The following is a 72,089-nucleotide window of genomic DNA, read 5'->3' as shown; positions in this document are numbered from 1 at the left end:
TTTAGGCTATTAGATTCAAAAATAGAATTACTCATAGTCATTACAATCCATTCCAGCTTTCAACCAAAGAACGCAACATCAAGAAAGCCCTAATTTCTTCATTAAAATTAATACCCATAGAAGATAATTGACTACTAATAGTATTAAACTCATTTAAATGATCCACAATAGATCCACCTTCTTCCATCTTCATATTAAATAAATGCTTCGTGAGAAATACCTTATTTGAAGTAGAGGGGTTTTTATACAATTTTGCTAGGGTTTGCATCAACTCTTTTATCATCTTCACTTTTATAATGTTAAATGTCATTGATGGTTCTAAGCCAAATCAAATGTTTCCAAGTTCCTTTCTGTCTAAAATATCTTCATCCTCATCTATCATAGTTCCTTCTTTCTTGGCTTTTCCTTCCAATGGCTTCCATAAATCCTTCTAATAAAGATAGTCCTCCATTTACATTTTCCATAACTAAAATTTTTTCCCATTAAACTTGTCAACCTTCAGCTTACCCTCATATGTCATCGCTCCCACTCAACTATGAGACTTTCCTATAGAGGATAATTGATAAAACAACCTCACTCTGATACCACTTGTTAGGATTAAACACGTGCAAAAATAACAAGTACATGAAAATATAATCAATATCAAAAAATAATAAATCACATGGAAGAGAACACAAGACACTAAGATTTAACATGGTTCACTCGATCCTTGGACTATGTCCACCAAATAATGATTCCAATATTATTATGATTTAGTGATTACAACCTGATTACAATATGTAATCCCTTATAGCTCAATACCGCCAAAAGAAGAAATGTTTGAATCACACCTTATGAACTATACCTAACCATAAGCCCTTTTATACAAGCTTTTTTGCCACTTTAGAGTTACAACATGCTAGCCCAAAATGTTAGTCGTACATCAGCCATACATTGGCCATACATTGACCATATGTTGGTGAAAACCCCAAAGAATTATGAAGTATGTGCAACACTTCCCTAATCACTCACCACAAACTAACAATAATATATCTCTTTATCGCTAGAAGTAGTTATCTTTGATCCTCTTCCTTATGATGTATATGTCTACATAGTCATCATAAGGAATGGGAAAACATATGTCATCCTTGTACCATATTTTACTTTTATGCACTTTTTTGTTTTGCATTATAATGTGTCACTCTGTAATAGGTATAAGCGATCCTTGTCCATCCCAAGGAAATGTATTATACAAAGACTTATGTCTACGGATAACAGACCCTTGTCCATCCACAAAGAGTGCAAACATATTTACACACCATGGTGATGCTAATAAATTTATTTTATGGGTGTCTAGGCATACTTGCATGTGCATGAAAAAATATTTGACAAGCATACAGGATCGAATACCAAGCACGCAAACCTATTAGACCATTCAATATTTCTTTTTGTTTTTTCTCTTTTATGATTCATAATAAGGCACACAAACCTTGTTGAGAAATATAATCATCTCTCTCTCTCTCTCTCTCTCTCTCTCTCTCTCTCTCTCTCTCTCTCTCTCTCTCTCTCTCTCTCTCTCTCTCTCTCTCTCTCTCTCTCTCTCTCTCTCTCTCTCTAATAATATCATCTTTTGTGATGCCTTTTTCATTCCTATGTGAGCTTATATTCTTTTTTAATATCCTTCCAAACATGATATTAGTGGGTGAGACATTTCCTCAATTGAGGTCTCTTGCACTAGTGGATTTAGGTTTTAGTACTAACCCCTCATTTTAAGTCTTCTAATTTTTTATTTTGTTTTTTCCTTTTCATTTTTTTTCCCTTTTTCTTTGTTTTTCTTTTCTTTTATGAATGAAAATGGAGTTACAATCCATAGTTTGGGGGCTTAAGTCCTTAAGCTTAGTGATGTTCTATCTCTTTGTAGTTTTCTACTTGTCTCTTCATCTCTTCTCCTTCTTCCTTTATCGAGAGGATGACTTGCCTCATACTCCTACTAAAGTGGGGGCTAATGTACCATCTTGAAATGGAAACACTTATTTTGATACATTTTATCCCTCCTTAATGTGGTCTTGGTACCTCTTTCTTTTTCCTAATTTGGATGCAATCTCTAGATCATCATCCATTTCTATGCATGATCATTATAGGTTTTATTTTATCACCTTTTTGGTTATGTATTCTAGTGCATTCATTACTTCCCTCTTATTTATTCACTTCCCTTGGACCTTGGCTTTATCCCTCATAAGGATAACCTTAGGTATAGGTCAACCAAGTAGACCTATACCTAGAGGGTTTTTGGTCTCCAAACTCTTGTAGTCTCGAGTGTCTAATTTATTTTATTTTGTACCTCAGTCATCTTTCTTTATTCTAGATCCCAAAAACTTGTATATTGTTAGAATCTGAAAAGATTAATAACCCAGAAAACTAGTGCAAAGAGTAAATATCTAAACTATGAATGCAAATGATACAAAATCAAAATAGCATCATAGAGTTAGTCTCCAAGAGAGTAATGCAAATGCTGGAAGCAAAATAGCATTAAGAGGATGCAAAAAACAAGAGATACAAATACAAGCCAGGTAGCATGCTTATATAGGCTAGGAAGAGGGAGGAGGTGGCAACACCAACTAATGAGGAGCAACCATCTATCAGACTAAAGATAGCAAAGTATCTTCCCAAGATAGCTAATGGATGCTCACATGTAGGAAGGTGACACCTCACAACCATTCACCTAATAAGACATGCTTTATTAACCTAAGCGAGATTATTAAAAGTGTAGGAAAAACCTAGCAAAATAGAAAAAATAAAAAACTACACTAACACCCCCCCATAAGCGAAGCTTAGGTGGATGTAGAAATGGGTCCCAGCAACGAGGCCATGTTAGGTACCCAAGTACAATGCAAGAAGATGCAACCTCTGAAAGCGGAGAAAGAGAGAAAACCACATGGGAAAAACCCTCCCCCAAAAAGATGTAAGAACCTAGTCAAGAACTAAAGAAGTCTCTCGCTAGGGAAATTGTCCCCTAAAACAGGAACAAGGAGTGATCATGAAGAAGCAGCATCATTGAAGCATGAAGAACAGCAAAACTTTGTCAAAATGCTGATATGTAGAACCTCCATGGAAATAGAAGGCACGAACCATCAACCAAAGGAACCTCCATGGAAATAAAAGGCACGAACCATCAACCAAAGAAGCATAGAACAACAATATAACCTCCCCTTAAGGTAGGTGAGGTGATAGGCAGCTGAAAAGATGGGCCAAAAATCTCCTACAACACAGGAGCCAAACTCATCGAGAGTGAGGTACAAACACAAATAAAGGCATGTGTCATCGACATTGCATGAGGAATTAGAGAAAGAGGGCCTATAAGCGGCAAACAACTATCCCCCCCATGGCACTTTATATAATAGTGCGAGTACAACAAATCACAATGATGAAAAGGATCCCGAAACGCAAGAGTGGCACTTTATCTCAGTGCATTGCATAAAGATGCTTACAATGAATATCAACAATGATCAAAAAAAATATAAGGCTGAAACAATAGAAGGTAAAGCCCAAAACGAAGCAACTGAAGCAACAAAATCGATCTCCGGACCTGAAACAAACAGAATATCCACCAGAATGCTAAAATGAAAAAGATTGAATAAGATGTGTCTGGAACAACAACTAGCATCACTGGAAAGAGCACAGAAAGAGCTTTCCAACAATATAAAGAAGTCCAAAATCGGAGATCGGAAGCTCAAGATACGCCTTCCGGAGTGCAAAATAGAACATTCGGCTTTGATTGCCATAACAGGCAACCAAACTGCATCAAAACTCAAAAACACCTATACCAGTATCTCCATCTCAGAACCAGCTTTCCAGTGCTTCTTTTGGATTGGAAAAATACCTGCGTATGCAAAAGTTATGGCCAAAAAACTGAAGGTACGTCCAAAATGACCCTAGGAGAGGTGCAAGAAGGTACTGATGCAGGATGACATCATGCTGATGTCAGCAAAACCAGGGATTAAAATTGACGGCCTCTGGCCCGTCGCAGCAAAAAAAGGATGCCACGTGGCAGTACGGATGATGTGGCAGGGGCCACGTGGCAAAGTGCCACGTGGCGCCCATGCCATGTGTCACGTGCAGATTGGGCGCTGCTGCAGACTAGACGACTGACAGGGCAAACGAGCGGAGGGTGGCGGACAGGCAGAGCTGCTCAGAGAGGAGAGGCGGCACCAAAAAAACCACCGGCGGAGGTTGCTACTGGAGCAATGCCTGAGTGGCCTGCGGGCAGTGCCGAGCCGCAACGGCTCTACGGCGGCGCTGCCGGTGGCAACAACCGGCGAGCTACACGGCGACGGCCGCTGGGTGGTGCGGCAGTGGCCTTTAGGTGGCCGCCTGACGGAGCACCGAAATTTTTTTAATTTTTTTTTTCCGACCCTTCGTTCGTACGATCCGTACGGCAGACCCTGAAGGCTTCAAAAAATCTCCAAAATTGCCCTGTGTCCAAAAACAACAAGCTTTATATGAATCCTGACTGCAAACGGTGTTCCGGATCCAATGGTGATGTCCGTTTGGGCTAAAAGTGCTCAGAAAATTTGCTGATCCCCTGATTTGAAAAAAAATTGCATTCAAATCTGTGACTACCAACGGAGAGGGGTATGGCTGTAGCTTTGCATGCTCGATTCTGAAAAATATACAGCTTGCATGCAAAATCTAAAAGATACCCAGATGGTTTTTCGGGGCTGCGAACAAAACCCAAAAAGCATTTTTCTTGCTGATGTACAGAAGATGTTGTTGTAGTGTAAATCAGACGCCTTTAACAGTAAAAAATGGCTTCAAAAATCAAAAAACAACCCCAGCAACCAAAATATGACATGCAAATGCTGGATCAGCTTCTTAAGTCCATCAATGGCATGCTGGAACCTGCAAAACTGATTGAAAACTCCAAATATGCAAGTTGGTTGTCAGATTTGAGATTGAAACCCTAGAGAAAAACTGTTTTTGTCAAAACTTTTCTGATTCTTAGGATCATCCAAAGATGCAAGAGAAGAGCATACTTCATTTTTCAAAAAACTACAATAAAGTTTATTTGCCCCCCCGAATCTCTCAAATAAGGAAACTAAAATCTACTCTTGCACATAGAAAAACTCTGATACCATGTTAGAATCTGAAAAGATTAATAACCTAGAAAACTAGTGCAAAGAGTAAATATCTAAACTATGAATGCAAATGATACAAAATCAAAATAGCATCATAGAGTTAGTCTCCAAGAGAGTAATGCAAATGCTGGAAGCAAAATAGCATTAAGAGGATGCAAAAAACAAGAGATACAAATACAAGCCAGGTAGCATGCTTATATAGGCTAGGAAGAGGGAGGAGGTGGCAACACCAACCAATGAGGAGCAACCATCTATCGGACTAAAGATAGCAAAGTATCTTCCCAAGATAGCTAATGGATGCTCACATGTAGGAAGGTGACACCTCACAACCATTCACCTAATAAGACATGCTTTATTAACCTAAGCGAGATTATTAAAAGTGTAGGAAAAACCTAGCAAAATAGAAAAAATAAAAAACTACACTAACATATATAAGGGAGCTTTGGAATTTTACTTTCACATAAAGAATAACCAAAACACATAAGCACACATGTTTGAGCTAATAACCAAGCATATTGTACACACTAGTGCAGATCTTTCAAGGTATACATTAAACATTCATCAAGATATTTCCTTCTTGCATCAACCTTCTTCCATCAAAGTGGTAATGGAATTTGGATTCTAAGGAGGAGATCTTCCATTCATCCAAGTTCTTGCATTCTTCATCAAACCATGTTAGAAGAACTCTCGTTCTTGAAGTTTTGATGTATTTAATTTCCTTTTGGTTCTTATATTGATTGAAGGCTATTGCATTAAGATAATCGATTGCATATTAAACTCAATTACATCTACATGGGTAATTATATTCTTCATTGTTAGATGCATCTCTACTACTTTCTTTTAATTTCCTTTATCATGATTATTTCAATTTCAAGATCTATTCCTCAATCTAGGTCTTGACCTAGGCTAGTCCTCCCTTTAGAAAAAGTTTATTTTTCTTATGTGCGGGAATAGATTATCAAAGTTTAGAATTCACAATCAAAATCTTACTACCATGATCTTTTCTATAAAAATGAAAGCTAAATATCTTCTACCTTCTAGGAACATGTCCAATTGGTGGAAAATATACTGCTATAGGTCAACTAGGTCAACCTATACTTGAACATTTGCAGTTTTCTATGATTTTTGGGTTTTTTGTCCTTTTTCCAAATCTAAGTCTTAGATCTTGTTTTGTAATTTTTAGTCTTCAATTTTATGAGTAGAAAGGTGTCTTCTTCTACCATTCTTTGAGGTTAGTCATTTTATCTCTTCTTCCTGTGTATCAGATCTAATTTCTTGCTTTGGTAGGCATGTACATGTGTTTCTTGCATTTAAATCAATCAATCTTAGAAGAGTTAATCAATCTAGAACTTAATTGATCAACTCAATTGAATCACATTGCAAATCTAAGGTTAGTGATTATTGCATAGAATAGGATTTTCTTGCACACTTAGTTAATAAAATTTGGCTTTTAGCGTCAGTATCCCTTCATCTTACTTGAGCTTGCTTATCTAACTTGATCTATATTAAGAATTATGTGAGAAAACCCTCTTTCTCTTGTATTGAATGGCTTAGGGTGAAGATGTTTAACTAATAAATTCATCTCATCTATAATTTACATTAAAAAATTCATTGCTTCCATTTTCCCCCTAATCAAAAGCACAAAAAAAATTCTTTCATAGTCATTGCATTTCATTTTCAATGGGACTATTATATTTATTTTCAAGTTGTCTTCATGATCTTCAAGATATTTCATTGCATGCATGTGATGTCACCTAAGTTTTTCCTTTCATTTATTCTCATGAAAATATTTCTCCAAAGCATCTCCCTCCAAAGGGTAATCTCTACAAATATGATGTTGATCAACCTTTAGTGAGTCATGATAATTATACCCCAAGGAATAAGCTAACAATGTTACATGGCATAGAGAAATATAATAGGGACTAAGATTTTATTTAGAGAAATTAGGATTGTGATAGAACTCTTTGTGAGACATTATGTGAATAACCTCATTATCAATGAGTTGTTTGATTTTGTAATATAAAGTTTGAAAATCATTAGTAGAGTGATCATGATAGCCATGATACATGCAAAATGGAAGATTCATAAACTTTTTATTATGTTTTTTTTTGTATTTATGTCTACTAATTACCTTAGCATAAAGGATGTTATGTAAAATTATTTTTTTATTAATAGGAGAAGATATGTTAGATAATGAAGGAGAGGATGTGGACAAAGAATGAGATTCAAAACTTTGTTGCACACATTCTAAATTATGATTGTCAACAATGTTGGTTTCTTGTGGATAAGATTGAATCCTAGCTCAAAGAATATTCATGCCCCCATTTCTTAAGGGCAATTGAAATCCTTGTTCCTATTTACCAAATCCATTCACTTTGAATCCATATTTTGCTAATAAATGATAACATGGACCATAACAAGAAGCCATATCAGAAGGAGATAGTGGGACTTTTATAGTCATTGTATCATCACAACTAGGCTTGACATATTCTTTGTGAGTGGAAGCATTGAGAAAGTTATTAGAAAGAAGATTTTTTAAAATTTCATAAAGGAAAGGTTATAAATAGTTTAATTCCTGATAAATTTTGATTTCATTCAAACATATTTTCCATACTAGTGGTATCGTTAGGTTGCCTTTAGAGGAGCAATCCTTGATAGTGTTGGATACAATTGTTCAATTGTGTGTTGTCTTTGATGTAACACAAATGTCGTATCAGTTATCAAATAGAGTCTACTGAGCTCAATTGGTCAACAAAGCAAAACATAGAGTCTATCGAGCTCAGTTGGTCAATAAAGTGATTTACAGAGTCTGTCGAGCGTTTCTGGAAATTACATTGTGGAAACAGTCTCTACCAAGCTCACTCGGGTGTTGAAGGATTTTGTGGTAGAAGTCAGTTTCTACCGAGCTCATAAGGTCAACAAAGGAAAGATGGTGTTTACCGAGTTCACTTAGTCTCTAAAGGATTTTATAGAGTTCGCAGTGTTTACCGAGTGTTAGTTGGTTAACAATGAAAATCATTTCTAGAGCAGTGTTTACCGAGCAGGGTCAGCCAATGAAGGATTTCATTGTTTTGAGAAATAAAGTTTAATTGTTTAATGTAAAGATTGTAGCTAATTGATGTAATAATTAGTGGTAATTGCAACTTGTTAATGAGCCGACTAGACAATTTGTATGGTATAAATAAAAGGTTAAGTTGTGAATTCAAAAGTATGGATGAATGAATGAGTGAGCATGCAAGTGAGTTGATTGTGTGAAGTGTGAGCAAATTTTGAAGAAAGATCAGATATCCTTGAGGAGCAGCAAATTTGTATTTGATCAAAGAGGATCTAGTGAAGCAGAACAGAGATCTGTAACAGCAAAGATTAGTTGCATCTCATTCAAGTCACTTCATTGTTACTTTCTCACCATTGTAGCAATGATTCCTAAATCTCTTAAAAAAGTTGGTTTAACAGCCATTTTTGTAAATCCTCTAACAAGGTGGACAGTTCTATTGAATTGTTCTAAAGTCCTCTAGCAAGGCCACTCCTAGCAGGGTGTTTAAATTCTCTAACAAGGTCACACCTAATAGTGTGTTTTGTAACCTTTAACAGGGTTGGCTCCTAACAGGGCTCACTTCAGAAGAGTGAAAATTGGGAGCTAGTTACTTGGTGGTTTTTCTCATATTGGGTTTCCATGTTAAATCTGGCATCTCTTGTGTTGATTTTATTTCTTTTATGCATGCATGTTAAATCTTTTTGAATGCTTAATAAGTTAACAAATATCTACCAAGTTACAACATTTTTCTGTGTGGCTACCGAGTGACAGTAGTAACTAAGTTTTTAAGACATCTAAGGGATCTGTGGATTTGTTTTTGTGGTAACTGATTCACCCCCCCCCCCCCCCCCCCCCCCCCCCTCTCAATTACTCCATCTATATTTCCAATAGATAGATGTTGTAGGTTGTTGAAACATTTGTATGATGTTTCCTACAAAGTTGTGGAAGTTATCATGGTGAAGAGCATTATAAAAACCAATAAATCTTCAAAACAAACTGTGACATTGTAGGTGTTTTTTTTTTATTATCTCTTAGGTTTCATAAACAAGAAATTTCTCTGTGTAAAATTGTTTTGGGGGATAATTTGTGTGCAGGTCTAGATAATGTTGTTTACAATTGGGATGAGAATATGTCAATTCCCTATCCAGGTGTGTGTGTGTGTGTGTGTGTGTGTGTGTGTGTGTGTGTGTGTGTGTGTGTGTGTGTGTGGGTGTGTGTGTGTGTGTGTGTGTGTGTGTGTGTGTGTGTGTGTGTGTGTGTGTGTGTGTGTGTGTGTGTGTGTGTGTGTGTGTGAGTGAGTGATGGACTCAAATATTATATGACTACTTTTGAAAATTTTCTTTGGATTTAATATGGCTTCTTGATCTTAAGAATGTGATTTATAATTTCAATTGTGGAAGATGTATTATTCTGCTCTTTAATCTCAAGATTATTGCAAAAGACAAATTATACATGAGAACTTCTAAGATCTTAGATTAATGCATTTAAGAAAATACTTTGAATTTTACCTTTGTGGAGATTTTGATCATCAAAATCTATGAATTCATATATTTTATCGTTATGTATTGTGTAGACTAACAATGTTCCTAGTCAAAAAGGAGTTTGAAGATACAGAAGTCACACAAAAATTAGAATTTCAAATCAATGCAATCAATAAAGATATTAGAAAAGAATATGATTGTATTGTACTAGTCATAATCTACGCTAATGTCTTAGGCAACATGGAAGTTTTCTTCCTCGTTCTTTTTTCCTATTTAACACTTTAATTTCAAATTAATAAAAAAAACTAAGGCCTACTATCTATCGAAAATATATTTAAAAAGTAAGATAATAATTTCAAATAATATATTGTCTTATCATAGTTCTAGAACATTTAAATTATTGAATCATTAAATATTTATTATAATTATGTTTAGATGACATCCATTAGATATCATTTTTCCACATTCTTCTAACTCAACTATAACAAAATTTAAATATTACGAAATTATAATATTTAGTAAATTTAAGATTTAATTTTGATGAAATAATTAATAATTTTCTAATAGAGTAACTAATTTGCCAGTTAACCTAAGAAAAATTATTTAAAATATATTTTTTAAAAATAATCAAAACCATCAATATGAGTATAATGTAATGTGCTAATAATAATGTGGTGGTTAGATTGTATTATTTTCTTTGTCATTAAGATTCAAAACTTGTTGAGGTGAATGTTTATATTAGAAATGAGGACCTCTACTTCTGATTTCTTAACTCATAGGCTCACAAATCGGTATCTCTTCTTTTTAAGAATGAGAGAGAGAATGTACAAAACTAGATTTTGATGGAGGTATAGGATGTATGACTCTAAATGCAGAAGGAAAACTGAGTGTAGCAGCACCAAAAGCACAAAAAGAGGGACCAAATAAAGAAACCAAACCATATGCCTTTGATCTTTGATCTATAAATTTGCAAAACTTTGATGTATAGAGTATGGGGATAGTAAGGCTTAAGAGACCTCCAAAGATGAGATTGATTCTTCGCTTGCATAAAAATGATGTCTTTGGAACATAAAAAATAGTGCAAGAATCCTTGCCTCCTTGCTCAGTTCAAGAAGCTCTAAATATGGGATGAGAGAAAGAGCCGAGCAATTTCAATGTATCAAACAGGAAACAGATTATATATATATATATATATATATATATATATATATATATATATATATATCAGATCTTAGAAGTATAGGTTCTTTCATATCTCTTTGAATCTTAGGGTTCTTTAGTTCTTTTTTGTTTTATTTAAGCATGTTAGATAAATGAATGTAATTTTTTTCTTGAAATTATAATTTGCTCTGTGTTTTTTATTGTTATTTTCTATTGTATTCTTGCTTATTTTATTGTAAATTAAATAGAAAGAGCAAACATAAGAGATCAATAAAATTCTAGTGTTAATAGAAAATTAGAGATAGTAAAAAGATATTAAGTCTTTATATTCTATTAGATGTAGTAGAATTGTTTTGTGTTGTTACAATGTTTGTCATAATGATGATCTATTAGCCACTTTCTTTTTTTAATAATATTTTTAATTAAATTTTATATGAAATTTGGACTATTTTTCTGTTCTGTTTGGATTGCTAGCTACTGGACATAATTTGCGTCAGTGTTTTTGGAAATCTTCTGCAGTCAATTTTGGATTGGGGTTTTATTGTTTGCATGGCAGGGCCTGGGATTTCTTCTCCGTTGGTGAAAACAGATGGTTCTTCTCCAACTATGCATGCAATGCGATCTGAATCGTTTTATTCAGGGGAGAGCTCCAAGCTGAAAGAAGTTAATGGTTGTTTTCCGCGTAGCCATGATCGCCCTGTTCTGGTTATTCCTCCAATGGCTATAATGGAGGACATTGATTATTGGACCAAGCATGCTTTGATATGCAAATTTCTTGGAATCTGGATTTCCCTATCCGCTCTTGAGGCATGGATCTGCTGCTCATGGCAGGTGGAAGGCGATATGGAGATCATGTTGGCGGGGAATAGTTTTTTTTTGTTGTATTCTCTTGCATTTCTGATTGGCATCATGTTTTTGAAGGAGGCCCTTATTTCTACAACCATGTGGAGTTATTTGTCAAACCTTGGCATTCAGGTTTTAATTCCGCTGAGGATCTCCCTTCAAAAGTGCCAGTTTGGGTTCGCTTGCCTCGTCTTCCCTTGGAATTTTGGCGTGAAGACATCCTTCGACAAATTGCTGCTTTGTTGGGGAAGCCGGCTGCAATCGCACATCAATCCCTCGATAAAAAGGTTATTTCTTATGCTAGAATTTGTGTTGAAATTAATTTGAATAACCCATTACCAGATTCTTTGGAAATTTGTATGGGGGATTTTTCTTGGGTGCAGTAGTTAGATTATGAATCTCTCCCTTTCCGTTGCCGGATTTGTCATGAGTATGGTCATTTACTGCGTCAGTGCCCCCGTAACTCAAGTTTCAAAGGAGTGGATGGTTCTATAGCTGGCAATATTGGTGGTTTGGAAAATACTACAGGGAAAGGACAATCTCAAATGGCTAATACTACCAAGGGGATGAATCCGCAAGATGCTACAGGTAAGGGTAAGGCTCAAACAAGGGAGATTAGAGATCGAGGTTTCTCAGAGGATCTTGGCAAGGCTGAATCCCTTGCTTCTAGAGCTCTAGAAGAATGGGAACTTTGAGAGGAAATTTTTTGGAAGAAAAAGGCTAGAGTTGATTGGCTCCAGGAAGGTGATCGTAACACTGCCTTTTTCCATAAAACAGTGCAATCTCGCCAGAATCAGAGCACTATCTCTTCTTTGGTTAATTCTCAAGGTATCCAACTAAATTCCTTGCTAGCTTTGTTCCAAGAGGCTATTTGGTACTTCTCTACCCTCTTCTCTGAGGACTCTCCTCCTTCTGATAATGAAGACGATCTTATTTTGTCCTATATTCCTTCCCTTATCACTTAGGAAATGAATGATTATCTCATGCGTCCTATTTCTTTGGAAGAGCTGGAGGAGGTGGTCTTTGGCATGCCTAAAGGGAAGGCTCCTGGTCCTAATGGCCTTCCAGTTGAATTCTTTTAGGAATTTTGGGACATCATTAATCATGATTTGTTGGAGGTGGTTAAAGAATCCTATGCTAACAAGCAGATGCTTCAAGCTTTAAACTCTACATTCTTGACTCTTATTCCTAAGAGAGAGGGTGCTAATCAATTGGAGTTTTTTAGACCAATTGCCTTATGTAATGTGGTTTACAAAGTTATTACTAAATTGATTGTTGAGAGATTGAAAAGGTGGCTTCCCATTATTATCTCAGAAGAACAAGGTGGTTTTGTTTCTGGCAGACAAATTTTGGATGGGGTGGTTATTGCTACTGAGGCTATTCACTCTATGGCTACTTCAAGGGAGAGAGCCATTTTTGTTAAGCTGGATATGGCTAAGGCCTACGATAGAGTTAAATGGAGCTTCCTAAGAAGTATTCTTCTTTCTTTTGGATTTAGCTCTGACTGGGTGAGTTGGATTATGAGTTGTGTTACTTCTGCCTCTTTTTCTGTTCTTATTAATGGTCAACCTTCTCAACTATTTGGTGCTTCTAGAGACCTCCGCCAGGGTGACCCTCTCTCCCCATATCTATTCATCATCATGGCTGAAGGCTTAGGCAAATTCATTAAGCATCAGGTGTCCCAGAATTCTATTCAAGGCTGGCGGTGGGGTAATGGCTTACCTTCTCTTTCCCATCTTCAATTTGTTGATGATTCTGCTCTTGTTGGTCTTGCTAGGATCAAGGAAGTTGAAGCCTTTCGACATGCTTTGGACGTTTATTTGGCAACTTCAGGCCAGAAAGTTAATGAGCACAAATCTTCCATTTACTTTTTTAACACTCCTGATTCTATTTAGCACAGGATTGTTGGTATCCTACGATTTCAGATAGGATCACTTCCTTTGACTTATCTTGGCATCCCTATTGCTATTTCCAGGCAGCCACGTCTCTTTTGGAAAAATTTGATTACCAAGCTTCAGGATAAGGTAAATCATTGGACTCATAGATGGCTTTCTACTGCTGCTCGGGTTACTCTTCTTCAAGCTGTTATCCAAGCTCTTCCTACTTATCGAAGCATGGTTCATGCTGCACCTATTTACTTTCTCAAGGAGTTTGATGCTCTTTCTCGACAATTCCTTTGGAGTGGTAATTTGCGTAGTACTAAATGGAGCTTGGTTAATTGGGCAACTGTTTGTAGGCCTAAAAAGGAGGGTGGTCTTGGTCTTCGATCTGCTCTATTGAGTAGTCAAGCTTTGGCTGCTAAACTTTATTGGCGATGGTGCTCTGGACAACATCAACTTTGGGCTCGTATTATCACTCATAAATATTTTCATGGTGCTGATGCTTGCTCTGTTTCTACACTTCCTCTTAAAGGTCGTGGCTCAATGGTTTGGCATACTTTGAAGACAGGTGCAATGTTGGTAAAGAGGGGTCTTTTTTGGATATGTAAAGGAGGTTCTCAGGCTTTGTTTTGGTCTGATGCTTGGGATGGATTCCCTTCCATTTTATCCATATACCCTCATCTTCAGCCTCTTTGTGACTCTTTTCTTGTCGCTGGATGGGATAAAGTGGCTCATTACAAGACTCCTTATCAATTGGGACCTGTTGTTGGTTACAGATGGAAGCATTCTTCTAATTGGCCTCCTGGAGGTACAGACATGGATCGTCAGGAGCTTTCTCAAATTCTGGCCTCTAGAGAGTGTTCTTCTTTGCTTGGTCCAGATGTTTTGGCTTGGGGCGATACCTTGTCTGGTAAATATCATGTCTCTGCTGGGTATCAGGAGATAACTAGACAATTATTTGGGGATGCTAAGGTCCCTTGGTGGAAGCAAGTTTGGAATAAAGTTTCTTGGTCCAAGTGCAATTTTTTCATGTGGCTAGTGGCTCACAACCGTTGTCTTACCTGGGATAATCTTTGTAAACATGGATTTTAGGGCCCCTCTTATTGTGTTTTGTGTGGTAATGGAGAGGAGTCTATCTCCCATCTGTTCTTCCATTGCTCCTATTCTACTCAGATATGGCACCTTTGGTGGCGCGCTTGGGGTTGCTCTTGTCGGCATGCTTCCTCTTTGCCTGAGTTCTGGGCCCGCTTGGGTACTGCTCCCTCCAAGTCTTCTTTTCTCCATGCTGCTTGGATTACTGGCCCATCTTTCATGCTTTGGAATATCTGGTTGGAGAGGAATCGTCGCATATTCCAAGATGTTCAGAGTGGTGTTTTGCATCTTTGGTGGAAAATATCACATTCTCTTCAGGAAACTATTCTTGTGAAGTGTGAGCTTGATGGGGGTATGGATCCGGTTGATCTTGCTATCTGTAATCGCCTCAATTTTCATCTGCAGGATGGGGCTGCAGCTCATAGGTTTCCTTCTATGTCCAAGCAGCTTCATCATCAGAGGAAGGGTCGGGTTAACTGGGATGGGCACTGGACTCCTCCTCCTTGTGGAGTTTTGAAAATTAACACTGATGGTTCTTCCCATGGGAATCCTGGTCCGGCTGGTATTGGTGGAGTGGCTCGTTGTAGTTCTGGGGATGTTAAATTTTTCTTCTCAATTCATAAGGGTGATTATACTAACAATCTCATGGAAGCTCAGGCTATTTTATATGTTGTGGAACAGTGTTGCTTGCAGGGATGGAGTAAGATTATCTGTGAGTCTGATTCCCAGGTAGTGGTGAACATGCTTTCTTCGCAAGAGCTTGAGGATGTTAGTTGGCAGCTAGCTACTGTTGTTAAGTAGATTATTTTCTTCTCTTCCTCTTTTCATTTCATTAGGTTCACGTATATTCCTCGTGAATGGAATAGAATTGCTGATTGTTTAGCCAAATGGGCATCTAGTCATGATCTGGGTTGGAATATTAGGGACAGGAGGCAACTGTCCTTTGAGATGGTGCAAAAATTTGATGATCTTGTTGCTCAAGATCGAGCTCCTTGTTGAGCTCTCCTTGTTGTATTCCTTTCTGTCTTAATAAATTTTTACCCCTCTTTTTGCAAAAAAATATTAGAAGAAAAAAAAAATTACCTAAAAATGATATATAAAATACAAACAATTAAATTCAATCACCATGTAAGACATAAACTTATTAAATATTATATCAAAAAGAGCATGTTATAAACTAACTATTTCTTTCTTTATAATTTTTTTTAACTACAAAATTTCATAAACTATGATGCTTTGTATCACATTTTCTAAAATTATATAAACTATAAAATTATATAAAATTATTTAAACTGTGATGATTTGTATCACATTTTCTAATTGCGTCTACCAATTTGTTAAATGTCTGGGTAGTAATAAATTGAACATTGAATAGTTATCAAAAAGATCATGTGGAATTACCCATCTATATTATAGTGTCTAATTTCAATGAATGTTATTTAATCAATTATGAATACATTTATATAAAATTCTATAAACTTTGATTATTTGTATTGCATTTTCTAATTACGTCTACTAATTTGTTAAATGTTTGTGTAGTCATAAATTGAACATTTAATAATTATTCAAAAAAGATTAGGTCGAATCACCCATATATATAATAGTGTCTAATTTCAATGAAAGTTATTTAATAAATTATGAATACATTTATATAAAATTCTATAAACTGTGATGATTTATATTACATTTTCTAATTACGTCTATCAATTTGTTAAATGTTTAGGTAGCAATAAATTGAACATTGAATAATTATAAAAAAAGACTAGGTGGAATTATCCATATATATTATAGTGTCTAATTTCAATTAATGTTATTTAATCGATTATGAATACATTTATATAAAATTATATAAACTGTGATGATTTGTATCACATTTTCTAATTATGTCCACAAACTACACTTTGTTTATTTGATAAAGCATAAAATATAGTTAGAAATAGGAAATAAGTAAGTTTAAAAACAAAATTAATAGAAATAGTACCCATGTTGTTTTCATCCTATTTCATATCATAAATTTATCATGTATTCTTCAGAGTTCATGAGAGCTTAGGTTATAAACACAATAGTATGCATAGTCATATGTCAACTTCATAAACATCTATGTCCTCAGCTAGATAAAACTTAAACTAATATAGCCTCCTTACACACCTTCATTTTTTTTATGAACCATTAAAATTACATATATACAATAACTTTTAATCTTACAATATGCATCATGTGTCCTAGGCTTGCACTAACATGCATCTCATTACTAGATCACAAGATTAGAAAAATATAGAATAAAATATATAATATCAACTTCTAATATAATTTTGAGAAATCATTTCGTTGATGGTATAGTGAAATTATTTCATATTGAGGATATAATTGTATTTATTGTGATTTTGATATACTAATTGTTTTATTGAGGATATATGTAATAATCCCTATTAGTTCTTTTTAACATGTTTCAACAAGTTAAGGACCACTAACCATATTAATATTCCTCAAAATGGATACAAAGTTTAAATGGCAATCACTCATCAAACTACCTATGCAAGATGTCCCCAAGTGGACACCTACTGGACATCATAATGCATTTATGGATTTATGTGATGCTATCCCTCTTGAGAGATTCTCTCACTTTATCAAGGGAGGTCTATTGGATGGTACAGAAACAACATTCATACAAAAAGAACATAACAAGAAGAACTTGACAAAACCTACTAACCATGCTACCAAGATGTATTCAAGGTTTGTTTAGATTTAGTACAATAATTAAGCATGCAATTTTCTAAATTTTTTAAAATTTATTGTTTATAAATTGATATAAGTATATTTGTACAAGTATATACATATGTCATTGTGCTTTTGAACCTGATGATAATAGAAGAAAACCCCAAATAGACATGCAAAGGTTACCAAGGTTTGCAAAGAAAAGGAGTTGTAAAACTCACTTTTGTGTTAGAATTATGTATGGAAGACCAAATATTGCTATCATTACTTATAATGAGTTTAGTCATCAAGATGCTAATGGTGAATTTTGTCGTGGAAAGGATGACCCTTCTAGTGATCCAAGGAGTATGGTTGCACTGAGATTGTCAAATGAATATAAATCTTATATTGAGTCATCATTACCGATGGGTGTGGGGGTTGCCACAATATGTTAGCAACATTATTTGGATCTTAGTCTTATGAAGTTAATGAATAGGAGGGACACATTTTTGCTAAGAAAATATGTAATGAATGCATAGAAAAATGTGTGTTCCCTTCGATCACAAAAAAATGAAAATGATGCTAAAAGTGTAAGTTTATGGCATGTAGAGGAGAAAGACAACTTCTTCTAATATAAAACACCCAACAGTGAAAAAAAATTTCCATTTATCATAGGCATTCAAACACCATGGATGTGAGAGATGATAGTGAGATATTCACATAACTCAATTATAGCAATGGATTCCACTTTTTCAACAAACAAATATGTTGTGATTATACCAATGTCAACTATATTAAAATATTTTAGTTTAGCTCATCTAAAATTTATCTAAAATCTTAATTTATTGATTTCTTCATGTGCAATATGAGTTATATTCATTGCTTGTATTTGATGAACAAGAGACTAGTGTACCTATTGTGTGGGTCATATCCTCAAGAAATAAAGTTGATGATATACATGGGTGGCTAGCAGAAGTTTACAAAAGAGGCAAGCAATGTAAAGAAGATTGGCAAGTCAATACATTCATGACGGATGACGCTAATGTTTAAGATTGAAACAATTGGGTTTGATTATCCTCCAATTATATTTGATATATAGGTTTTAAAACTATAAACTTCATTATTTAAACATATAATTTTAGTTTTATCATAATTTTTTCATAGAAATGTGGGCAAAAAACTTTAGAGGTTTCTCTCACATGAATCAAGAAATTAATGCTTCCATAGAGTCATACCATGTGCATATCAAGAGTCACTACTTGACCAACTATTCTAAAAAATGCACAAGGAGAATGGATTGGCTTATTCAAGTTCTTCTTCATAGGGTAGAGCCATACTATAAAAATAAAAAATATTTGCGGTTATCTAGGTTTCTAACCAACTTCAAAAAGGAGAGATACTACATAACTTCTTTAGAGAGATCAAAAGGAATAGCAAATACAGATTGCTACCCATATGACCTTCCTGATACATTTAAAATTAGAAGTCAAACCATTTCAACCAAATGGTATCTTGTAAGAAAATTTGGACCAAATTTGCAAGTGTGTGATTATGAGTGGGCAAAAAGAGGTAACACATGCAAACATGTTCTGAAGATTTTATATCTACTAAAGAGAACCAATATAAACAAGCAAGGTCAAGTGGTTGGTAAGTTTCATTTGAGAGTTAATTTTAATATTTACATTATATAATTGATTATTATATTGTTAAGACCTACTTAAACTGATCTTAAATACAGATGATGTTACTACATTGGTTGAGGATTATGACAAAGTTGGAGGGAATTTTGGTCATGAAAACTATAACATTGGTAATAAGAATGTGTGTTTACAAGTAAATATTAAATTATTTTATGGATCAAAAAGTCAAGTGATTCTCTTTCCAATTGTAGATGGTTCTATACCTTTAGAAGATCAAGATGTGCTTGGAGTCAACATTGGTGAAGCTAAGAGAACTGGTAAATTTTAATACAAAGATTTTTCTTAAGAAATATTTAGTCTTTTAAAATAGTACTTTGACTTTACAATTTTTTATTTTTTTACTATAGATTGTGTAAGATCATTTGATACTTCTCATGATGAACTTCAAATTTGCATTGATTATGTAAATTCATTTAAACAAAATTTGTCAACTACAGAAGAATATGAAAAAAAATATGCATTCAACATGTTGGGAGATTTAGAAATGATATGCATGCATCTCTTGCTTCAAGTTCCAAATTTGAATCAATTCTTGGCTTAGAGAACATGCTTATGGGGCGAAAGGCGCCATGGTTTAGTCCAAGAAAGATGTATAAGCGTTAATCTATTCATCTTAAATGAAAGAGTTGATGAGCATGAAAGTTTTCAATTCCCCTCTATACACTCTAAAAAGGAAAAGGAAAAAAGGCATTAATCGTTCAGGCATAACAATACAAGGAGAAAGAGTTATTCTGTCACAACAAGGTGAGTACATTTACTTAAAAGTACTTTATTACTTTCAACATATAGCTCGATACTTGCTAATTTTTATTTCATATGTTGAACATCTATCAATATAGGTTTGGTTGATCAAGGAAATGCTCGACAATGTCAATTGCCTTTTTCTATTGATTTGAACCAAACAATAACAAATGACACACAAGTACTAGATGGTAATTTACTCACTATTAACTATTTTTATTAAAATTGATTACTTAGTTCACATTTCTAATTGCATTTAATGCTTTATCAAACAACCAAGATGTAGTTTGTGAAGATCAACCATCAATGCTAAATGTTATTTGTCCTCAAACATTTCAACAAACCGGTGGAGGTAATGGAATTTTGATTTTTTTATTGTTTACATAATGTGATACAAATTATGAGAATAATATTCTGATTTAGAATTTAGTTATGACACAAAAAAATAAAAATTTGAAATTGTAGTTGAGTTTTTAGTTTTTAATTTAATTTTATCTAAATGGATGTGTTAAATGTGCATTGTTGTATTAGATGATCAACGAAATAATCAACAATATGTGTTGCCCTTTTCTATTGATCTTAATCAAAAAACAACAATAGTGGAGATGGTAAGGAAATTATGAAATGATATTCAATTTTCTAAGACTTTATTTTTAAATGAATTTTATAACTAACTCATTCATTTTGCAGATATTGATGATATCTATATGGAGGATTATGGCCAATAAATTTTGAGACAATCATTAGAGTTTATAAAACTTTATATAAATGTATTCATGATTATATATGTATGGGCACTTTATATGGCAATTTTAAAAAACCTCATTAGAGTATAAATATCTAGAAGATATAAGGGTAGCCTTTAGGGTTTCTTAACAATTCTAGTTTAGGGATTACACTTTACACATCTTGAATATTATGAATAACGAATGAGGGTTTTCTTTTTTGTTCTTTCCCTCAAGACCTCTTTTTGAACCAATTTATTTATTATAATATATAGTGATATTCTACGTTTGTTAAGAAAAAAAATAACACTCATTGAAATTAGACCACTAGTATGCACATGGAAATTCCACCTCTTCTTTTTTATAACTAGTCAATTACTTTTAATAAGTCATATTGCGCTCTCTCTCTCTCTCTCTCTCTCTCTCTCTCTCTCTCTCTCACACACACACACACACACAAACTTTATATAAATGAATTCATGATTATATTTGTATTGGCACTTTATATGGCTATTTTGTAAAGCCTCTTTAGTGTTCTAATATGTGATTAGAGTTTGAATATCTGGAGGATATAATGCAAGCCTTTTAGTTTTGTCAACAATTTTAGTTTAGGAATTACACTTTGCACATCTTGTATATTATGAGTAACAAATGAGAGTTTTCTTTCTGGTTCTTTCCCTCAGGAGCTTTTTTTGAACCCGTTAATTTATTATAACATTTTATGATATTCCACTTTTGTTAAAACAAAAAAAAAAAAAAAAGCACTCATTGAAATGTGATACTACTTGACATGTGATACTTACACCAATCAGTTTACAAAGACGAATATTTCATAAAATACATCTAAATTAATTAATTAACAAGATTCTTTATTGTTTGTTTTAAAATCTTAATATCACATCAATCTTAAATTTGTTATGGTTGAAAGTTGTTTTTTGAAATTTATTTTATTTGAATATTTGATTTAACATCAATTCAATTTCAAAGAGTAAATAAAGTATATATATATATATAATTTCATATTAATTATTCTAATATATTTTCATGAATAATATTTTCTTTTTTATCTATTTGTTACATTCATGAACAAATAAAATTATATAAGCAATTTATTAATCTATTGTCCATCTATTTCAAATGATCTTTTAAATACTAAAATATAATTACATTCAAATTACTATAATAAGAATAATTTTAAATAATTTTAATTGATTTAAAGTCATTTTTAATCTAATATCATAAAACATAACACATAATAATATAATTTTGTATGACTATTTTTTAACATTCATTAAATAAAATAATAATATTTATATTCTTAAATAATAGATATATATTTAAATAGTTATATATTTATCAATCATATGCCTATTCAAATATTGATCATGAATACAATTTTATCAATTTTCTTTTCTAATTATTTGAAAAATATGTCTCTATATTTATTATAATAAAAAAGATAATTATTATACTTATAATTTAAGTGCTCAAAATAATGCTAAAGCAAATGTTTCTTCTCACATTTGAAAGTGTATGAACAAGTGATAATATTCCTACAAAGCATGATAATAGCGAATAATTATTGCTGATTACATTGAAAATTTTAATAGCAAAATTTAAATTTTAAATCATGCTCCTACTTGTCAAAGTGTTACTCTCTTCGAAAAGTGTTTTCGGCACCATAACTCCAATATTTGCCCGCGTGAAGGGAAGAATTGGAAGTAAAACCACTATTGCCGATGGAAAACAATAGGAAGAATGGAGGGACCAAATCTGGACGATAGATATGGAGCAGATATGAAATATTATATTGGCGGATGTACGATGTGCACTAGGATCCTCACTGATATTGTCAAATCATCTGTTGATGGTATGGTATGGGGAGGGTGGGATGGGGGCATCTGGAAAGGACCTGAAATAAATTTGCACGTTGCAAAAGGGGTTTTTAGTTGCAGAAGTACAATACAAGATTATAGATTCAAGGAAATTATCTTGTGATCAGGCAGTCGAAATAGCTTGCATGTATCCTAGAGATTTAATTTTTCGAAACAACAGGTGGTGTCTACTAAAGCGGCATACTTGACTCTCTTTCCCTCTTACAAAGAAAATGTATACTTTTGTGCTGGTAAAAGCAACTGTACTTCATTGAGCTAAAATTGACACATGCATTCACAGCGAGGGATGGCATACCTACTATTCAACACTCGGGGGTTCCTTGGGTTGTAATTTATGGTCTCTAACCAGCGTTACAAAATTAACACAAACATTGCATCGATATTATGGGATCATTCCCAAGCTAGTGCCAAATATGTTAGAAAATATCTATTAAGCAGTATGTATAATTGTGATATTGCTATCAAGATTTAAATTTGCAGCTTTTGAGTCAAACTTGTTGATTCATATTTCATGAGTAGTGATTCACATGAACCCATCTCTCGTGAGAATGAATGGAACACTTAGCACTCATTAAATCTAGATGATGCTCACAGAGGTAGACATATCTCCTACCTATCAATTAATGAGCTTAAGGGACTTTCTTATGAATTGTTCATAAGGCACAAAACTTGGTGAAAGTTTTGCAAATGGGGTTGCAAGCAGAGTGGATTTAACCTTGGAGGAAAATCTATAGTTAAGCACGTTCAAGCTGAAATAGTACTGGGATGGATGATCTCCAGAGAAGTCTCGATGATTTACCGCTGTCAACATCACCAAGATCCAATGAGTGTGAAGTGTTCCATTCATTCTCACGAGAGGGGTTCATGTGAACCACTACTTATAAATTATGGGTCAATAAGTTTGACTCAAAAACTACGCAATTAAATACTAATAGCAATATCACAATTTGACTTGCCATGGAAAAATATGTCCTTATCATGATCTAGAATGTTCTACACAAGCTGTTTATGATTTTTGGATGCTTGTGATTTCATATACACTGGTAATTCACAAATGCTTACTGTCTAGAGCATGGCGAAGATCTAATGAATGCTAGGTCTTCCATTCATTCTCATAAGAGGGGTTCATGTGAACCACTACTCATGATATATGGGTCAATAAGTTTGACTCAAAAACTACATAGTCAAATCCTACTAGCAATATCACAATTTGACTTGCCAAAGAAAAATATCTCTACTTCTCATGATCTAAAATGTTCTACATAAAGCTGTTTATGATTTTTGGATGCCTGCGATTTCAAATACACTGATAATTCACAAGGGCTTAGTGTCTAGAGCATGGGGATTTCATACTCAGCTTCTCCGCAAAATTAAGAGCATAAACGAAGAACGCAGCAAGGTGTGTTGAATTGTTGAAGCAAGAACTAGGGGTCGTCTAATCCTACGGCATCAGATGGCTAAGCTCTGTTCAGGCATGGGTATTGTACAATTCAATAGCATCATATGTCTAAGCACTGTGATAACTGACAGCTAAGACGATTAAGAGAATTGAGCATTTCATATTGCTGAGCCCCATAGGATACGTCCTCTCTGTTTTGGCTTCTCTGGACATTATTGTAACTCTTTCCTGTTGAATAATGGTACGTCAGTAAACTCTAGTGTCCCCTGCGAACGTCGCACTACGTAATTTTTATACAATGTTTAAATTTTAAAAATAAAATTGTTGATCTATTTTTAACATTATCATCTAGTCCTATTAAAAAGGATCTTGGTATTTTGGAATGTATTGTGAATGATAGTTCACACCAAATTAAGGGCTCTGTATTGCACAAATTGCAGAATGTGAGGTGCACTTAGGCAATAGTCCACAGTATTCGAACTCAAAATTCATTAGTTTTAAATTATAATCCGTCCAAATAAGACCAAACTAGAACCTTCGATAAATAACTTACTTTCTGAAGACTATCTATTAACATCATCATCGACTCCTATTAAAAAGAATCTTGGTATTTTAGACTATATTCGGAACCGAAAACTTGTGAATGGAAGTTCGCACCAAATTAGGGGATCTGCATTGCACCAATAGCAGGGTTGAGATGCACTTAGGCAATAATCCACAGTATTTCAACTCAGTAATTGATTACTTCTAAAATGAAATCCATCCAAATAAAACCAAACTAGAACCTTCAATAAATAACTTACTTTCTACAGACTAACTAAAACGCGAGTTTAGAACTCAAGGACCAAAGTTTTAAAATTGATTGAAAACTCATTATGATCTCTCAGTTAAAATAAAAGTAATATTTATTGTATTTATAAAATTCTGTCTACTGATGTAATGCATGCAGTACGATCAGCAAACATATAAATCAAACGCATGCAAATTGTGGGTAATGCGATGCAGGTGGGAATTTGAAGTTCACATTTACTAGCCTCCCTATTCAAATAAGTAAATATTTTACAGAATATTTATGATGAAATATGACCATATCGATTTATTTAAATGGTACTATTATTTATTTTGCTGATGTGAATGCAGAATCCAGATAGTAGAAACATAGGAGTTTAAAACTCAATTGTGTAAAATTAATAAATAACAACTTCAGTTGCAACTCTGGAAACAAGACTTCATAAACATAAGTTATAATCCTTCTGCTAATTAAATTATTTTACATAACTTAATTGCCTGAATATAAATGCAGCGGCCAAAAAAATTTGACATATGATGATGCTCAATATGGAGCATGAAAAATTCTCTAACACACAAATCATCCCCATGTCTCATTGATTTGACTTGCAGTTTCCTTCCCTTGGCATTTATGCTCAACTGAATGATCCCCCATGAAATAGATGCAAGGATTGAACAAATATTGAGATAGTCACAACAAATCTTAATGCTGGAAAATTGAGGCAAAAGTTGCTGCTGAAAAACACTAATCAACAAATGTAATGACCAAGAGTATGGCCGCTGGACATGGTGAAGATATCCTAAGAATTGGGGACCAACTCTCACTATAAACCCTAACAATTTCCCTGGTTTTGCTCCACAGATAATAAACTCTTAAGAATTTAGCTGAAAGAAATAAGATACATTAAAATACTAGGAAATTAAGCCTTGTTACATTTTTTGCTTCCCTTTTCTCATTTTGTCTAGCTTGCTCTCAGCTTCCTTCAATTGAAGTCGCAAATTGGATACTCTATGTTCTAATTCCTCTAAACTTTCTGCTGGATTGGTTGTATCTGAACATGATTTGTATGGAGTAAGAAGATTAATTGAAAATTTCTTCAAGGCCTCCACTCCACATACCTGTAAACAATATTTCGAAAAGTTTCATACTGTGTAATTGACTGCTGAAAGTGTCTTATCAAATATTTAAATTTTCAATAGATGAATCATCATACTAAAGAGGTACCATGTACGTTGATAACCATAGTAATATTATTTGAGGAACCACATCAGTAACTGTTGACCAACCTCTTCATGTAACAATGGTAGCAAAGTAATGTGAAAATCTTCATATAGCATAAAATACTGGTCGAGATACTTCTGTTGCATACGCATACGTGCTTTGAGCAGCCTTGATTCCACACCTGCTCAAAATAAAAGTTAGTACAAAGAACCAGATTCTAAGCATCGAAGTTCTGAAAAGCATTCAGAGACTCTGACTTAGTTCAAACTTCAGTCTATTAATGCAAGCAGAAAATCTTAAAATATGCAGGAATTTAAGTACAAAAATTAATCCACATTTGGAAACAATTCACCCCACTTTGTTCCCAATTACTTAGAAGATGGAAATGGACTTAGGAAACCGGTAGTCTAATATTGTGCTTTAAAAATGACATACTCCACAAGATTCAGAATTTTTTCTCAACACCGAATTCATGTGTTCAGGACAGCAATTTGATTTGAAAACTATGGTCTCTTCCCCACAATAATACTTTTTTTTTGCACTGGTTTTTTGCACTTTCGTCTTGACATTTGGAGTTGGTGGTAAGTAGTTCAAATCTATATTTGGTTCATTCAGTTTCCTATTTTTATTGAAATGCATTGGAGGCAATGTGAGCTAGTAGTTGAATAAGAATTGAGAAAGAGACTGGGTGTAGACTTGCCAATTTATATCAGTCTGTTTCTGTAAGTCTGCTATGTTAATTGTGCTATATCTCCCACTTTAGAGGTTGTGTCTAGTGGATCCTGCGGGAAGTAAGTTGAGGGTCAAAGATAATCTATTTCAACGCATTTCTTCAAGCACAGACTTCTTTGATGGTGGCATCTTCAATTGATAGATTTTAGGCTGCGCAATCAATGAAATGGAAGAAAAAGAAATGAATAATTTTGAAATTTAAAGTCTTAATACTCAAACCTCAGTTGCTTGGATGTCAAAATTTACAGTGCACGAATTGTAGCATGGTGTGTTTGTTTTATTTAAATATGCTCAGTAACAAAATAATGCAGTGCAGTTTGATCTTATGCTCAACAGCAACTACACTGATAGAAAAAGTTAGTTTTCTGTTGACATAGTTTTTCCTGTATGCCCAGTAGCTCAGGTTCAAACATAAGGTTCAGCTGCATGGTGACAGTGGATTGAATAAAGCCCAAGTAGAAAAGATAAATCATGATGTAAAGATTGCCCTTTAATTAAGACAGGCTTCCCCCAAGCCTGGTCAGTAGAATTTTCTGGGATTTTAGTGGGTGATGTAAGGTAGGTAAAGTGTCTTTGGTAAGCTTACTCAAAGGGATGAGAAATGGATTTTTTTTAGATAAACTTTCCGAGTTTGAGAGTTTCCCCATTCTTCCATCATCAACAATGCTCAAAAATGTCTCTGTATCATTGATCTTATTAAAGGAAAATGACTACAACAGGGTACGCTTTCACCAAGAAAGCAGTAGCATCCTATAATGACCACTGGATCTTAATGAGTTCCATGTCATACACATTTTGCAAGTCATTTAGAAAAAGACAAAACTTACAATGCTGCAGGCCAAAGATAAGAAAAGATAGAAAAACTTGTAGTAAATTTCAAGTTAATAAAGCCAAAATGTTACCTCCAGCAGGAAGACCATGCCTTTGATAGAATCTGAAAACAAATGGAAAGGTGCATCTATAGGGTGCCACTAGTCTACCATTAGCTCCAAAACAGGACCAAACTAACTGATATATGTAATGTCCCCTACTTAATGTGACCATCAAGGTCAATAGATTAGCCTATGACAGGAGCTTTTGTAGACTAATGAAGTGATTAGGGAGCTCATCTAGCAGTATTTTTAGGAGTTACTATTTTTAGTAAGTCAGTGGGAGTCAAGTGATATGAAAATTTGCAGTGTTCGGCTTGGTGGATTTGGTTGAGCTATTTCTAACGAACTATCATACATGGTATTCTAAGTTTGACTCTTACATGATTTTAATGCCAAAGTTAATTTACTTTATTATAAAGTGATAATTAAATAAAAGACTTATTAATTAAGTCACTTTATTATAAAGTTGTTTTAAAAAGGTGTTTCTCATTTATCTCACATTGCTTATGCAGATGAAGTCGACTTCTTGGAGGACCTTATATTCTCTTGGCTGGAATGAGTTGGGGTATGCTTCGAGGATATTACTATTATGCTATCGGATTTCTAGGAAATCTAATTGTTGAGCTTGGAGCATGAAATCTCTTTTTGCTAGCATCTCTTTGCTGTTGAAAGACACAGTCAGGAGGATTACCGGGTGTTTTCATTCAAGAAACACAGTGGGATTTATTGTGTTTTGCTACAGTGCACGTGAATAGTGATTTTGCTACAGTGCGCGTGAATAGTGTTTTTGCTATAGGGTGTGTGAATAATGTTTTTGCTACAGTGCGTGTGAATAATGCAGCTACAGTACGCGTGAATAGTGCAGCTACAGTACGCGAACAGTGTTGCATTGAGTTTCTTGTACACTCTAGCTGATTAAAGTTTGAGGGGGCTGTCATTTCATCAGCAGATCACTATGGCATCTACTCCCAGTTTCCTTCCATCATAATGTTCATTTTTGGGCATTGTAATTGTTAAATACCAGTCTGAATATTTGCTACAGCCTATGAGGCAATTGTATGTAAACCTTTCTATTGCAAAATCCATATTTTATCAGCAAATAAAGAGGTTCTAGACTTTGCATATTTATTGTTGTATGTTTGCTAAGTGTTTGTCAAAATGCCATGTTGAAAATCGCACTCTAATTGATAATACTTAGTAGTTTGCAAGTCTCCTCAAAAAACAAAAAAGGGGTGGTTATTACAGTGGTATCAAAGCTTTAAGTCTTGTCATCTTGTGAAAGCCTTAAAGGGAATTTGGAACAACTGGATAAAGGGAAAAGTGTTTGACGAAATGTCAAAACACTAAAGTCAAAAATAAAACAGGTTTAGAATGTAGGTTTGAGCATGCGACAAAGGCCATTAACTTCTGCCATACTAGAGCAAGACAACAAAGATTCAGACTCACAAAGCAAGCAGTCTAGTTCATCCGTGCAGGTTAACATAGAATCTGGTCATACAAACATAGAGGAGATATTCTTTGAACAAGACAGCCGTATGGGTGACCGAGATGACAGGTATAAAGGACTAGGCGGAGGCAGGAATGTCAGTCAAGATCAAGAGAAGGTAATGTCTAGACAGTTACTGAGTACATTAGAGGAGGGGCAGCGGAATAAGCAAATGGATATGATGTTGCAACTTATGGCTAGACAGATGGGCATCAATATTAATCTAGGTGATGCTAACAATGGAAATGGGGTCAATGATAATAATGGAGGCCGAGACAACAACAATGGTCTTGAGAATAACATTAATGGTAATAATAATGGACATGGCAACAATGGGAATGAGGCTGATAACTTTAGAGATGTTACACGCCCAGCTCGAACAGCAAGCTCAGTACCACCCAAAGATCTGGTACAACCAGTAAACGAACCGCAGATTACCGAGTTACAAGATCAGTTCAGGAGGGACTGGGAAACTAGTGGACCGAAGTTTCAGGCAGATATTTCCCTTGGAGATTATATGGACTTGAGGATGAGACACATGCCTAGAGCAGGAGGGAAAAATCAAAACTTTGAGCTTAGAGAGAAAGTTGGAAAACTTTCTTGACCTTATTATGATGCTTCACAGAAGATGATTGCACGAGCTTGGGTGCAAAAAGTAGATACATACTTCCAACTAAATCCTATGCCTGAAGAGGAGGCTATCAAGTACGCGACTATTCATTTGGATGGTCCAGTGCATGAGTGGTGGCACCGTTATATGGTAACCTTGGGGCATAATCAGATCACATCTTATGAGGAGTTCACTGAGAGACTCATAAAGAGATTTGATACCAAAGATCCCGAGTTACAGATTAAAGAGTTGCCACAGCTCAAGCAGTGGGGATCAGTTGAGATGTATATTAGTGAATTTTTGAGGTTAGCTGTGTTGTTTATAGATATTACAAAGAGCAAATTAGTAGTTTTTTTTATGGACAAACTCTCAAATCCCTTGAGGGGTTGGGTCAAGGGGCATAACCCAACTAAATTATAGGAGGCTACTAAGAAGGCTTGTGACTTAGCACCTTCTTCTTTTAAGAGCAAATTTCAGCCTAGGGATTCACATACGAAGAATGATAAGGTTAAGGACAAAAAGTCTTTTTACTAGGATGCACAACCAAAAGGGGATAATAGGAAGTTGGATAATGACACCCTGAATGAGTTGAGGAGGAAGAAGCTGTGTTTTTATTGTAGAGAGCCTTGGGACTTATCTCATAAGTGCCCTCTTAAGGCTAAGGCAAATCCAATGGAGTATTTTTCAGCAGGGGACTCACAATCAGAGGGGGAGGATCAGCACTCTGATTCGGATGAGAGTAGCACTTCGGATGGGAGCAACGATCCTAACTATGATAGGTCATTGGCACAATTGACGGGGGCTCAAGAGGCGATCACATTTAGGGTCAGGAGTACTATCCAGGGGCAGAAGGTGATCTCTCTCATTAACACTGGGGCTACACATAACTTCATTGATGTGTGGTTGGTAGCCACGAGAGGTTTATAGATCGAGGAGCATGCTAGTTTTAGAGTCATGGTAGTTAATGGTGACAAATTATTATGCACTCGGAAGATATCTAATCTTCACATCAAGTTTGGAGATGGCTATGAGTTGGAGGATGAGTTCTATGTAGTAGACATGAGAGACTATGATGTCCTCCTCGACATGACATGGATAGCCTTGCTAGTTGAGTTCACACTCAACCTAGCGAAATTGGAGATGAGAGTCAAGCATGAGGGCAGAACTGTTGTACTCAGAGAACTTTCAGATGGGAGTTGCAGAGTAGTCTCCTTGGGGAGAATGCAAAGACTTTTTCGGTATAATGACATAGAGTAGGCAGCAGAATGTTTCATTATGCCAGCTCCATAGGAGCCACAGGCAAAGAGTCATCCACCAAATATCCAGGAGATACTTGACAGGCACGCCAAAGTATTTGACGATATTCCACATGGGGTTCCTCCTGACAGGGGGATAGAGCATGTAATTGAGCTTGAGGATGGAGCCAAACCACTCATGATTGCTCCCTATCGTCATCCTAAGAAACACAAGGATGAGATAGAGAAAGCAATTAAGGAACTATTGGAGATGGGGCACATCAGGCCTAGCAAAAGCCCTTTTGCTTCAGCAGTAGTTCTAGTGAAGAAAAAGGATGGGACGATGCACATGTGCAATGATTACAGGGCACTGAATAAGAAAACAATTAAAAACAAGTATCCTATTCCTAGGATTGATTAGCTGATTGTTGAGTTGCATGGTGCATGCTTCTTCACCAAAATCAATTTACGATCCAAATATCACCAGATCAAGATGAGAGCAGAGGACATCGAGAAGTCAGCATTCCGATGTCACTATGGCCACTTAGAGTTTATGGTTATGCCATTTGGGCTAACCAATGCACGTGCCACATTTCAGGGTTGTATGAGCCAAGTGTTCAGGGGGCAATTGAGGAGATTCATCTTGATTTTTTTTTATGACATCTTGGTCTTCAGTAAGACCTGGGAAGAGTACTTGCAACATCTGGAGGAGGTGTTATCTATTCTAGATAGTCATTGTATGCCAAGGAATCAAAATGCGAGTTTGGCATGATCAAGCTCCTTTATTTGGGCATATTATTAGTGCAAATGGTGTTCGGGTTGATCCCAGAAAGATTAGAGCTATTGTGGATTGGCCTACTCCCACAAACCTCACACAGCTTAAGGGGTTCTTTGGTTTATGTGATTTTTACAGGAGGTTCGTTAGGGAATTCTCACAGATTCTTGCACGTTTGACAAATCTCACCAAGAAAGAAGCCTTCATATGGATAGAGGCAACACAGAGATGTTTTGACCACTTCAAACAGGTAATGTCATCTTGTCTGGTTCTAGCTCTACTGGATTTTACAAAACCATTTGAGCTTCAGTGTGATGCTTCAAGAGATGGGATAGGGGCAGTACTGATGCAAGAGAAACACCCCATTGCATTCGAGAGTAAGAAGATCCGAGGAGTTGAGAGGAGCTATTCTATCTACGACAAGGAAATGTTGGCCATAATGCATGTGTTGGCCAAATTCCGATCTATTTTGATAGGTGGGTGTTTTGTGATCAAGACTGATCACAATAGTATTAAATGTTAGGAATAAAGTGTCTCAACCTTGTATAATTCCTATTCTTATTATTTGTTTTGTAAAATGTATTTCTTGCAAATAATGTTGATGTGTCGACATCTTGAATTGTGTATAAGGAGATCATGACTAAAACGGTTATGACGGATTCCTATGACACGTAAGAGCTATGTTAGGAAGATTCAATGACAGGTGAAGACATGTGGCAACTAAGATATTTGAGTACTGTACACTCTACCCCAATAGTGGGGAAATAAATTTTGGGGTTCCTATTTTCTCGGAGAATGGTAAAACCCTAATACGGTTTACCTTTGGGAGTAGCCCTAAAGTGAAGCGCATGTTATAAGCATTTTTAGGGTTGCGAAGAGATGAGATGCGAAAAAGGTGTATTGTTGGTACTGCGAGTAGCTACTGGAGTCTTCTGTTGTCGATGTTGAACTTGCATTGCAAGTGTATTGTAACCTTGTGTTGAAGATAATACATTGTGCAGGTTCTGAAGGGGTGGGGTTGTTTTATCGAAAGGTTTTTCCCCACCCCGGCAAATCCTTGTGTTATGTGTTCCTTTCTCTGTCTATTTTCTGTATGCATGGTTGGCTGCAATATTGTTGTTTACATGATATTGAATCTGTAAGTCAAGAAGATTTTAATAGGATTTGCATCATACTTTCCTTATGAGATTAATGTAGGAAGCTGTTTCCGCACCTGAGTTTCCTTACATTAAAGACTTCATGGGCCACCATGTTCTTAATGACCAATAGCAAAAATGGGTTACCACATTGCAAGCCTATGACTTTGACATAGAGTTTATCAAAGGTAAGAAAAATGTGGTCGCTAACGCTTTATCTCAGAGACCTCACTTATGTGCTCTAGCAGAAATTTTAGGAGATTGGAGAGATTGTATTTCAGCAGAGTATGTAGGAGATGATTGGGCTTTTGGGATAGTTGAAAGCACCCTTCAAGATGACAGGTATGTAGTGTTGGATGGGTTAATCAGATTTCACGACAGGATTTATTTGATTCCTACATCACATTTTAGAGAGGAGATCTTGAGGGCATTTCATAATGCACCTAAAGCTGAACATCCTGGGATCTTCAAAACTTATAGGCAAATCCATGAGAGATTCACCTAGAGGGGACTCAAGGATGACGTACAAAGATATGTGAGAGAGTGCGTGGTGTGTCAGCAGAATAAGAGAGAGCACACTTTTCCCACAGGATTGCTTCTGCCCTTGCCCATTTCCGAGAGGAAATGGGAAAGTATTTTGATGGATTTCATCACCAGGTTACAACGAGTGCAAAGGAGAGATTGCATCTATGTGGTGGTAGACCGCTTGATGAAATTTGCTCACTTCTTTGCTATTCCATCCACTTACACAGCAGCATAAATGGCAGATCTTTTCTTCAGAGAGATATTCAGGTTACATTGGCTGCATAGATTCATAGTCAGTGACCGGGATAGTAAATTTATGAGTGTTTTTTGGAAAGAATTGTTTAGGTTGTGTGGTACGGATCTTACACCCAACACTAGTTACCATCCACAAACAAATGGGCAGATAGAGATTGTGAATAAATGGGTGGAGGGATATTTGAGAAACTATGTGAGTGCACAACAGAGACCATGGGTCAGATGGCTGCATATGGGAGAGTATTGTTATAATACCAGTTATCATATGTCCATTTAAGATGACTCCTTTCATGGCACTGTATGGTTATGAAGCACCTAGCTTCATCGATTTATTTTTGGGGGACAGCAGAGTGCCCAAAGCGGAAGACTTATTGCAGAATATTCAAGATATCTTGAAAGTGCTCATGGAGAACATACAGCAGGCTAAGAATCAATAGAAGTTGTATACTGATCAACACAAGTGTTAAATCTCAATTTTTGACCTAATTTGAAATATAGCCGTTGAGGTTCACATGAAGTCAGTTGACAATTTAATTTGTTATAATCTGGCAAAATGGTAAGATAGTTAGTCGTTATGATTTCAAGTGAAGATAACATGTTAGTTGATCATTAATCATGAATTCATGGAATTGAGAAGTTAATTATGATTAAATAATATAATTTAACTGCAGGGAATTTCCTTGCAGGAAACATGTCAAAGGAGTGGAAGCATTGTCAGAAAAGAATTAGGCAGGAGCATCACCATCACTAGACAGATGGGTAGAGGACCTAGCGACTTGGAACAAGATACATTTGTGGGGCCTGCATGAGTTATTTAAACAAATAATTTACATAAAATAATTGAGTTAAAATATAAAACGTATCTCAAGGATTTTAATTTATCTTTCATCATATTATTTTAATAAATATTTATAAACGTGCATATAATATAAACATAATTTGACACCATTATAATTTAATAATTAATAAAGTGATGTTACATGTACATTTATAAATATAAGATTATAATAATGTTTGAATTAAAATAACATTTGGATAATTTTCGAATTACAACCTTCCAACTCTTTTCTTTCCGATTTAATATTCTTTGCTTTTAAACAATAACACTTGGCAAGATAAATCAATTTAATTTTTGGCAATTCGAATGGTCTTATAATCTTTCCAACTTCTCTTCCAACCTTTTATTTTCTTTTCCCTCTCTTCTCAATCGATTTTAATATTTGGTATTCGAATGGGCAATTAATCTTTTTGTGGTGGGAGCCTAGGAGTCATATTTGCTCTTCTTTTAAGGAAGCCATGAAAGGAGCCAGACTGATTATTATTCCATTCTTTACACTTATCCAAATTTCTTCTCTTCTTTTCTTAATCTGAAATGTTTTCATCTTAAGCCAAGCAACTTCTTTCTCTCTTGGATTGATATGTTTTTCTTTTAGCTGTGACAATCATACTGAGCCGTGACTCACGTTTTCCAGCCAAGCCATTGCAATTCGTCTTGCACAGTCAGTATTACATTGATCTTCCTTATTCCGCCATCGTTGTATACTTAAGCCAAGAGTCCAAGATAATGGGTGAACAAAGAGTTCCGGCCAGGGCAAGAAGAAGCCACATTGTACTTTCAAGTTTTTTTTTTATTTTCTTTCTCCTTCAAGGATAAGCCCGACTACAGTCGGATTTTTCCAAGATTAGAAACCATAGATGCATTGTAATTCATGATTCGTTTATCACCGAGTATGATATCTATTTTTCAGTCAATGCATAATGATAGGTCAAAGAATAATTTAAATATGATTTCCAAATCTTTTCTTTCTCTTTCTGATTCGAGTATCCATACACAGCTGGCCAGGCCTGTTAAGTAGTGGTCAATCCATAATACTAGCTATTGGTAAATCTGAGGTGTATATGAGATCATTCACCAAATATTCTTGAGTTATATCATTTATGAAATCCGTTGGTAATTGTAATAAACTGATTGATTATATGGAATCACACAATTGCACATGCTTAATTAAAATTTCCAAGCATATTTAGAACACTTTTGACATCGAGGAATTCACCGGCAGTGAAGCCATGAAATGGTGAAGAGGTGGAGTTAATCTGCAAGAACGCGGAAGATAAATCAGTTATGATTAAATTAATTAATTAAACATTCAATTTTGAAATCTTTAAAGAACATAATTATGTAATCACAAAGTGTGAAATGTTGGATGCATGTAATCTTCTTGTATAATTGACAAAACCGATTGTTCTGAGAATTCCGAACACCTAGGACTCACCTAGCTGTGTAGCCAAGGAGATGGGTGATGAGGTGAGAGAAAGGATTCATGAATAACATGAATCAGTATCAGTTAAGACAAAACAACGTTTATCATTTTTAATATGAATTAATTAATAACGCATGCATGAATTGTGATCTCTGCTGCCAAGTTGTATATTAAAATACCAAGATGCCCTATGGATGGCAAGATGACCCCTGTCTATTCTAGGTAGAGAGGTTCTTTCTCATTAGAGATTGTGTGGGGATAAGATTTGGTCCGAGGTTGGGTGGTTAAGCCCCTAACAATGTTTCACCTCTCCCCAAGATGTCAGACGTGTGTCAGACAAAGATAAGCTATGCATTCAATTGTTTATCGGAAACAGGTATTATCAATTTTATTTATGAGGAGGTAAGATTAAATTGAGTTAATTCATTATTACCATTATTTTACACCTAGATGCAAGAGATAGATTTATGGAATGTTTTTCATTTTTTATGAATATTGAATATAAGTATATTTTCTAATCTTGAGTTACTGTCACAGTTAAGTAATCGGAAGGAAAGGAATTTGAAGCCCTAACTGATTGAGTGATAACTGGACCCTAAGTGATACAGTGATATCAGGAGCCCTAATTGAATCCATGGTATCGGAAGCGATATTTAAATCAGTGGTATCGGAAGCCCTACTTGAATCAGTGGCATTAGAAGACCTAAGTGATACAACGGTATCAAAAGCCCTAAAAGATTCCAATGGTAATCAATGCCCTAATGATTACAATGGTAAGTGATGCCCTAATTTTAAATAGTGGTATTTAATGATAATTGTCATTTGATTTTGATTTAACAATATTGGATGGAAGTTATTTTGTGATATTGTTATAAAAGTATTGTGGACTAACCCGGGTTGTTGCAGAAGCATCCCTAGTTTTAATTTTCGATCTCAAATTTCAAGGTATGTCGTTTTTAATTTCTGTAGTAATTTCATTTGATGGTGTTTCAAGTTTTTTGTTAAGAAATTTTGTTTAACTGATTTTAACCGTCAATCCCTTTCATATGAATGAAACTGATTTAACTGACTTCCTGTGAAGATGAAGTGATAACTATATTTCTTTGAGTATGTTATTTGTTAATTAAGACTTGGGAAATCAGGATGTTACAACAGGGTAGAGCGCAGTTTTGAGGTAGGGGATATGGTTTACTTGAGGCTACAGCCATATAAACAGTCATCACTCAAGAAAAGCGGAGCCGAGAAGTTGAAGCCTAGGTTTTATGGACCCTACAGAGTGATTTGCAAAGCAGGTGAGGTCGCCTATGAGATTGAGCTTCCGGAGAGCAGTCGAATACATAATGTGTTTCATGTGTCGAGATTAAGAAAGCCACTGGTCAACGAATTGTGCCTTCTGCAGATTTTCACTGTTGGATGAGGAGGGTAAGCTTGTGTTGGTCCCTGAAGCTATTCTGGATACCAGAAAGAGGACTCTTAGGAACAAGGTAGTTAAGGAATACTTGGTTAAGTGGAGAAACCTACCAAAGGAGGATGCTACTTGGAAAAAGGAGCAGGTATTGCAACATCAAGAACTGAGATTTCTTCAGGACAAGCAATTTCAAGGGGGGTGGACTATAATGTCCCACTACTTACTGTGACCATTAGGGTCAATAGATAAGCCTATAAAAGGAGTTTCCATAGGCTAATGAAGTGATTAAGGAGCTCATTTGGTAGTATTTTCAAGAGTTACTATTTTTAGTAAGTCAGTGAGAGTCAAGTGATATTGAAATTTGCAGTGTTCAGCTTGGTGGATTTGGTTGAGCTCTTTCCGACGAGCTATCATACATGGTATTCTCAGTTCAACTCTTACATGATTTTAATGCAAAAGTTAATTTACTTTATTATAAAGGGATAATTAAATAAAAGACTTATTAATCACAACCAGCAATTAAATGGGCTATTTTCACTTTGAGCTAAGTAAGTTTAGCATGGCATTTAAATCTGGGCAATTAATAAAGATGTTAGTTTAATTTTGCTTTCCTCCAGGGCAAATCGGCCAGCTTGGAGGGACAAGGAAATTTTGGTATAAGAGGGGCTCCCTCCTCTCTTATTTCCTCATTCCATCTTCCTCCTCCTTCCTTGGTGAGCAATTTTTCTTGGAGAGGCAATTTGCAGATTTGAGCGATTTTCTTGGGCAGATTTTTCCTTGCTTGGCGGCATTTTCTTCTTTCCTCTTGGGCGAATTTCTGCCTAGGTCAGATTTTGGAGCAAATCTGAATTTTTCTTGCTTAGGCGATTTTTGTTGAGGTCTGATTTTCTTTCCAAAGGCTACAATTTCAACTTCCAGATTTGGGCAATTTTATTTGGCAAAGGAGATACATGATCCAAGGTCTGATTTTTGGCAAATGTGGGCAATTTCAAGGAAGTCAAAGTCCTGATTTTTGCTAGGGCATCATTATTTGCAAGGAGGCTTGACATTTCTAAAGTCTGATCCGAATTTGAAAAGGGCCCGATTATTCGTAAAGACAAAATTAAAGTAAAATTCTACTCATTTTAGAAGTAAAGATTGGTTTAAACGCGGATTCCACTCCTTGTTCTTGCTTGGTTTCGTTTCCCTTATATTCTTCTTGCATTCATCATCCACCACTTCATCATTCCATTAATAGGTTGAAGTTTGGAGAGATAAGTGTAGATTTCATGATAGGACACTTGGCGAGGCAAAAAATAAGCTAGACCACCCTAGGTTGAAGTTGGGAGATATAAATGTAGTCCATCCTAAGGTAACGAAGAAGCAAAAATAAGTGGTAGTCCCACCCCTAGGTTGAAGGTTGGAGATTGGCAAGTGTAGAGATAGGACTTGGAGAGGCAAAAATAAGCTAGATTCCATCGATAGAAAGAAGGTTGGAGATTGATAAGTGTAGTCCATATCATTTAGAACGAAGGGGCAGAAATAAGTGTTTAGGATGGTAGATGTTAGTGCAAGCAAGAACCCAAAGGGAACAAATACCAAAATAGACAAGGAAGACGTGATGCCTAAGACCACCTTCTTCTTGAAAGTGAGGCAAATAGGTGACACTAATATCGGTACAGTCAACATGATACAGTTAAAGGATAGATTGAAGGAAGGACAATCCCCCATGGGAAAGAAAATCTACAGAAACGAAATTGTACACGCAGCGGCCTTCCCTCCTACCTTGCCTTGTCTAGAATTGGTAATGGAGTGTGCATCCTGATTTGATATTGTTACCAAATCCATCATTTTTTATGAAGGGAAGGGTGTATTGGCCAACATCGGCAGACAAGGTGGTCGAAAAAGCATTTAATATCCCCCAACACAAAGGCATGACAGTGGTAATGATGGATCAAGCGGCCAAGTCATTTCAAGATAATCAAGAGGCTTTCTTCATTCACCTAAAGCAAAATTGGTTGCACGAAGGCAAGATGGGAGTTACCAAATCATCAAGGCTCACCGTGTCAAATTTCAAATCAGAATATGGTGATAAGTGTAGATTTCTCAGCTGGATCACGGACTTAGCTCAAGGTATGCAATTTGAAAACTAGATGTATTATTTTTATTGATGAAATTGAGAATGGAAAGAAAAGATTTGATTGGGCTAGGATTATAAGTGAAAATTTAGAATTGCAACTTAGGACCATGCAAAATCAAAAGAAATTCTATATGGGGTCCTATCTTTTCTATCTGATTGCGAGACTATATGAAAATCCTGGACTTAAGGCCTTAGGAGTAATTGGCAATTGGTTGGGCCAATGTTTGGTGCATGAGTGCTATCCACAGCTTCATTTGCACAACACCACGGATTATAAGATGTTTTGTGACGCCTTTTCCATGAAGACGGTAAGGATATTGCAAGGGACACCTGCTAAGAGGCTCTCAACCGAAGCAGAAGCAAAAGTCAAGAAGTATGGGAGTTGGTTCATCCAATTTTCGCAATTCACTTATATTAGAGTAGCAGGAAGTACAGTTTGTCCCAAGAGACTTCTAAAGTACCCACCCAACAAGGTAGTTTTGACGGAATTGGCTAGACAACTTATCATTATGACAAAATGATGAAACTTAAAGGTGAGACAGGGACTACCTTCTCATTTGGAATTGGCAATGATAGTTGTCCCAATCCTACCGCCTTTGCAGTTGCGGGGAAAGAGTTAGAATGGTATCATCTAGGATGGTATAGAGCAAGACAAGGATTCAATCCTAATGGTTTTATCAAGGCATCTCATGGAAATACATTTGGACATGTTCCTATGATAGAAGAATTTTGGACTAATGCCCAGGACAACTTTCATGTGAAAAAGCTAGCTTTCTCAAGATTTTTAGTGAACATGATGAGGGCAATCAGATGGAGAAGCCTTGATATTCCTGATCAACTAGAGGATGATGAAAATGTGCTAAGAAAATATTATGATACAGTAGATGCAATGGAGTTGAATCCAATGGATTGGGATGATCATCAGGTTCCTTCCTTGGAGGCAATTACAAGGAAAGTGGATCTACACACTGAGTTGTGGTATAATGAGAAGTTAAGGAAATTATAAAGTCGGAGGGTACACCTTACTTATGAGAAGATGAAATCAAAGGAAAGTCCAACAAAGTTAGTCGGATAGAAAGGTGGAGGCAATAGTCAGCAACAAAGAACAGTTAAGAACAAGAAGAGAGGTTTGGAGGTTGAGAAAAGTAAAGAACATCGGGAACCTCCAGCAAAGAAACAGAATGCAATGCCACCAAGAGAGAGCATAATTGAGGCTAGAAGCCAAGAAGATAATACAAGTAGACAAGGGGTCATGGTAGAGGTGAGCTCTGATTCAAAATCAAGTGGTTACAGCGACAGCACCGAGTATTCTCCTCTCTCAGAGAACCAACACGGAGATGATGTGATAATCACTAGTGAAGAAGAAGATAGGCCAATTGATATTGAGAAAATAAGCCAGGCACCTGAGGCCGTTGGTGATGCTTTGCTAGTTGAACCGAATCTAGATTTGGGGAGATGCACTGCACTACTATGGTTGAGGCAAATGCTCATGCCAAGAGGCGAGGTAGTGACTGCCCGAACAATTGAAGATATCCAAGGATTAATGGAAAGGGTGATAGCGAGAACTAGAAAAAAATTGCAAAAACGGTGGCAAAGGTGATCAGGAGCGACAATGATGGTCACCGAAGAGTTCATATTGTTATACCAACGATCAACAAGGCATTGGATGAGATTGTGGCTCAGGAATATGAGATAGAAGAGCATAACTTGGGAAGAATCATAGATGACATGGAATGTGAGGAGATTCAAGAAGGCATCATTTCAATTCGAGAAAGGTTGAGGAAGGCAAATGAAAGGATTGTAAAGTTGGAGGCCGAGAACAAGTATTGGAGAGATTGCCAACCTATCCAACAGTTGCACTAGGCAGCCCTTCCTCATGATAGCGGGAGCAACACAAAAGAGATATCGGCTTAGCTACGTGAAGTCAAGGATTGGATCCATGATACAATCCAAGATGGGCAAAATTTCTTGTCTTCCTTTGTCTCGACATTCAGGTCATTAGTGGCTATTAGAGATAGACTCAGAATATTTGAAGGTGAATGGAAGGATTTCCTTCCAGTCAAGGACTTAGCCATTCCCAGGCTACAAGCATTCATTGAGCTACCAAAGAAATATTTGGAAAGAGCCAAGTTGGTAGATGGAGGATTGAGTACAGTGGAGTCTTGGTTTGTTGCCTTGACTATCAAAATGAGAATACTTGAAGAGGTACAGAACGAGATTGCACAACAGAGCCCAGGCATTGACACTTCCATTTCAACCATGATGAGCGATGTTGGGGTTGCGCTTAATTTTGAAGATATCAAAGAGGAGAACATCAATGAGACAGAATTTGGATCGAGATTGGATGAGTTGGGGAAGGTTGCCATCAAGAAGAAACATTTGGGCACCCTTGCCTCCCTCAATGCCTTTATCAAATACGCGAAAGAATATGAGAAAGATCATGAGAAAACACTACAAGCAGCAAGCAACATGATGAATTCAGCTGAGCTCAAGATGAAACATACACCTTGCCCTCCTATGAAGAAAGTCAACGACAAGTTAGCCAAGTTCATCACTTTCGCTAAAAAGATGAAAGAAAAGTAGCCAAGTTCATCATTTTTGCTAAAAAGATGAAAGAAAAGGGTAGAACTATATTAGATGATCATTTAATGTAAGCCCAAGTGGCAAATTCTCCTTCTTCTTGGGTAGGATAGGTGTCTGATTCTGATTGGCTACCATTTTGGTGCCTTCTTATTGGTTGCCACGTTTCCTTTTTTTTCATTGGTCCATTGATGAGGTGGCATCTTCTCATTGGACGATGGGGTGGCAACCCTAATTAGGGTTTCTAGGATCTAATTTGGATCATTGGTTTTGCCTCTTTATCTCTACCGTCGGTTGTAATTTTGGCCTCTATATAAGGCCATTTGCTCTCATTTGTAAAGGGTCGGAGAAAATTGTTGCTAAGATAATACCAAAATTGCCTCTCTTTATCATTGTTGTGACTTGCATGGTGATTAAGAACATTTGGTGTTATTGCATGGTTTCTACTTCCAAATAGTTAAAGTTAGATTTCCTTTGAAGTTGTTAAAGTAGATTTCATTTCAAGAAGTTGTTAAGTAAGATTAAGTGTAGATGGATAGTTGCATGGTGAAATTAGTGGATGTTTGATAGGGATTTATAAACTAGGCCACTGGCATCCTAGCGGCTTGTTAGGAAGCCTTGTGTGGTAAACTAGTCCTTTTCCCTTGAATCATTGCATTTATGGAGGTAGAGCCGCTAGTTAGCTTTCATCAGATTCAATCCCCGTCCATTTGCTAATCTTTCCATTCATAGGAGTAGGAGTAGAGTAGCAAGTAGTTGATTAGTCGAATTTCATTCTAAGAAAGTTAGGAAGGTAAAAGTCATTAGCAGCATTATTGCCTCCTCGCGCAATCAACATTATCTGGCACTAAACCCTCCATCACTGCCACCATCAACATCATCTAGCACTCATACCGAATCATCACCATCATCCCAAAATCCAAGTCATCCTTGAATGAACAACGTAAGGCCGCCTACATGATTACCAGCAAATCACATCGATATAACTGAGTTAGTATCCACAAGTGTAAGGAACACTGGAGTTCTTCTCATGTCTTCATGAGTATTAACTTTTCAAGAGAGGAATTGAGTGTTTGATATCCCATTTCAAGTGTTCAATTGCTATATGTTATATAGTGGTACAAAACTGACATCAAAACAAGTCTCTTCAAAAAACAAAAAAGGGGTGGTTATTACAATATGTTAGCCAGATTTTATTTGATTCATCCCTTGTCATAACTTGGCTAAACTTTGGCAACAAAAATCACCCTTGGAGAGAATTAAATTGAAAGGGCTAATCAAATTAATATAGTATCACATTCTGTAGCTAGACAATGATCTGGGAAGGACAGCTATCTCAAGAAGAAAAGGGATAATAAGAATGCTCAGAAAATTGGCAGAGCTTTTTCTGGAAAAAATACGAACTTGTGAATACATAAAGCATAAAATCGTAATTTATCTTCTATGTTCCACCAAGTTTCCAGGACGAGGGTGACAGGTTACGGGGGAATGTATTCTAGATGGATTTTGTGGGAGGCCATATTTTAGGGATCGGCAGGGAGTAGAGCTATCAAAAATAAGATAAATTTATAAATTTAAAATATAGGAAATTTCAACTATTCAGATGGTAGCATTAGAGTTGAATTAATATTAGAGCTAAATTATGATTTCCCATATAGGTTGACAAATGAACTAACAAACTTCAATTGCTTTTCATTGTCAATGTGCTTATATATTGTATAAAATAACAACAAACTGCCCAAAGGCTGAGTTTAAACCACAAAATGTGCTGCTACCCCTTGTTAGAAAGGGCTAACATTACATCAAAGTTCTAATCAGTCGCTGCCATTATGAGGGACTGCCTCATCTAAAGAAACCTCAACAAATCCCTCTTATCTCTCCTCCTCAACAATTTATGTGGTACCTTCAATTTCAACATCCCAAAGTGTGGTTGGAGCTGAACAACGCTCAGTGCTATATCGATCCTAAAATTGCAAGGCACTGGACACAAGAATGAACTTCTCCAATTGTCGAGTGGTAAGCATATTCCTCTTGATTATTAATATTAATTTGACAGGTAGTACTCCTTAAAGGGGTTTGGACAATGCCCCAACAGAATCAAGAGCTGACAACTCTTGTGGGGGTCTAGGTCTAGTGCTTTCTATCATGATACATGGAAGGGTCAAGTAGTGGAGAACCCACTACCAAACCTACACTAAAGCCTTTAAGAACACATAAACTTTCAAAGCATATGCCATTGTTCATAATTTTATCATTTTCTTCTCGCAATTGTTGTTTGTATTCTTCACAATGTGAAAAAGGGCGATAACATATTTTTTCTTGAATTTGTTAGTTTGATGTTTTTAGGTTTAGGGTTAATGTAAAGGGGTGTCTTGTCCCAAAAAAAATTCATCCCAAAACATTTATGGCTTTTCTTCAAAACTAGCGATGGGATGGGAGCATTTCCAACTTTCAAGTCAGGATTGTACATCTCCACATAGCTTAGAATTTTTTCTGGTAGAGCTGGGAATTTGGATGTAAGTCTCTACTTGCTTACACAATAATTGCACTCTTTTCATTACTAACCATTAGAGCTTTAGAATTAGCCCAGTGTACTTAAAAAACTTTGAAGTTTCTTCAAATCCCAAAGCTTGCACAAAGATTAATGCTTCTTGCTCATTTATGAAATCTAAACATGATAGTGACCAGCCACATACTGATCCTTCTCCATTCATTGCATTATAACGAACATAAAGAGAAGTAAATATCTTATAATAAGATAAGAATCTCCTTTAGGAGTTTCATTGAAGTAACATTGACCCAATCTCTTTCTGCAAAAAAAGTTATGTGATAGACAGCTTACCTTCTTCATTATAAAGAATTTGATTGATGATTATATTATGTGTATCAATCTCAAACTTCGCAAGTTCTTGTACCAATCTCTCTGTCTCGTAAAGGGAGAGGAACTCAGGAATGCAGACACAAACAAATGTTGTTAAATCCTGTAAAACATAACACCAGATAAAGAATTAACCTTATACATCATAGAGATGAAGAATGAGAAACAGTAGTAAATATCTAAATGCTTCATTTTTACCTAAACATTCCAGAAAAATAGTAAATAATAAATATAGAAATACTTTATCAGTTAGCCTAAACACAGAAATAAAGTTTCAGTAGACAAGTAACATCGTTTAATTACAGAACATCTATAAAAGTTTAATAGGATTATATGGCATTCAATGTTGGAAGCTTAATCCTCTATGGGTAGACACCTCAAAGATGCTTTAAGTAAAATATGTATTGCTTTTAACAGAATGAAGCCACTGATTCTCTCTTCTTAAAAGGAAACACACCAGGTAATGTACTCCAAGAATTTCCATAAAAGGACAAACCATATATCCTCCCAGCAGCAGAGTAAATCCCTAACACTAAAATAAAATTAAAACTGATTAGCATACAGACATTAAACAACAGCAGCGCTAACAATATTTAAACCACCACCAGAAACCATCATTTTTATGAACATCCTGATCAGCTTCCAGCCAATATCCCTTCCATGAAACAGCAGGAGAAGAGTAATGTTCAACATCATGCATGACACATCAACAGCCACTCCATATGTAAGTGTGGTAGCTATTTTGCTAAAAACATGTTGACTCATGGTGGGGTTCTGCAGCAACTAAAGCTGCCCCTAACACAACAGCAGACCTCAGCAATAAGAAAGCCAGGCCAGATCTTGATATTGGGAACAATTATGTTCCCAGTACCAGCAGACACTAGTCACTGCACATGTAAATCCTGAAAGGACAATCAATCCAAGCACCAATGTATATGACCGGTCACCCTACCCAAAGCAAAAGCAAAATTAAAAAATTGAAGCCAGTAACATAGCTTAAAAGTTAAAGCAGTTCTTAACATTTTAGAACACTGAGCTAAAAAGGGAAGAATGGAATAAACAAAATGAACAATAAAATGAAGAAAATTTTAAGAATTTTGCAATGTTGCATAAAAGTTTTTATCATTGAAAATTTCAAAGTACGATACCATGCACAGTATAAAGCATTTGAAACTTGAAAATTATCAATGTAAAACCATAAGCAAAAACAGAGGCAAAGCAAATATGTAATTGTAAAATGAAGATTGAAGCTTACTGGATCCCGAAACTGCTTGTTGACTTGCTCTATCACATCTTTCATGCCTTCAAGCTTTCCCATTAAAGCATCTTCTCCAAACTCATCACCCATGCCAAAAAGTCCAGATACCTAGCACTCAATAGCCTTCACATTAGTTAACCATCTAATCACAAATTAATAACACAACTAAGACATCTTATAAATCTCTTATTTTACACTTTTGAATAGTTTCTTAATACTCCAATGGCAATGAAGTCACTATATATAAATGAACTTCTCAATTTAGTGAATTTTGATGTCCTAATATATTGTTGCCTTAATCCACTTACTAAAGTAGATTTATTAGTGTGAAAGATATGATGCATTCACCCTTCATTATCATGTACTGTCACCTTCAATCCATTTTCATGACATGAACTAACAAATCTGTCAAAAATGAAGCAAATAGCAACATCCTGCAAGCACAATGTCAGTACCTGGCTTATTAGACCTCCAAATTTATTCTTAAGCGCCATCATTTTGCCTAGTCCTTTCTCTAAAGTGGAAGGAAATTGTAGCAATCGTAATGTATGGCCAGTTGGAGCAGTATCGAACACTATAACCGAATAATCCATTGTTTGTACCAGCCTGCACAAAAAGATGAAAAATAAATAAAAATCTCAGAACCGTAACTAAGTTATATCTATTTTCTGTCAACAATAATTACACTTGACCTTTTACAAAGCTCAAAAGTCAAGACCCTAAAATGTGAAGATGGCTAACCCACTGTCGGAAGCACAGGAGGTGAATAACATGAAGGGGCCATAAAAATAATACAAGTAGAGCCTAACAATTTCAAACAAAATGCTTGCCATATTAATTGCCAAAGAAATAGATTAAATTATTGTCTAGTGCAATGAATGAGGCTCTAGATAAACACTTACAGCAGGTGCAGAAGCTAAGGACTAGCACAATGAATGAGGCTCTTGATAAAAGAGACACAAACAGAGGCTAACCTTTAAAAAGAGAAAACCCTAAGAAAGTACAACAATAAATTATAATTACTGAGCTATACCAATCAAGTGGAGCAGCAAGAATATTGTGCACATACAGAGCAGCAAGACAGCCAGACTTTAAATCATTATGCATAGATTTCAGGGGTAGTCAGTGTCTCTGTACATTAGAAATCATTGTTGTTTTCTTTCTAAATATCTTCTTTGTTTGAGTCAGTATGACTTCGTTCAGAATAACTTTTAATTAGACAAGTATGAGTGTTAATGTTTTCTATTAATTGTTCCAGCAATACTACTATATCAACATACACTCAACTTTCAAGTTATGCTTCACAGACCATTTAGATATTTAAACTGTTTAATCTAATATGCTTCGGACCTATCTGAGAAGAACTAGAACAATTACTGGCATAGTTAGATATCACATGTTATTTTCTGAATACAAGCATACAAGTAATATAGTAGCTTACTATCTTGGTTCACAAATAATTTCTTGTAACCACTGTAAACTTATATAAGAACTTAAACCAAAGTCTGGAGGACCACGAGATTAAAAGATACGAAACTAATGTCATAAGGCAACATTCTACAGCCAATCACATTCTGACACTCGGGACTATCTGAAGGAATGATAAACACAGTCCAACTTGACCTTCACAGTACAATGTTACAAAATCTAAAATAATGCATCTTAAAAAAATTCAAAAATCAAATATTACAGAAGTAAACTTAAGAAAGCATATTTTAACAGAAAAGTTACCTTGCAAGTTTAAGCAAAATTAATTACCACAACTAGGAATTATGTTATTAGATAATTATCTAGGAAACTGTGTCCAACTGTAGCTATCTTTAAGTGCCAGTTACAATGTTTGTAAGGCTCACAATATCTACACCACAAACTTAATCTACCATTCTCCCTCTTTCTGTACCTTGAGTTTGCACGCTTGGCAAATCACCAAGAACATTTGAACTTTTTACCAGCACAAGTTATATCCAAGTAAACTTGCCAAAATTTTCCTTATTGGCAAAAGTCAGGGTAGGGTAAATTTGTGGGTCAAGCACAATTTTGACAGACAAGATTCATTTCTTACTCTTTAAAACCTCCATTCATTCTTCCACATCACACGCAACAAAAGGAAGGTATTATAGAGCAAATTTGGGAAGAGTTTTAGGGGATTTAAAGAAGAAAATTCTAGAATCTCAAATTTACATCAGATTACTTATTTTTTCCTTTTTCTATTAAGCATTTAAATTTGCAAATTATTTCCAACCTCTTTAGCATATCAAAAAATTGTGGATCAATTAAAACTTAAAATTCAACTGATTTACATTCATTTAAGCTATAGTTTTTCAATTCTGTTTACTTATTTTGAATATAAGTTTTTTCATTTTAGATCTAAAAATGATAGTTGTGTTAAAATTCATTAATTCAATTAATTTACCATATTACATTTAAATATTTTAAATGCATTTAAAATTTACATGATTCTTAAAAAAATCAAGATCATATTGCTATTTTTTTAAACCATTAATTTTTTGTTCTTATTGATATTGCAGGGTGGGAATTATAGGACGGGTTGGGTGGGCAGTGGTGCAGAGGGAACTATAGTTGGCAAGGGTTTTATTGCCCATTGAATAGTAGGGAGGGGTAGGGAGATATAGAGATCGAGATTCTGACCTTCATGAGCGAGATCAAAGTGGATTCATGCCAGTGGACAAGCTAAAGTTGCTTTACCCACCCTCTTTGCTGCCTTTCCCTCCTAAAATGCATGTTAATACATAACCACAATGGCATTTGGGTCTAGATTTAGTTTGGAAAACAATTGGAAGTAATCTGATCGGAAATAGGCCCCCTAAAAGTCATGACCCTACTTGGAGACATGTTGTAATGTGATAGCCAAGTCCACAATCTGTAATCAGGGTCTAAAAGCTTACAGAAGGCATCAATTGCCACAAATACCATCTTGCAGGAATATCTAATCACAATTCCAAACCACATCCAAGAGTCCTAAAGAGGTGAAGATGGAGATGATAGCCTTTTTTGCAACATTGGATGAAAAAGAAATTGGAGAGGCCCAAGGCACAAGCGGCCATGGAAGCAATCATTTCTCTCAGTCATTGTCCACGCATACATGGCACGTCCACCTCGTCTAACTCTAGTAAGGCTTAACCATAGGGGCATTTTGTGCCTAGAAAGGTACTAAGAGCACAACCTTTATTGGAAGCAAAGGGGTGGAGCAAGGAGGCACACAAAGAAGAAGATATGCCATGTAAAATGTTTGTTAACATAAACTTCCTTTCAATGTGGCATGGAATCCCATATTAGGAGTATTTGGTGACACCACTGCCAATAAGGAAAAAGACTAGAAGCACAAGGCATCCTCTCCAAAAGAGTTAAGTAGAAAGTTTCTCCAAGATGTTAATGTATGTGCAAAAAGAATAATGAAAGATCAAAAGAAACAATGGCAAAAATATGGATGCACAATTCTTTTGGATGGATGGATTGAACGAAAGAACCATGCCCTTATCAAGTTTTAAGTTGCCCCAGTGAGTTAGCATATTTGAAGTTGTACCATCTTAAATTGTAAGCACCTATTATCAGATGCTCAATTAGACCCCACTTTGGTTTTGTTGAGATTTCATGTCCATTATGCTTGATCCAACCCTGCACCGCCTACATTTCTGGTCTTTTTCATCTTCCCAACTCCCAGATTCAATTTTATCCTCTTCTAGCAGGAAGAGGACAGCCTGCACTTGGGAAGAGGATGCCCAAGCCCACCTCTGTCCCTATTTTCTCCCCAATGTTCGATTAAGGGACACATCTCATTAATTTAGCAGGATTTCTAAATTCTCATCAACAGTTTTGAGCTCCAAAATGTTGTGAGAATTATAGAAATAATCTATCTCTCCTCATTTAGGCAGAAGAGAAGTTGGATTTCAAGTGTTCTACAATTTCATACCCGAGCAATGAAGATCAAAGTTTCAAAACTTCCTCAAGTCTTATAAGGCATTTTGCAGGCAATCTTCTCCATTGTAGCAAGCTTCTCTCCAATGATGGTGACGTAGAGGAGACCTCAATTAGCAAGCAGATCCTTTGTCCATTTACATCCATTCATCCATCCATACTTCAAGGCAAGAATCAATCAAGCATAACAATATTAAAGATCTTTGAGTATTCACAAATCTATGCATTTTGGAAAGGGCATCCTTGATTCTTTTCTACATTAAAAAATTACACACAATTACATTCCAGCAACATGCAAGCATCTCCATAGACATCACAATCTTAATATTGGTTTATGAAGGTATGTGCATTTACAAAGTAGATCTAATATAAACTTTACATTTACATCCTTTCCTTTCATGCAATTTCATTTTCATTTCAAGGTTGATTGTTCAACCGAGGTTTGACTAAGGCAAACCCCTTTTCAACCCAACAATTTTCCCTGTATTTTTGTGTACAGGAATAGGTTGCATTTGCATCATTTTGAATCTAGGAAGTACAAGACTTGATGGATAGTCTACAACCGAGTTCAATCAAAAGTATTGGGAATGGGACACCCTAGGCACCCTCTTCCAAGTAACAGCATGCCCCCAGTGCCCTCTTCTCTGAAAAACAGCATCGAACTGAAATCAACTGTCATTAGTGTTATCTATTTTTTGTTTCTATTACTTGTACGAAGTTGTTTGTTTTCTATCAAGTTGTATATTCGGCAATTTGTCATTTCTTACCACTTTGTCCTTTACTACACAAGTCAATCACTTTTCCCTGCTCAGTTCCAATGCATTTACACAAAAAAAAGGATCATTACACACACTCAGTGTTTAAGTCCTACTTGGGTCTACTGTGTCATCTTCCTTCTGATTGTGCAATAAAGAAACAGTTAGGTGTTGCACGAGGGAACCACTCTAGAATCATTTGCTGATAACTTAGAAAATGTCATTCACATTGTTACTGACAATACAGCAGCATATAGCAGCTACATGATTGTTTTTTACGAAAGACAACAAGCAGTCCCAACTCATTTAATTTACTAATAGCTAACATATTTATTGATAAAGATAGGAAATGAAAAAATGCCAGAGATTCTCGACTCTAGTGTCTTTTAATTCAAACTTGAGCTCTTCATTCCCAACAACTTATAAGGAAGCTTGCCTCCCAAGAAAACTTTAACCTCAACAAGGGTCAAAAGCAATTGTTCTGGAAGTTAATTTTGCTTTAACTTGCCAAGGGTCCTTTAATATTAAAACACGCTTTACTAAGTTTACTTTTGTAATATTTGTTTGCTATTTGATGAATGTTTTAGATTTTGTATCAATGTACTATGAAGGTTAAGTGGGATTGTGTTCTTCATTCGGTCAAATAGTCCTGTGCCAAAATATGATTGGCCGTAAAATATTGCTTTATGACATTACTTTCATACCTTTTAATTTCGTATCAAATTAACTGTAGCCAAAAAATTCAATAGGAGCTAAGAGGCACAAGAATCTATAATATGCATCTTCACACGCATGCATAACAAAATGTGCAAAACAATTACCTTTAGATTCTTCAAAGGAGGATTTTTTAATCATTTCAAAACTCTATTTTCTTCTTATTTTCCTTACAATCCTTCCTAATGTGACAATCTTCCCAAAAATCCAACATGTCACCTTATAAATTCCAAAACACTTTAATGTACCTTTCTTTTTCAAACTCTTTTCTCCCTTACTATCATTCCTTTGCTCCCAAAGGTCTCAAGTTCAACTCCAAAGAATGGACTCACCTGATGCATTTGGCTTGTTGGTGGTTTGGTACATCCCAAAAGGATTTAGTTTCACCCCAACTCACCCCTTCCTAACCCCAACTCAGCAGCAAGTAAAACCAAGGGTAAGGCAAGTTGGGCACTAGGCTAGGTCACAAGGATGCCATTGGTGCAGCAAAGAAAACAATAGTATGAGATGCAAAGTGAGTCTCAACAACCTAGGATCAAGTTAATAGTAAGTTAATAAAACATTAAAAAAATATTTTATTCAATTTTGTAAAACATGACATAAATGAAATAAATAAATTAAATTTACCTTCAACAATTCCAATCTCAACAAAGTTCTGAAAATTGCTTATAACATATGGTGATTTATCACAAACATCTAGATCTCCTCACCCTTCTGGTATATTTCTTCCATCCACTCTATTTGGGTGCCAGTAGCTTACGTCAACAAGTTGAGGGAGTGTATAGTACACAATGTCCAAAAAATGTGCTCATATCTTGCCTCAACCAAAGCACCTACAACCCTGCAAATTTTTGCATTGTCTATAATTACTTAGACCATATTCTCATGACCCACCATCTCTATGGAGATCAATGAGGATTCTAGAAATGAACGTTGCATCCTCATTTTCCCCTTCACACTCAACAGCCCTCAAAAACATTACCCGCTTATGGGACACTATAACAACATTCATCAATGGATAGACTTTGTAATCTAACCATCAATTGCAAACAATACAAACACCTAATTCAATCGAAGAATCTCTAATTGGTTTAATTGACATCTATAGTTTTCTTCTCTCTTTGCCATAAGGTGATATGCTCCTTTTTATACCCAGGACTTGTAAAACCAAGAGGTGCACTATTCATTGCTGACACCATGTCATGTTAATATGGTGATCTCACCAAACTAGATGGAAGACCATTGGAACAGATGCAATTGTAATTTCTAGCTCAGCCATATCTCTTGCTTCCATTCCAAATGCCTTGCCTAATGTAACTCTCTTGCAACTAGGAAATTCTACTCCATCTTCTGTAGAGGGCATAGGCAAGAGGGATGTTTATAGGCCGCAACTGTATCAAAGGGTAAATTCATTGCTTTTTTTTCTTTCCGAAAGTATAAGAATTGTGTTTCCTTTTGCAAGCAATTTGTCAACATCTTCTTGTTCTTTTATAATCCCATTATTTGTAGAGTAGACAACTCCTTTACCATGAAGGCCCATAAAGTGAAGTTCGACTCTAGAATAAGAGCTATTATATTGTGTATTACAAAAATTGTACTTCCAAACATATCTCCCACCTCCTAGAACTTGTGAAATACTTGTAAAATGTCGCCATAATGGAGGTCTTTATCAATTTTGATATTTTTTGTTTCCTTCCAGACCCACTAAACTATGACTACTAGCTATTCTTGCCAAAAAAAAAAGAGAAACAACCTTGAAGAAATTCTTCACAAACTTGAGAAATTTCATCAAAAGACTATAGAATAGGGCTCAAAAGCTTACCTCAGACATTTATATCTCCTTTGTGGAAGTTATCTGGCACTCAATGAACAAACTCCTTCAAGAAAACCACCTACTCTTCAAAATGCCCAAATGGAGACGGAATGAGTTGAGAGCAAAAGAACAAACAAAAAAACATGGTTTTGAGTTGTATGGTCTAATAAAGGGCCATTTTAGGGTTTTGAAAAAATAATGAAATTAAAAAATACTTTTTCGATTTTTTTTGTTCACTTTTCAATGAATTATCCTGCCAAATCACCCAAATGCAGAATGGATGCGCATCACAGCCCATAGATGTGCCCAAATGTGTAGGGTCATGCATCTGCAGGCTATGGCACGCGTCCTATGCACACCCAGCATGCATCTTTAAATGCGTCCACATCGAGATGCTTCCACATCTAATATAGGCCTACAAGAGGTAAACTCTGCAACCATAAATGTGCCCAAATGTGTAGGGTGGCACATCCCCAAGCTATGGCACACATCCTATGTACACCCAGCCTGTATCTAGAAATGCATCCACATTGAGATGCATCAGCATCTAATGTAGGCCTACAAGAGGCCCATCCTGCAACTAAGATATTTAACATTCAACCATAGTTTGTTGATGCATTTATATGGGATGAAGGGTTCCACCATCCGTAGTAAATAACTATATGTGGAGAAAATTAATGAACTTCTCAAGTTGAACAATTGAAAAGGAGAAAAAGATGTCATCTAGGATGTCAAAATGAATGACTACACATTCTGAGGGAATTCCAAGGTGTCAAGCATTTTGATTTTTGCAAGAGGATTTTGAGTTTCTCTTGGTTTTCTACTTCCAATATCTCAAAAAAACGGATACACGGGATGGTGGTAAAACATGCCGAATATGCCTTCTTGAATGTGCTTTTTTATTTGATTTTGTTCAAAGTACAAGTTCTGTTAGGAGGAAGACAAAAGAGTGAAGAAAGATTAATGTATTGTAGTCTTGTTTTTAAGAAGATAATATATGCCTGGCCTCTCTTTTTTGTGGAATTTTCCCTTGCAAGGGCTGGTTTGAATTTCTCATGTTGCTGATATTATTTTTAAATCTCTTTAAGGATATTCTTAAATCAAGAATCCTTAAGTGAATGGTATTTCATGAACAAACATACTTAATATCATATTTGTATACTTAATTTCAGATTTCCATATTGTGGTAGTTTATCTTTTGTTATCCCAACATTTTCTACCAACACTTTAGCCATATTTCATTCTTGTGGTTGTAAAGGCTTTTTGGGCTGTAGTGGGAATTCTGGCAGATTTTATTTCACAAATTTGTATATGGAAGCCATGGCTGCATCCAAATTTTGAATAGAGATTGAAAAATTCAATGGATATAATTATAATTTTTGGAAGTTGAGAAAGAAAATCTCCTCAAAAGAGAGACATCAATGGATAGTGACGACTATAAGCCTGAAAGCATTGTCCAAGGCTTGTTGGACAAGATGGATAAGAAAGCACAGGTGGCAATCCAGCTTTTTCTTGCAGACTTGTCCTTTTAAATGCATTGCTTACAGGAAAAAGAATCCAATGTTTTTGTCCTGCAATGACACCATAGTTATTTTCAGTAAGCTCACACAAGTGCGCTATAATCCCCTTTTGATTATTAAATAAATCTTTACACAAGCAACCTTCTTATTTTAGATTCACAAACTCTTCACAATTTTCCTACTTTAGCTGCCACAACACTCACTCAAATAGTGAGAATCCCAACCTACAAACTCTCTATCCAATATTTAGGTGAGTTTATCTAACGACTCTTGGTAAGAATAATTTAAACTATCACACCCTGTTGATATAATAAATTCTAACACCCACTTCCAAAACTTAAGCAAGCAAAATATATACAGAAAACATTTGCAGGCAAATTTTCAATATATAAATAATGTTTCTGTTCATCAAAACCTGTTAAGACTACAAGAAAATTCCTTACAAAGATACAGAACAAAAAAATAACACATTCATCACAAATATGTGGATCCACCAAAACAGAAATCTGTTATTATTCTTATTAATTTTTTGAATATGACTGTTTTAAGAAAAAATGATTAACTAAACTGGTGTGTATGTGGTTATGTTATATGACTATCTTACCCTGTGCTCTCATTTTATTTGTTTGATAGAATCTATATGTACTGACCTGCATATTTTTCTATATTTACATTTCAGGTCAACTGTCAATCTGTTAATTTAAAATCCTCATACAAAATAATGGCACAAAGCTCACAAAATACTAAACCTCATCATCTTTACATGTAAGTCCAGGAGTTAGATTCTCCAGAATTTGTCCCAAAAAAGAAATTAACGATGAAAGACACTTTCTACCGGATAAAGGTTAAAAATGAATTCCACTTTAGAATAATTATATAACCTAAAAATCTGAATAGAATTGACTTTGTGATTAATTCTATTAAGTCTAGCTTCGTGGATTTTCATCTTGATCCTATCGTGATCAAGAGCCCTGTAGATAGATCAAAAAATTGGCGATTAAATCAACTCACTTTCATCCACAATAGTCACTGTTTGACAGTTCAGAACGGAAATTCAAATAATTAATTAAAAGGCTTACTTCAGCATTTCAGCAAAGCTCATTGCTTCGTCTATGCCAGGTATTGCATTTGCCAACTCCGTTACAAAATTGCCCATTCCTTCAAAATTTGCTAGCTCATCGCTATCCACATTAGGGTCCACTTCCTGTTACAATAGACGCTTATCATTGTCATGCATACTTGCTGATTGGCCCAAATTAAACCAAATTCCCTCCAAACGATTTATTTACAAAGTTATTACACGAGTAAAGATAAACTCATGACACATGAACACCTGTAACTAGTCAAGGCACGCTATTTATCAGAAATGAAAACGGTGCCGAATCTGAAAATAAAAAGAACAGAATTTTAAACAGATAAAAGCATGATTTTGTGAACAAATAGGGTGCGAAATTATAAAATTACAATGAATCAACCACAATCGAGTGCAGTGAAATTTTACTTTTCTGTTACCAAACTACGTTGTGGGGGCGGTAAATAAATCGAAATAGTTTTTTCTAGACTAGAAAAGGGCACGATTATTAATTCCATAAGCAAATACGGAACAAAATTCTAAAATCAAGCTTAAACCGCTACCTAACATAACATTACAGATCTAAACAAGCCGTACCCAAACCATTTTGGCCAATAGAATTTCTTTTAACACTTTTTTTATAAAAAAACATAAAACTCATAAATAAATGAGAAAGAGAAAAGCATAATTACCATGGCAAATAAGTTCAAGAATCCATTCACTAAAGTAGGCGTTTTGGTAAATTTCTGCTGGAACGAATCGCTCAAATTATGAGCAGGATCTGTTGAAATAATTAAGACAGAAGTGCGCACACGGGCAAGCTCAATTCCAAGCATTGAACTGCAGGTGGTCTTTCCCACGCCGCCTTTACCCCCCACAAAAATCCATTTTAGCCGATCTTGTTCGATTATATTCCGCACGCTTGCCTCTGGTAATTCTAAACTTCCATCGATCTCAGTCGCCATTGGTAAAATGCTCGAAAGGGTATTATTTATTTGACCCAAATAAACAAACTCTGTACCAGAGTGATCCCGAAATCGAGAGAAAAAATTATAGACGGCTTATATGGTGAGGGAGATTCGCAATATTTTACTTTCGAAATTATCAGGTTTACAGGAATCCCGTAGATTGTTGTCTTTCTCAAATTACGACTAATGTTCGTTAGATTTTGAACAAACGCCGTGCAGTTTAGAAGCCTTAAAATTTCAACAACAAAAAAAAAGGATGATATTAATTTTAATACACTATTATATCAAATATAAAAGCCTGTCGGTTGTCTTTTACTTAAGTCAAATTTTATAATAAAGAATTCCTGAATAGTTATGTCACTAAAAATCTTCATTCAATTGCATTTAGGGTAACGATTTTATTTTATTCTATTTTAATTAGTTACATGCTATTATTGAAATTATTTAGAAAAAAACAATGAGGTTTAAATATTATAATAAAAGTGAAAAATATAATCATGTTTAAATAATATTATGATAAAAGTGAGGTATTGAACATTATATTTTAGATAATTAAGAAAAAAGAGGTCTAATATGAAATGTGCAATAATTTGTTCATTTATTTTAATTTTGTTTATTGTCATTATCATATGATGTGGTACATGGGGAGCAACATTAGAGTGGAGTTCAACAAGAGTCTTAAATAGCTTGATTGTGTCATATTGTCAACTTTGTTTGTCTACTTATTGTAATGAAAGAAAATACGAATGTGGGTGTCAATCACTCAGATCGATAATCAAACTAGGAAGCTCACACTAATTCTCTCTAACACATTAGAAGGAAGGTTAATCCACTAGGCTCGATGAAGCTCAAGTGTTGAGAGGGGAGTGTTGAGAGGTGCGAGGATTTAATAACTATGGACTTGAAGATGATTATGCCAATTGTGAAGATTACTATTGCGGTTACTGATTATTTATCTCATATCTTAAAAGAATATTTAACTGTTGAAAAATAATTCACAACAAATATTAAAAACTAACTCAAGAGCAACTTCACCAATAAAAATATGGAAAGAAATAAGCAACATAATGAACACAATATTTTTGGACAAATTGTCCCTTAAAAAAAGCCCTAAGGCAAAACCAATTCTACAGATGAGGAATTATATTAAACTTTGACAAATCAAGAGATACATAAACTGCTTGCCTCTTACCGACAAAGCTCTAACAATCTCCTCTCCTACTAATATTCCCCCACTACCCTTCCCAACACTATCATTATGCCTTTGCTAACACTGCAAGACTATTTGCTATCACTGCAAATACTTTTCAAGCTTGTGTTCTCCAAATGTCCACTGACCCCCCCTTTTATACTAATTCCATTAGAAAACCAATAGTTGAGACTGATTCTCAATTAATGGCTAAGCTTTAAAACAATGCAAAAAATCCTAACAAATTAGTTTCTAGTTGTTTCCAAAAGGATTTAGTTAATTAATAAACAATTGTCTTTACTCTAACCAATTTATTTAGAGAAACAATTATTTACTAAATTTTGGCAAGTGGACAAGCAATTATCCAAGCTACCCAACTGACACTCCCTCTTAGTGAGGAAGTTGTTCTGCATAACACCCAACTTATCTTTGAAGAAGATAAATTTGGCCTTTCCCAATGCCTTAGTTAGAATGTCTATTACCTGCTCCTCTATAGGTATGTAATGTAGTTGAACAATCCCCCATTGTACAAAATATCTAATAAAGTGATATTTGATGTCTATATGTTTAGACCTATCATGAAACACTAGATTCTTAAACAACTTGATGCAATTATGATTGTTATAGTGTATCACGATAGTCTCAACCCTCTAACCAAACAACTATTCTACTAGCAAATTTCAAAGTCATATAGCATCACATGTTGCCATGCTAGCTGCAATGTATTTTTCTTGTATTGAACTCAAAGCCACTAATTTTTGCTTCTTGTTGAACCAAGATACAACTCTCGATCCCAAATTGAAACAACACCTTGAAGTATTCCTTTTGTATATTGTGTTGCCTGCCCAATCTATGTTAATATAGCCTATCAACTTGATTCCTTCATCTCAATCATATCAGATCCCATACTCAACTATACCATGCAAATAATGTAGCACATGCTTTGTTGTTGTCCAGTGCGCTCTCTTTGGTTCAACCATGAATTGAGTAAGAGGGCTTATTACAAATGCTATATTTGGCTTGGTGTTGACCAAATACATGAATGCATCAATCAAATACCTATATAAGGTGGGATCTACATTTACCTAGATGTATCTACCTTGCTCAAATTCATGATCATAGGTGTAGACATGGCTTTGCAATCCTCCATTCTAAATGTCTTTAGGATTTCAATGCAATATTTCCCTTTCCCAAGGAAAATCTCTCCATTTTTCTACCACACCTCCATGCCTAGAAAGTACTGCATAAGTCCCAAATCCTTCATCTTGAACTTGTTTGCAAGGTTCCTCCTACCATCCTCTATGAGCCCTAGCAAATCTATAAGAAATAGGCCATCCAAAAATAGAACAAGAGTGAGAGCCTCACCCCTAATCACCAAGTAGTAGAGGTTAGCATCTATCTCACTCTTCATAAAGCCCATTTCTTGCAAGTATGTATTATTGTGCTCATACCATACTCTGGGAGCCTACTTGAGTCCATACAAGGCTCTCTTCAATTTGCACACATGGGTCTCTTTGTTGTGTGCTACAAAACCTTCTAGTTGTTTTGTGTATACCTCCTCCTTCAATTCGCCATTAAGGAATGTTGTCTTCACATCCATTTGATGAATTTGTCATCCCATCTGTGTTGCCAATGAGATCACAACTCATATAGAAGTATAACTAGCCACTAGAGAAAATATCTCCTCATAGTCTATTCCCTCCTTCTAAGAGAATCCCTTTGCCACAAATATTTCTTTGTATTTCTCAATGCTACCATCTGCACCATGTCATATCTTATCGATCTAGCATGATCCAACTATTTCCCTAACTGTTGATCTAGGCACTACCTCCCATACATCATTTTGTATTATTGAGGAATATTCCTCAACCATAGCATCTAGCCATACATGATTTTGTGCAGCTTCCTAATAGCTAGAAGGTTCACTATTTACCAATTGCTTGAATAATGCCACATAATCATTGAACTTGGTTGATTGTCTATGTTATCTTGTGTTCTTCCCAGGAGCTCCCACAAAATCTTGAGTATCCCTTTGTGTCTCTTCAACCTCACAATTCCTATTTTCAACTATAGAGGATGAAATATCAACCTCTATGTCTTCTTTATGCATTTCCTCTTACAGTAGTTGTTCCATATTCGATGAATTTTTTGGCAATTTGGCTAGGTTACATGATGTGATGTTGTCATTTATGGCTTCATATAGTTCAGATTAAGTCAGCAGATCTTGGAGATAAATTTTTGGGTCACAGACTTAGAAAATTGTCTAAGTATCATAGAGTTTTCTGTCAGCATAGGAACCCTTTTGGTTAGCATAGTTCATATATAGGCATTTATGACATGTACACACTTACCTGGAGGAATGATAATATGCTAGGATGACATGTGCAAGAGTGCAAGGACAAAGATAATTTGGTTTTATAGCAGTGTTGAGTTGACAAAATAGGATAAAAGATACATGGTCAAATATTTTGGGTTAATGAACTATTTTGTTTATCCAAATAATTACTTAACTAATTAGGAACAACATCCTAGATTTTAACCCTAAGTTAGGAAGAATTTATTTTGTGTTTTGGAAAGTGTGTAAAGAGATGAAGGCTGACAGTTAAAGAAATATGGTATAAAGGAAAAGACTTTGGATATGAAGTTGTGCTAAGTTGTAAGCATGTATAATGTTATGTTTGTGATGCAAATTCTGATGTATGATCATAGTAGTGTGAATTTTGATAAAGTTTTGTGAAGAGCAATAAAGGTAAATTAGATATTTCATATATCAGTAGATTATGCACCGATTTTTGTATTTACTCTTTGTATACTAAATTTCATTATATATTGCATGTTTTGGCAGTGGGCTCATCTTGCATACATTTGTAAATTGTAATAACGACTCCTAATAGGGTCGAGGCTTCTAACAAGGCCTAGTCCTCTAACAAAGACTGAGACACTATATGGATGTAATAGACTCCTAACATGGTCATTATCTTTCACAAGATACTTTTGATTAGTGGATCATTTTGTGGGTACCATACCTCGTGGGGTTTTCCCTTGGCCAAGTTCATTAGCATGCATGATGATGGTATTCCTTTGGGGAAGTATCCTAAGCATTGGAGAGACTATTATCATGATTTCCATGTCGCATTCATGAGTGTGTTTGTCATTGATGTCAAGATGTTGTTTCTATAAAGACTAGAAAAGTAGTAGATACAGAATGAGGACATATGGATTGTGTATTGATGATAAGATCAAGCATAGTTGATGATATGTTCGACATTGTGTCTTGATGTTGTGGACAAGTGCACATATTGAGAGTAAAAGACATACAAGAGTTATTCAATAATTACAGAGGACAGTGTGTAGACAGAGTACTTGAGAAGTGGTTTCTGATGTTTGAATTGTATCTCTTAACGGGGATAGAATCATGATGAGAAAACTTAGATAGTGATAGTAGACAGTTTGATGATGATTTCAACAAGTGTGCAAGGTTAGAAGTTGCACGTGTGGAATATTTGAGAAGACTGTGAACCGACAGTGTTGTGTAATTATAAAATAATTATTTATCTTAAAGAGGTCCTATTATAATTAATTGGGAAAGCCTCAAGGCCGAATCAATAAATTATTTTGAGTATAAAGGAAAGTCATTTTCCTTGTGATGTAGTGTGTAATAGAGGTGAGTAAATGTGTAAGTGAAATCCGAAGTTGGTAAATACATGTAAGTGATCAAAGGGATTAGTATGATGTGAGTTTGAAGGTCTGGTATTGAGATATGAAGAGATTTGGTCCAGTCAAGAGGACATAAAAGGAGTTCAAATTATTCTACATTCTATTATTCTACAAGGAATAAAATAGTGGCTAGTTGGACAATGAGTTCAGTGGTCTTACCCCTGAAGTTGTTTGGACAATGGGTCCATTTGCCTTCTACAACTCCTAAAAGGGTTGGCACAACTCCTAACAGGGATTGATATGTATTTAGTGTATTTCATTGGCTCCTAATAGATTCCATCCTCTTATAAGGAACTTTTATATTAGTACATCATTTTGTGGGTACCATCCCCACTGGAGTTTTCCCTTTGATCAAGGGTTTCCCTAGTTAACATATCTAGTGATATTGTGTATGTGTATTTTTTATTTTTATTGATTATATTGCTCACATGCTTAAGGTTTAATAAGGTTGATAAAAGCTATATTGATTTGATAACTGATTCACCCCCCCTCCCCCCCAGTTATCTTGGTGGCCTTTACCTTCTGACAAGGATTTCCTTAGTTTTCAAAATATGGTATTATGAGTTACTTTAATTCATGGTTGTGTTTATTGTTCAACATAATTAGTTTTCTTTCATATGCAAGTCATAAAATTTGTTAAAGATATCCAATTTTGGGCAAAAATTTGTGAAATATTGAGTCAACCCCCCCTGCCCTCTCAGTATTTTTTATTTCTCATAATTGGTATTAGAGCATAGTTATAGAAAAGGCCTAATAGCTTGAGTAAGATCCCTATGGATATGGAACAATTACAAAAGAATCTAAAAGAAGCTCTTGAATAGATTAATATTCTTATTGAAGAAAGAGATACTTTGCAGACAAGTATGAAGATGCAAAAGACTACATTGGGAAGCTGAAAGATAAGATAGATCTTAAATCTAAAATTGATCTTGAAGGATGATAATAGTAAGATTGAGTCAGATTTGAAATCTAAAAATGCAGATTTGAGATCCAACCTTACCAAAGTGACATCTGAGTTTGAGTCTACAAAGTTGCAATATGCAGAACTTGAGAAGTATAATATGTTGGCAATATGGCTAAGTAATATAAGTTGGTATGTTGTTGGAGTTGTCATTTATGACATCATATATCCTATGTGAAGAAGGCATTATGTACAAATGAAGTTTATAAAATTAGACATGGAAAATGTTTAAGTGTCAGATAGTTATCCAACAGAGTAGAAACAATTTTGATGTGTATGGATGGAAAAGTAATAATTGACATGTGTGTGCTTAAGGACAAATAGTATAGTATGTTAGGATGATGTGTCTAAGTGCACAAGTCAGTATAGATTGTACGGAAGGAAATGTGGAATAAAGACTAGTAAAGACAATGAACAAAGCAAACTAGAGCATATCAATAATTGGGTAATTACAGGTTAAAGAATTATTTTGTGTACGAAATAATTACTTAACTATTTATGGATGACATCCTAGATGTTAAACCTAACAAAGAAAGAATTAGTTTTGTATTTTTCCAAGTGTGTGAAAGCTTGAAGGCCAACTTGGCGGATTTTGTAAAATGTAAAGGTATAAAGGTAAGATTGTATTATGCGAAGTAATGTGGAAGTTGTATGTGATATGCGAAGTGATTTGTGAATTATATTGATGTGAATTCTGATGTATGATCAAGGGTATGTGAAGGGAAGCAAAAGAAAGATAAGATATTAGCAACAAGAGGTTTTTGTATCTATCTCTTTTGTGTAAAGGAACTATATTGTATAATTGCATGTTTGAGCACTAGGCTCATCTTGCATACATTTTTTAATTGTATGTACCAGCTCCTAACAAATTTTAAGAAACTCCTAATAGGTTTGAAGCAACTCCTAACAGGGTTGAAGCTTTTAACAGGGCCTAATCCTCTAAGAAGGACCGAGATACTATATGTATATAATAGACTCCTAATAGGGTCAACATTCTTAATAGGATACTTTTGTTTAGTGGATCATTTTGTGGGTATGATCTGGTGGATACTTTTAGTGAAAATTGAAGTGTCTTCAAATCTCTAGATTTTTGCACCATCAAAAAGATCTCAACATCCTGATTCCAACGCAACTTGAATGGAGCAAAAAGGAGTCTGTTTGTGCAAGTTACGCTTGGTCAAAGCTCTAGTCAACAGGCAGACCATAGGGCTAGATAAGGAGCAAAATTAGACCATCTCGAAAGTGGTCAACAATGGATTTCAAAATGAAGATCTTGTCACAAGCTTTCCAACGACGTTCATTTCGTCAAAAATGAACTTCATATGTGAAAGTTGTGTTTGTTTGAATTTGGAGGCAAAAATTTTTTTTTGGTGACATCATCATTTGACATGTGGCATTTATACATCATCAAGCGGCTTAAAGACTTGGGCCAGTGGGGGTCAAACTCCTAACCACCCCTTTACCAAAATAAGGCCTTGCCATTGGGCCACGCATTCTATTCATTATGTAAGTGTCAAATATTCTATTTAAATTATGCATGCCGCCAAAGCCATTTGAAAACGTGCATCGGTGAGAGTTGAACACCGGACCGACCGGGTCCTAAAATAGTTAATTGCCACTGTGCCAAGCACACGTTTTGAAATTTATATGGGTTAAAGCATATTTATCATGTGACCATCGACTGAGCCACCCTTAAAATAAGGATATATGGTTATTTTGTTAATTGTTTTAACCTCAAATTCATGTAATGCCAAAATTATTAAATGGCAAAGAGGTTAATGATGAAGCATGTATTGTTAATAGGCCTATTATTAAAATATTTTTGTTTTGGCCTAATTTAAGTAAATTTGTTGTATAAAAAGGGGGAGAGAGTGAGTGTTTTTCACTCATAATTTTCAAGAGTCTTTTTGGAGGAGAATTTTGGCCAAGTATTCTTGGAGGCAGATTTTATTCTCTTCAAGTGATGATTTATTGAAACAGGCATTGTGACAGAGAGGTCTTGTAAGGAGATTTTTGTACCATTCTTGTATCTCAGAGTTTTGATATTACCGAAGTGCTCGAAGGAATGGTCTTGGTGCTTTGTAATTGATTTTTGGAGATTAATCAGATCGGTCGTACTCTATTGGAGCCGACCCGAAGACGTAGTCACGTTTGTGGCGAACTCCGAAATCAAACCTATTTGCATTTTTTCTCTCCTCTCTTATGTTTTGATTCTCACCTTAAGTTTTTAAGTTTTAATGCATAATTTCAGTTATATATAAATGTATTAAGACTTCCGCTGAGTTGTGTTTTTAATTAAGCATTCAATACTGCAATTAGTTTAGATCCGTCAATTAGATCAGGGTACCATCCCCACTGGGGTTTTCCCTTGGCCAAGGTTTCCCTAGTTAACAAAATATGGTGTTATGAGTTCTCTTCAAATGTATATAATTATTATTATTGTTCAACATTGTTAGTTTACTTTCATATGCATGTTATAAAGTAATTAACAATATTCAGTTTTGGGCAAAAGTTTGTAGAATATTGATTCACCCCCCCTCTCAGTATTCCTTATTTCTAACACAATACTATTGTGAAAGGAAAGTTAAATTGGTCTAAGCTACATATTGAGAAGTTGTACACTAGAAGTAAAAAGCTTGATGAACATATCTTTATACAAAGACCCTTTTATGATAAGACTGGTCTTAGATATCTTGGAGAGAAATCAACTAAGAAGTCTGAAGCTAGAAAAGAACTAGATCTTGTCATCCATCAGCCTGAATATAAGATAGATAATCAGAACAAGAGTGAGTCAAGTCAATCTAAAGATGCACCTAAGTAAGTTGAGCAAGTTAATTAGTCTAACCAAGTTGATGTACCTAAGTAACCTGAACAAGATGAATCACCTAAAGAAGTGAGGAACAAATTCAAAGGTAGATGTTATGCATGCAATGAGTTTGGTCATATGAAAAGAGATTGTACAAGTAAGTTATTTAAGCCTATCTCTAGTTATTATTATAATTGTCATGGTTTTGATCATAGAGCAGTTAACTGTAGAAAGGCTAAATTTGATAATAGTAATGATAATAGAGTGTTTAGAGGTACTAACCCTACAACAAATAGACCTATTGGATGAACTAATCTTAGAAGGAATGGTATTATGTGTTATAAGTGCAACAAATTTGGACATATTGCTAGAGATTGTAGAGCACAGATTGGCTAGTCAAGACCTAGATATGGAAACAATGTTATAGTCTGTCAAATTTGTAACAACATGGGACACACAACAAGATTTTGTAGGATGAACATGAGGAACAACATGAGAAACCCAAATCCTAGAAGGAATATGAACAACTACAGAAGGAATGAGAATAAAAGTAATAATCAAAGAGAAAATATGAAAGATCTTATAGGAAACCTTGATGAATCATTTGTTAAAGCTAAGGAACCAACGAGTTCATATGTTGTATTGGAAAGTCATCAAGTGAAGCATCTGATAACAAATTTAAGTCAATGATAGTTGGTAACCGATCACAACCTGATTAAGTATATCATTTCATCCATTAACATGACTGGATTAGAATCATATTAGTGTAGAAAACCTTAGGAGGAGGTAGACGAAGATGTAATGAAGTTATGGTTAAGTGTGCATAAGATTTGGAGTTTGCATTCGAGTGTGTGAAGAAAAAGAATTTCACTAGTAAATTGAAACAATTTTTTGTTGATTTTGTACTTGCACAATTAATGCAGAAGTGAATTGGTGTTAGGAACTACAATTGGAGCAATTGTAATGTTTTCATTGATGTCAAACCTATTAGTAAGATAGAGTGTCAAACCCACTAGAGAGACATTTACTAATAGTGTAGAGTGCCATATCATTTGATTGATGAACATGATTTAAAAAGAATAGATCATGAGATGGCCTAGTGAAATGTTGAGTTGAGATGTGTTACGTATCATAGAAATTCAATGGGCACTTGTTAAGTTAGTCCTTCACAAGATAATGTATTGTTCAATCAATACATGAAGTAAACAAGACAGTTAGATGAAGCTTAGAGTTGAAATAAGTCATAAGGATAGGCTTGACCAAGTATAAGTTTTACATGGTCAATGAAGAAGCTAGAGCAAAAGATTAAGGAGCTCAAGTAGAAGCTGAACAAAACAGTTCAAGTCGAGTGCTAATTAATTATGAGCAAATGTATGAAGAAGTTTCAGTAGCGATCAATAATAGTAGTGGTTGAATGATCCTATTGATTTTGAGTGAGAAAGTATAGTGTTTGTTGAGCTACATAGTAATGATAGAGGATAAGAACATAGTGATTGTCAAGTGACAACAAAAGATATAGTTTGTGAAAGATTTGATTTTAATGTTGACATAGTCAAAATATTCAATTAGTCAAAGCATGTAGAAGATAAGGATTGATGAGTTGACATATTTAATGCACGAGGAGAGTTTGTTAAGAAATAAAAGATAGAGATTTGATCAGAAGTTTCTAGAAGAAGAAGGAGAACAAAAAGATGGAATGATTTGATGAATCTAACCTAACCCTAAGATCAATGGTGATGTTTAATGTTAGAATGTTTAGAATAACTAAGAGGGGGGTGAATCAATTATCCAAGCTCCATAAATATTGTTTGAACAATCAAACATTTAAAAATCATATGTTCTACTTATCCTATTGTAACTCAGTTTCTACTATAATCTAAACAACAATATTAACTATTAGTCCAGTGTCCTAAGATAACAAACTTTCTTGAATGTAAACATGTAAATGTAAAACATCATAAAATATTCAACTCAAGTTTGACACTATGATTTAATGTGGAAACCCAAATTGGGTGATCAAAACATAGTCTAGGAAGATGCAAAAAATGTTGGCACAAGCAAAAATGAGAAAATACTGAAATCTATTTTTTCGGTATTTTCTATGTTTTAGTATTTTGCATTTTTGGAGGCCTCCAGGGCATTTTTGTGCTTCAGTTGGGCCAAGAAGTCATAGTGCTATGCTTAAGACTTTGGACACAAAATGTAAAACTTTAGAAGATCTTTCCAAAAATTCTAACGGTTTGTGATTTTGAGCTAGGAGTAGAAAGTTATGACTTCTACAAGTAGACGTATTTTTTAATATAGATTTTTGTAGTTTTTTATAGTTGTTTAGATATATTTTGTAATTAATTATCTGTGGACTCTTCATTTTCATTTCCAAGGGATAGTGATAACCCTTGGGATCCATCATACTTGTATAAACTCTATTTTTGAATGGAATGGATCACTTTTGGCTTGCAAATCTTCTATTGTGGCATTTTAATGATTTTTCAATTAACTCACAATACCGTAGGTTCTACACCAGGTATTGTAATCTGAATTCTTAATTTAGATTAGTGGTATTAGAGCTTGTTCACTCTTGTATGTCCCATCATACACAGTCAAATTATCGAAGGTTGGGGTTGGACACAAGAGATTTCTCAGATTATCTTCCTTTGAGATGCACATGATTGCAGATGGCAAAACAACAAATTGACAAGATGGACAAATCCCTTAAGACACTGGTGGAAGAGGCATTAAATAAGCAATGTGAAGAAATGATGAAGCAATCTTTAGAGATTCTTGGAAAACGAGAGGCACATGCTAGTCCAAGCAATCCAAAATTTTGTGGTCAAACCCCATTCAAGGTGCAGGTAAATTTTGATATTCCAACTTTTGAAGGAAAAATCGATGCAGATGTTATTGATCATTAGTTGTCCAAATTGGAGAGGTACTTTTGTGTTAATAATTTCTCAGATATTGAAAAGACAACCTTTGCCCTCTTCAAAGCTGAGAATCATGTGAAGTTGGCATGGGAAGCTCACTTAACAATTGAAGAAAACCAAGAGGCTCAGGATGAACATAAATTTTCTGTGATTTTTGATGGAAAACCCACATGGGAAGAATTTTTAGAGCATATAAAACAAGAATATTACCCTAAGGATACCTATGAAGAAAAATATATGCAATAGAAATTACTTAGACAAAAGAAAGATCAATCAGTTTAGGAGTACACCAACATATTTCATGCTCTCTATGCAAAGCTTGGCATCAAAGACTCAAAAAAACATCGAGTTTTGAAGTATAAGAGTGGTCTTCATAGATATATTCAGATTGAAATAGATTTCTTGAATATAGAAACATTGTCTAGTGCTTTCAAATATGCATCAAAAATTGAGGAGAAATTCAAACAAAAAGGGAGGAGGGAAAATCCAATGAACAACAAATGGAAAGGTGAAGGTAATAAGCCAATGGGAAAGCAAACAACCTTGGAGCCATCTCCAAATGCACCAGCAAAGAAGACATGGGGCATAAAGAAAACAGGGGAAGACTCAGGTATATGGTGTGAAGTCCATAAAAGTCCCTCTCATAACACCAAATATTGTAGAACTATAAATAATTTAATGATGGATGTATATGAGCAATGTTAGTATGCTAATAGAAACCAAATTTAAATAAAGCTTCTACAAACTAAACAAAATTCATAAACTTCAAGATAGACTAAGATGACCTCTCAATTGAGAATATGAGCCATTAATGGACTCTCTCAATAAGAAGCTCTCTTGTTGAGTGGCTTTGTCTAAATAGATAGGATGTATGCTCAAGCTTATGCTTCAAAAATGGCTTCAAATGGAGTTGGAATTTGGGTGTGAGTGTATGGTTTTGATGTAAAATGGCTTCTTAAAATGGCATTATGACTTTACTTCATGGATTGTGTTATTTTGCAAAGGGGAAGGATCCAATTTATAGGCAAGAGGCTTGAGGGATTGAGGGCTAAGATGCAAGGATGGGAAAAAGCTTATGGAGGGCTCAGATTGCATGAGAGGAGAGCACATGGATTGTGCTTCCTTATAGCCAATCAAGGAGTGACACATGTCACATGGTGAGAGGATGGAGGAAAGGGGAAGGATGAGTCAACAAAGGAGGCTCAAGGGATAAAATCTTCATAAAGACCCTCATAATGACTTGTAAGAGCAATAAAAGGGCTTGGAAGAGTCATTTATGGCCTAGTGGGCTTCATAAAGTTTTATGGTTGAGATATTTTGAGGGTGATGAGAGCAATTTTGACTTGGATTTGATTAGGAGGGTTTTAAGCTTGCTTAGGCTTGTGCAAATGATTAGAGGATGGATTAGGATGGATTAGGATGGTTTAGGATTAGCTTAGGGATAGGCAAGTGGATGGCATTTAATGAGGGTGGATGAAGGAGGAGATATTTGTTAACTTTGGCTTGGGTTAGTAATTCTTAACCCATGTTTAGGGAATGTGACAAGGTTAGGAGGGGATTAGGATTAGGTTTAAAGACATCTTCTAGAAGAGTCTAGACTTTGGATGAGGATAAAGACTTTTTAGAATAGTCTAGAATTTCCTAGGATGAGGATGAAGACTTTCTAGAAGAGTCTAGAACTTCTTAGGATGAGGATAAATTAGATTTTTAGGAAATAAATAAAGTTTTATTTATTTCAAGGGTTTGGGTTGAGGAGATATTTATTAAAACTTTTTTAATAAACACGAGGATTAATATTTAATCTTAATTAAATATTTTGAGTTGGGATTAGGGGTAGGAAATGATGGGATTAGCCTTTAATTAAAATTAAAGAAGGATTAGAAGATTTTGGAAGAGGTTAGTGGTCTTAAGAAAATTGGCCAAGTTTTGGGCAAAAAATAAATTTTTTATTTATTTTGGGTTTTTTGGTCAATTTATTAATTAAATAATTAATAAATAAGGAAATAATGTTTAAATAAGATTTAAACATTTTTGGGAGGGATTCCTTAATTAAGATAAAGGGATTTAATGACATAAAAATAAATTAATTAATTAAATAATTAATTAATTAATTAATGATGATGTCATCAGAAATTTTTCAGAAAATAAAAATACTTTATTTTCTAAAGGTTTTTAGGTGTCTACATTTTGCCCCTCTTTGATGTGATGCCGCAAGTGGCATGGCATCAAAGATAAGAAAATAAGATGCCCAAGGCTAGAGCAGAAGATGAGAGAATGGACTGTGAGATGCCCCCTCAAGAAGGCGGTGGGGAGAGAAAGCGAGGCTCAACGACTTCTTGAAAAGACAAGAATCTGAGATGAGCAAGAAGACTCAGATTTGCTTAAGAGAAGAGGTTTGGTTAGCTCAAACTCTCACTACGGGGGAATGATAAAGGGAGAATCAGAGGCACAAGAGGAAGCAAGCTTAAGATCTCCGGGATTGCAGAGGATGAAGGAGCTGAGCGCTATAAAAAGGAATCCAGGATAGGGAGATGGATGAGGGGATTATAAAGCTGATGCAACAGGATTTCAAAGAGTCAGATTGGTGGAAGATGGGTTTTCGGAGATCCCTAGGACTAGGATTGTGGATCTCGAAAGATGAGGCTTGGTGGATTGATTTGAATTGGTGGATCCCTAAGACTAGGATTGTGGATCCCTAAAGCTAAGCGTGAGGAGTGATCCAAAGAGATACTGATGCATAAGATGGGATAGGTGCTGGATATGGATGGGGGATAATGGAGATGAAGGGAATCCATTGAAGCTTTTTGAGCGAGGGGATACTTCAAAGAGAAGTACCACCATGTAGTTGAGCACTAGATTTGCTATAGGACTATTGGTTAATTGCCAAGGTTACCAAGAACATCAAGGCCTTTTCACCAACCGTCCAAAGGACTGACAAACTAACTCAAAACAAACACGCAAGGATTGCCCCAGCATCAAACATGAATCCTAGAGGAAGCAGCGTGGAAATGACACTGGAGAACCCACAAGCAAAAAAGAAAAATAAACGAAAGACCTGATCAAGACCTTACGCTCTAATTGCCCCATTCGCAGCATACCATGATATGGAAGATCGTGGCAACCTTGAGGAGGGAACACGAAGATTGCTTGGAAAAGATACTTCAAGACCCAAAAGGAAAGATCCCAAATCAAAAGAAAGTGAAAATCCAAAAGAGAGTCGTTTGCCAACGAGATGGGTAGGACAAGGTACTAACGGACCAAGATCAGACATGAGGAAAGCTATATCCTGCAAGGACCTATCGGAGAGCACCGAAGTTGGTGGATTTGGATGAGTGCTACGTCTGGCAAGCTGAACTAAGAAAGATAACACTTTGGTGACAGGAAATCTAGCTAAAGGATGTGTTGGAATAGCTAACCAAGATGTGTGATGGGTGCAAGATGCTGATCAAGAACGAACTAACACAAACACTGGATAGATACAATGGTACTAAGCTAAAGAGGATGTACAAGCTGACGAACCAAGATATTTACAAGTGGGCTAATCAAGATATGGTACAAGCTAACAGACCAATGATAGGTATGATACAGATGGATAAAAAGCTCAGGATGAGAGGATAGCGGGATGGTTCGATGTTGTGCAAGATGCGAAAGCTAAGGGTGGGGTGATAGCAAAAGATATGGATTTGGCAGGATGCATCTAATGATGATGAGAGATTTTGTGACCAAGGATAGCTAGAGGAGCAGGATGAGATGGCTGGATAGGATGGTAGATAGCTAGGATTATGATGGATATAAAGAGATGACATTGGGTTTT

General features: G+C 35.4%; 1 protein-coding gene across 1 annotated transcript; it reads right to left on the bottom strand.

The window, feature by feature from the left end:
- Window positions 1-24,920: 24,920 nt before the first annotated feature.
- On the bottom strand, window positions 24,921-56,963 carry LOC149532039 (P-loop containing nucleoside triphosphate hydrolases superfamily protein). Its single transcript, XM_089808761.1, has 7 exons — window positions 56,403-56,963; window positions 55,718-55,842; window positions 46,356-46,506; window positions 45,898-46,008; window positions 44,607-44,745; window positions 25,836-25,951; window positions 24,921-25,667 (listed from the first exon to the last, which is right to left on the bottom strand). The coding sequence occupies exons 1-7, from the start codon at window positions 56,673-56,675 to the stop codon at window positions 25,479-25,481; spliced, it is 1,104 nt and encodes a 367-aa protein (XP_089664887.1). The 5' UTR covers window positions 56,676-56,963; the 3' UTR covers window positions 24,921-25,478.
- Between the last annotated feature and the right edge of the window lie 15,126 nt (window positions 56,964-72,089).

The sequence above is a fragment of the Cupressus sempervirens genome, chromosome 11 (assembly GCF_028749045.1).
Source record: "Cupressus sempervirens isolate cs-2001-9-10 chromosome 11, ASM2874904v1, whole genome shotgun sequence".
In the NCBI taxonomy this organism is placed as follows: domain Eukaryota; kingdom Viridiplantae; phylum Streptophyta; class Pinopsida; order Cupressales; family Cupressaceae; genus Cupressus; species Cupressus sempervirens.
This window is presented reverse-complemented; position numbering and strand designations above follow the sequence as displayed.

Coding starts and splice junctions, on each gene's coding strand:
- LOC149532039 (XM_089808761.1), bottom strand. CDS start 56,675: ATGGCGACTGAGATCGATGGAAGTTTAGAATTACCAGAGGCAAGCGTG. Junction 44,746..45,897: donor ACAAGCAGTTTCGGGATCCA/GTAAGCTTCAAT, acceptor TATGTTTTACAG/GATTTAACAACATTTGTTTG. Junction 25,668..25,835: donor TACCATTGTTACATGAAGAG/GTTGGTCAACAG, acceptor TATTGTTTACAG/GTATGTGGAGTGGAGGCCTT.